At 46.8% G+C, this 71,105-nt stretch overlaps 3 protein-coding genes across 4 annotated transcripts in view; 2 read left to right on the forward strand and 1 right to left on the reverse strand.

The window, feature by feature from the left end:
• Window positions 1-9,197: 9,197 nt before the first annotated feature.
• LOC133110396 (F-actin-capping protein subunit alpha-1) lies at window positions 9,198-24,060 on the forward strand. The gene is made up of 10 exons (XM_061220468.1): window positions 9,198-9,286; window positions 14,709-14,772; window positions 16,042-16,093; window positions 17,706-17,769; window positions 19,039-19,245; window positions 20,069-20,148; window positions 20,495-20,573; window positions 20,942-21,013; window positions 21,689-21,751; window positions 22,164-24,060. Exons 1-10 carry the CDS (start codon window positions 9,248-9,250, stop codon window positions 22,302-22,304), a joined length of 861 nt encoding a protein of 286 aa, XP_061076452.1. The 5' UTR covers window positions 9,198-9,247; the 3' UTR covers window positions 22,305-24,060.
• A 3,655-nt stretch (window positions 24,061-27,715) lies between these two features.
• On the forward strand, window positions 27,716-52,665 carry mov10a (Mov10 RNA helicase a). 2 transcript variants are annotated; one of them, XM_061218554.1, is made up of 23 exons: window positions 27,716-28,021; window positions 28,455-28,554; window positions 29,367-29,414; window positions 30,546-30,739; window positions 31,644-31,885; window positions 34,350-34,599; window positions 35,160-35,300; window positions 35,988-36,150; window positions 36,875-37,026; window positions 37,580-37,756; window positions 40,176-40,323; window positions 42,679-42,840; window positions 43,595-43,698; window positions 44,665-44,762; window positions 45,614-45,712; window positions 46,115-46,223; window positions 47,054-47,171; window positions 48,108-48,299; window positions 48,441-48,512; window positions 48,863-48,988; window positions 49,180-49,268; window positions 49,791-49,909; window positions 51,154-52,665. In XM_061218554.1, the coding sequence occupies exons 1-23, from the start codon at window positions 27,897-27,899 to the stop codon at window positions 51,213-51,215; spliced, it is 3,090 nt and encodes a 1,029-aa protein (XP_061074538.1). In that variant the 5' UTR covers window positions 27,716-27,896; the 3' UTR covers window positions 51,216-52,665. The 2 variants fall into 2 exon arrangements, with proteins under 2 accessions (XP_061074538.1, XP_061074539.1); XM_061218555.1 differs by lacking the exon at window positions 29,367-29,414.
• Window positions 52,666-69,348: 16,683 nt separating this feature from the next.
• The window catches only part of LOC133110660 (rho-related GTP-binding protein RhoA-D-like), a 25,239-nt gene continuing 23,482 nt past the window's right edge, over window positions 69,349-71,105 (reverse strand). Inside the window, exon 5 of the mRNA XM_061220910.1 lies at window positions 69,349-71,105. This exon is cut by the window's right edge and continues 1,470 nt beyond it. The gene's annotated coding sequence lies outside the window, so the exon portion shown is untranslated.

Raw genomic sequence — 71,105 nt, forward strand, 5'->3', positions numbered from 1 at the left:
TCATAGAGTCTTAACCACTTTCTCCATGCAGTGATGTTAAAGTCTCACAGCAGACACTGAAGCTGAAGTATAAACACAGGGCACCCAGCAAATGTCTCCCATTAACCTCTCAAAGAGGTAAACTGGTCTGAGCTACGTAAGCTAGCTTCTTCATCTTACACCTCATAATAATAATAATAATAATAATAATAATAATAATAATAAACTTTATTTATATAGCACCTTTCATACATAAAATGTAGCTCAAAGTGCTTTACCATAAGACAATTACAAAGAATTACATATCACCAACACAAATGAAAATAATAAACACTGTTCCATAATTGAGGGGCGTAATGATTAAAAGCAGCATCCCCAATTTTCTTTTGTGAACCACGGGGAACAATTAATAAGCCAGCTGCAGATGGCCTGAGGGCTCGTGAGGGACCATCATAACGATGCAGGGATGACCAGAAGGCATTCACAGTGTAGACACAGTCACTGTCCTATCACAAGACTGTGAAACACTGCAACAACAACAACAACAACAACAACAACAACAACAAGTAGTCTTACATTGAAACTTAAAATCGTACTTTTTTGCTAACTAAGATTAAAATATTGCCAAAGAGGTAAGACAGTCTGACTCATTTAAAGAATTAGGCTACCAATGGAATAGGTCAATTCCACTCATCAAGCAAATCTCATCTCAAGATCTACCAATGGAGTAACAAATTTTCACTTGCTGAGCAAACATTACGTCTTATTACAAGACGGAAATTCTTGTTAAGACAGTCACTTTTTGCAGTGAGGATTTCTATTGTACCTGGAAAGTGCTTAAATCCAGGGTATTACAAGCAGGGGTCTATTTTCTCCATTGTCATCAACACACACTGGACATGTTTAAAGTGACCTAGCCTATACATCGTGCTATTGTGGGGGGGGAAAAAATAAGTTTAACTCGCTCGCTCGATACGCAGCAGCGGGAACGAAAGGTTAACTATTCCCGGTTTTCCCGCCTGTGATTCTCTGCAGATCCCGTGTGCCAGCAGACAGGCCTGAGAACCAAACATAACAGACAGAGGAGGGCAGCGGGTTCAGCGGGGGTTCCCGCCTCATTACTCTCCCTCGATTAAGAAGAGCAAGGCCAGCGCTGCCGCGGGCTTTACCCCCGGAGGACTGCAGGTTTGAATCCACAAACTGCGCTCGTTATTCAGAGACTGTGGGTTTCCTTCCCAGTTGGGGCTCTATCAACGCACCCTTGGGCAAGGTCTTTAACCTGAATTGCTTCAGGTTAGGTACGTAGGCCTGGATAGGATTGTATGTGAAGTTGCTCTGGATAAGAGCATCTGCCAAATGCCGCAATGTAAGTTACGGTTATATACTGCGATGAGTTCCATTACAGAGCCTTTTTTAATGCTAAAACAAGGTCTTTGCTTTGCTTTCTCCCCTCTTTGCTTTAATGCAATAACTGCAGTGCATGCACAGTCGGTGGAGTGACACCGACAGAGGCCCCATTTTACATGTGATTAGTGAGCTGATTTGACATACTCACCGATACAATATGAATAGGCTTAATTTCAAGAATAATGCTTAGCCAGATGGCTAAATTGGAAAGGAATCAAGGCCAAAAAGCTTATTGTAAAGGCAGACCATTCATATGCCTACAGTCTGAAGTCACAAGAGAAGGGAGAATCCCAATTTAAAACTGATTAAACCAAAACGTTTCAAATGACTGGTCCTCTTGTAATTATGTATGTACTGCTGGCTAAACGTACGGTTTAAAATAAAACCACCAAGTTGCTTGCGTTTGTTGCTCAAAGTATATTACTAATGTTAGACATGTTATCCAGCTAGCTAACTAGCAGCTATCCATAGCTGAATTGATCCCATCAGAAAGCTAATCCTTCTCGGAGTAAAAAAAAAAAACACTCATGAACAATAGCTACTTAAGTTAGCTACGCTGCGTTAACAACACTAACTATGTAGCTTTTAAAAACATTTGGAAACACTCATTTTCGCAAGAGAATTAAGAAGGTTTACCTCAAGGACTTGTTTCACGGACGCTGTCCCGTTAGGTCGACGTAACTACACAGAAGCGTCAGCCTGAACTTACATTACATTACATTATTGGCATTTGGCAGACGCTCTTATCCAGAGCAACGTACAGTTGATTAGACTAAGCAGGAGATAATCCTCCCCTGGGGAAATGCAGGGTTAAGGGCCTTGCTCAAGGGCCCAACGGCTGTGCGGATCTTATTGTGGCTACACCGGGATTAGAACCACCGACCTTGCGTGTCCCATTCTTTTACCTTAACCACTATGCTACAGGCCGCCCCTGCTTGAGAGTGGGACTGAAAAGTGCGGGAAGAGAAGCCCACTAACACGCGAGACTGGTATCCTTGTGGTTTCACTACGGCTAACATACACCCAGTGAGCACTTTATTAGGTATTTATTAGACTTATTAAGTCTTCTGCTGCTGTAGCCTATCTTAGAAGTTTGACACGTTGTGTATTCAGAGATGCTCTTCTGTATACCACTGCTGTAATGTGTGGTTATTTGCGTTACTGTCACCTTCCTGTCAGCTTCGACCAGTCTGGCCCTTCTCCTCTGACCCTTCTCATTAACAATGCGTTTCTGCCCGCAGAACTGCTGCTCACTGGATGTTTTTAGTTTTTTGCACCATTCTCTGCAAACTCTAGAGACTGCTGTGTGTGAAAATCCCAGGATCTCAGCCCGTCTGGGACAATCATGCCACAGTCAAAATCACTTAGATCACATTTTTCCCCATTCTAATGGTTGATGTGAACATTAACTGAATGCATTTTATGCATGTATTTCACCCAGGTCCGTTTGTATTAGCTATAAGTAAATGTATGTATCACTTACTTACCTCAAACTACTTTTACTTTGTCATTCTACTGAGTCAACAGCTACTTCAGGAAACGTTTGTGTGGTAAATTAACAGTTTTAATTCGGTGCACAGTACAGCACTGTGTGTTCTGCAAAGTGAGTATTTAAAACCCGCCTCGGAGCAAAACATGCAATGAGAAGAGAAGGTGTAAAAAATCTCCAGGTAGCCCCCTGGCCCCCATCCACTTGCCCTTGTAGGATTTACTGCAGTGATCCGATCCAGTGTGGGGCTGCTGCCAATCCCCCCCCCCCCCCCCAGACACCCCCCACCCCCACCCACCCCTCCGGCACTGGGGCCCCGATAATCGATTCCCTGTGCATTTCAGACTGACACATTTGGAAGGTTCCACGCCAGCTAATCCTGCTTAATCCTCCTGGTCCCTGCTCGGAGCTCTGAGCTCTGAGCTGGCAGGCTACAGGCCTCTGGCTGGGGGGGGGGGGGGGCTCCACCACCACCACCCCCACCTGCTGGAACTGGCCCCAGGGGAGGGCTGCTCTCTCAGGACTAGAATAGGTGACCCGGGTGTAGAGAAAGAGGACATGCTGGAAAAATACAGGGCGGGGGGGGGGGGGGGGGGGGAGAAAAAGAGGAGCAGAATAACTTTGTATCTGCCCTGTGACCGTGTGGGACAGTTTAGCTGCAATGCTGCTGATGTCAAAGCAGGCTAACAAATGCAGTGCAGTTATTTTCTGCTGTAGAAATGGGCCGCTTACTTTTCAGCCAGTATGAAAGTAAATCCTACCATTCATTGACTCTCTAGACAAACAAATCTGATGGCCTGTTTGTGTGCCATAGCATGCAGGTGCACAATAAATTTAAAAAAAACATAATTTTATTCACATACTCAATTTATTATGTGAGCAATGCATTGGTGAGGCATAGTTTCCTCTTAAAGTAACACATTTCATCAACCGAGTGGTTCTCTCTAGTGATTGTTTATAGACGTGAGAATTCAATTTTGGAATCGGACTTGGGTGTTCCCTCAGACAGTCGGCCGTTTGATCGTTGGCGTTCCCACAATGCAGTGTGGCATAACAGCGCAGACTATCTCCACCCTCAAACCACCACCACCCCACCCCCCCCCCCCCATCCACTCCCTCTTTACCACTCCGCACCCCTTTGATCGCTGGGATTGAGTTTCCACCGACGTTCCCCTTTTATCTGCCCGCCATTGGTAAGCCAGAGCATAACACACGCTGTAAGCCTACCCTCACATCTTCTGAGAATGACACAATGGAAGGCATGCGTAGCCTTCATCGCGGGCCGCAGCCTCCGCACCGTCGATCAACGGCCGCAGGTGTCCTCAACTGAGACTGTGCACGGCGGCCATCTTTAAAAAAAAACCCCAGAAGGCTCCTGCAAGGAGTGTGTTGGGAGTTGAGTTGATATATGACTGCAGGATGGGGTCGGGAAAAGCAGAGTGGGGGGGGGGGGGGGGGGGGGGGGGGGGGGGGTGATGGGTGAGTGCAGGATTTGGGGATTTTGTGCTGCCTCACGGGATCCAGAGTGGATCCTCTCAGCTCTTGTGCTGTGACACTGGCCTTGCCTTCCCACAATCCTTCGTACAGCCCGTCTTAACAGTGGGTTGATGGGTTTGGGAGTGGTACATTGCATTCTTGAGCCCGCGGGGAGGTCTTTCTACCTGAATTGGGGGCTGCCCATTTTGCTGGGGGATGGGGCAGGACCTAGAGTCAAGTTACTCCCAGGAGTTTGACTGAGGGGTCAAAGGTCACAGCCGGAGAACTGGGTTGTGCCCACAGACAGCTGCAGGGAGGTAACCGTGACCCAAAAATCCAATTGTTCCATTCCCAGGTCTAACTGGGAAGAAGGCAGGACATGGGAACTATACAGTCCCCTGGCTCCAGTCCAGAGACTTGGGGGAGTTTTTTGGGGCCGAGTGGTGGGTGGGTCGAGTGGGTCTCCCATTGGACCCACATTCAGTGGTGAACTGCACTCTTAATTTCCATTGAGAGAACTGCCTCACCAACTTCACTCCTGCCGGGCCGCAGTTTAATTGGGTTGAATTCAGACAAGGGTCAAATACGTAGTTGTTTTGGACTCAAATACTTTTCCATGCTTTACTGAGCGTGTCTGGTGTATTGGAACGTTTGAAATTCTCTCAAAAAGTGCAAACCCCCCTCCTTCTGGTTCTCTCGGTTGGCTCAATTGCACCAGGCGAGATCAAGCAAGCATGCAAAAAGTATATGAATCCAAAACAATTATGTATTTGACCCAGGTTTGGTTGAATTCCCTAAGTTCATGGAGACAGTGCGAGAGATGTTTTCAGGTCTGCTGCTGTACTGTTTTGGAATATCTCCCACTGCAGCTGTTTGATGGATGGGTGTGCTCCTTAGGGTATTGTGGGGGAAGACCAGAGTGTGACATTCTTGATTCCCTGATAGTCCACAGCCTCATCCTCCTTATACTCCCTTTGCTCTCTCTGATCCCAACACCGGTGGGGGTGGGGGGGGGGGTTTCCACCACGATGCGTGTAAAATCGACATGAGCAGAGATAATGTGTCTGACAGGTGTCAGGAGGTCGAAAGTGAAATGATGACACGCCGTTGCCAAAACCCAAAACCCCAAAAAAGGGAGTGTAAAGAAGGGGAGTGGGGTGGGGGGGGGGGGGCGCATCGGCGGGGAGAGCAGTCGCTGGCGGGGTCCGTGAGAACCCCTCACGCAGCGTCCTGACGGATCACGAGATCGCCGGCGCTGTCAACAGTCATTTTTCCTTGAGGCGACGACCCCTCGTGGCCCTCGAAGAGTGCGCCAAGTGTTCCAAAGTGCAAAGGCTGCAGCTCTGCGGGACGCGCCAAGCACCGCGGAGTCACCCGGGGCCACGGGATGCTCTGGAGTGGGGGAGAAGGGGCCGTCGTGCCGGCGGCAGCCTCGAGACAAGAAAAATGAGTTTATATTCAGCGTTCGGGGTCCAGGGAGCGTGAGGGCTGAGAAGAGGCCTTCTTCTTCTTATTCTTCTTCATCTTCTTCTTCTTCTTCTTCTTCTTCTTCTTCGCCTCACCTCACTGGAGCAGCGCACCCACGCCAGCGAAGGCTTCTGGGATTTGGGAGGCGGTGTTAAGCAGACAGACTGAGAGACGGAGGGATAAAAGCCCTCCGCTTTGTTGGGGGGGGGGGGGGGTAGGGGGGTGTCCTTTCGTTCCATTCCAGCTCCCGGTCTGCTGCGCGGATGCCCCCCGTGCTAATCCCCGTGGGATTGGGGGGGGGTCCGTTGGGGGTTGACGGTGGCCTTTGATGTCCCGGAGTGCGGGGGTCTTTGAGGCACACAGACCCCTCTGTTGGATTTAACAGGATCTGGCTCCTGATGAACTCACTGCCGGCTGGCGCCCACCTCGGCCGACTGACTCCCTTATGAAAGCGACTGAATCTGTGCGCTAGTCGGATAGAAGTTGACTGAGGTTATCTGCAGCGCGTCTGTTGGCTGAGGCTAACATGCTGTGCGCTAGCTGGAGTGGTTCATTTGATTGAAGGCTAACAAGCTGTGCGCTAGCTGGAACAGGTCTGTTGGACCAGAGGCTAACGTGCTGTGGGCCAGTTGGAGGGAGTCAGTTGACCGGAGGCTAACGCGCTGTGTGCTAGTTGGAGGGAGTCAGTTGACCGGAGGCTAACGCGCTGTGTGCTAGCTGGAGCAGGTCTGTGTGCCAATGACAGATAAAGGAAGCCATTATGACGCTGAGAAATTAGAAAAAAACTATCAGAGACAAAGACCAAACAACAGGCTTACCAAAAATCAACTGTTTGGAACAGTGCACTGTATCTGCCTTAATGAAAACGGGTACAGCTATACCTGCATATGCAGCAAATTCAAACCCATATGTTATAACTTCATTATTACACAAGCAGATCTTCCCACTTTCAGCATGCAAGGCTTTTTGTATTGGTCATTCAATGAGGCAAGAGCACCACCTGCTGGTAGAAATAAAATCAACAGGTCAAGAAAATGCGTTAAATAGTTGTCAAACTCGCCCCTGAAGACTGAAGTTCCCACAATGATGTACCATGTAAAACATTAGGCCAACTTAATTGATTCAGTTGTGAACACAACAGCAGTGCGCTGTCATGTACTAGAAAGCATTATCAGACATTTTCCAAGTTGGATAGCCTCTCAGCATTTTCTTAGCATATGTTTTGTGTAAGAGACTTGAACACACAATCTACAGCAAGTGTAATTTCGGTAAAATAAATAGTTTGAAATGTTTTATTTCGCAAGAACTACATACTTGTTGCGATCTCACCTTCAATATTGCCAGGTTATTTGGTGGTAATAAAAGCTATATATATATATATATATATATATATATATATATATATATATATATATATAATTTTTTTTAACACATTAGCACCCCAGCTGCATCAAACCTACAATGACGGCGGAACAAGCCTCTTTATGCAACACTCCTGCCCCAGACGTGAGGGTGATATACCACATACCATAGATGTTCTTAGAACAAAAGAGAGAGAAAACGGAGCATAATATAAAGTGCTCATAGAGCGGTTTAATAAAAAAAAGAAAAGAAACAAGGAAAAGCTTTTGGTTTGACATAATACTCGTTTACAAATCAGCCTTGTATGTACACGTAAGATTTGTAACACTAAGCACTTTCTCTTTGGTTATGTTTCCGATGCTTGCCTTTTCTGCGAGCCTTTGGTATGAACTAGACTAGAATAACATCAGTACGATCTAGAATGACATCAGTATGAACGAGAGTGGCATCGGGAACAGGCCATTGCATTTTTGTAAGTTGGTTAACATGTATGAGTATGCCAGTGCAGTACCCAAGACAGTAGGTCCGGGTGCCACTGCCAAGTCCCCCAGTCATCCTCAGTCATCGCTGTAAACCGACCTGCTACACTGCCATTCTGCACACGCCCAGTAGAGGGAGCCAGTGGCTCAAATAGACTTGCTCAATGAGTGACTGACGCAATGGCCATCAAATATGACAATGCATATGGAACAAGTATTAATTTAACGATACTGTAGTACATGCTTCTGAAGATTCTTATAGTACAATAGTTGTAGCGAGCGACGCTTAAAATGTGCAGGCTCGGCAATCTGCATTCGATGGGAGATTCCCCCCAGCCTTCATTCTAGCTGTATCGAGCATAAGAAATCGGTCACAATTACCTAAATGTTCGTTTGTTGTTTTATACATGAATACCTGGCAGATATTGAATTATCCATTTATAAAACCACGTTTTCCTTGGCACTTACTAAATTGCGTCTCTTTCATTCAGTTTGAATGAACAACCCTCCCATTTTGCCTAGGCGGTTGACTAAATATGTGGCCACAACTCCGCAAAATGAGGACAGATTTCAGAGAGCCGGTTCCAATAAATGCTAAATGCATTTTTTGTGTCAGAGTATTCGGGAAAATTGATTCGAAAAGTAAGGAAACACACTTGATTTTCACTCATCATCAAGTGCATTTGTTTCAAAGTTCCTACATATAGCCTACTATGTGCAATGTTGTAACTCATTTGCATTAATACATTAACATGGCCATTACATTTACTTTTCCAGCCGTTTAAAAAAATGTCAGGAATATAGCAGTGCTTGATGTGGAGGATGGGTTTGAGTCAACATTTAACATTATGGCCGTTCCATTCCATCCAGCCTAGTCTATTAAAATATTAATTAGCAAGGTTTTGGGGGTTTCGAAGGGCCATTGCGCCAAGAAAAGCCCTGACCGTAAACAGGACCTACATAGTAACATTTAGCCAGCCCAATTAATTTGTCTCAAAAAGCAAAGTGGGAAATACAAATGTTGTACATTATTTATCAAATGACAAACATCATACAAGCCTTTCACATTTTCAAATTAGCTAACGTTAACTGACTAAATATGGACGCACCAAGACATGTTAAGGAACTGTCAAAATCGTTCAATTAATTGATCAGACAGCCAGCAAGACTTCCCTGTTACGTCAGAGGACTCAACTGCACACATCGCTCACCTGACCACTGGAAACCAAATAACACGTATGTGTATGTCCATGTGCAGAAAAGCCAACCTATTATTTTTTATAAATTCATAACACGGTGGGATACTCATTACACGGGGACAAACCAAAAAATAACTTCCAGAAAAATAATTTAAATGAGCCAAACATTAATGCATTACACGCCACTCCCTTGTGATAGATATATCTGGCAAATATATGCAAACAATTTGTTCACCTTGTCTCACCGACCAACGTCAATAACATCAGCCTCTTATCATTATGACTCAAGTACTGAGGGCGTGTGAAAGTAGCCATATTTGGTGGTGGGAAAAACGAGACTGGTGTCCCACAATGCATTTGCAAACTGGGGCTGGTCCTGAAGAGCCAAGATGGCCGACTTTGAGGAACAACTCACCGATGAGGAGAAGGTATGAACCCTATTTTGATATGAATTAAATGTCACAAAATTCATCGGGAAAAAAATACAGTGGCGTACAATACTACATGATCAAATGTATTCACTGAGAATATTGAATACTGTATTTGTCGGTGCATAATATAGTACAGCTGCGCTACCAAGCCTATCGAGTTGCAAGCCTGATCAATGAGCTTGTTAGCTAAGATTCAACTTTGCTCAAAAGCAACCGTAAACAAATGCTTGGCTAATTTTCCATTGGATGAAAAGTTATTCTAACCCTCTTGCTTTCCACTCATGTTGCTGATCGATATTTACATTGTTGTGAAGTTTGCATACTTGGCTAAAATTAAACACAAGTTTAGTTCCGCCTTTTAACCTGTATCAACGATAGCATAGTATACGCGTCCTGTCTAATCTAAGCGTCGAATTTGCTGGGGGCGCATTCCGTGACTTTATATCCATCGACTGCAAAACTGAGAAAGAATTATGTAAAGTTCAGTTGGCGATGTTTGCTCGTTAAGGCGTCGGTTCGCCAAAAACATAAAGATGGTTGCTAACACCGAAAATAACGATACTTCCTGTTTGAATGCTAGCGAGCCTTAGCTACCCCTCCCAATCTTCTGCACAGACTTGATCGGTATGGTAGGAGTTGATGTTTCTTTTTTTTTAATTGACCACAAGGATTGGTGATAATTATTCTTTGAATGCAGTTTACACTTTATAAGTTTAACGTTAAGCAGTCTTGATATGTCGACATCGTTTTTTATCGTACAGTGTTGCTTGATTCGTTTAAACTCGATTCTTAAAACGAATAATTACCCCCCAGAGAAAATATGGGTAATTGTTGAACCCGTCGTTTGACAGGCAGAGGAATGTTGTTGTACTGTATGACGTTCACACTTCGCTAGATGACAGTTGCCTTTGGAATTAATGAGTACTGTAGTTTGAACCAGCTTGCAATAGAAGAAAGGTTTTATTTAGATGTGCTTTTTCAGAATGGAAACATACTGTTGTCTGGACTGTATTGTGGAATAATGCCCCTTATACGTGGAGTGCAATAAATCAATACAATTTATTCGTTTTTTAGATTTCCTCGCAAATAAATCTCTTGCCTGAAAGGAAAGCGCATATGCATTACAATAATGCAAGATTATTGCATTAGCTATTAAATGAAAACCTACTCTACAATGGGCCTCTATTTTTCTATTGTATTCTTCAACAGGTTGGCGGTTTAACCCCCAGTTTAGCCATGATAAGCTCTGCACAGCTGTTGGGCCCAAGTCCCTTAACCCCACAGTGCTTTAGGGGGGATTGTCCCCTGCCTAGTAATCAACTGTAAGTCACTTTGGATAAAAGCATCAGCTAAAAAAACTGTAATGTAACTGGACATCACAGTTGACCATTCGATTTCTGTGAAAACGGTGTAAAATAGTATATTTTTGTTTCCAGTAATGATGACAATTTTGTTTAGATTTGCTCGTCCATATTTTGATGTGAAATTAAAAATGCCTTTAGCGTTTATTTTCGGGAGTGTTTAGAAACAGTTGAAGTAAACTCGCACAGTCTTTTATTGTTTTGTTTGATCCCATACTTGCTGACAGCTGGGATGGATCAATATGATGAAGGATTTCTTGGATGTTTAAAAGGTTATTTTAGTTATCTCGCTGCTCACTGACCAGGCAGTTTAAAGCCTTTATCTGCATGATAACAGAACCAAATGGAATAGAATGAGTCCATAGTCAAACACAAAATCCAATCGGCAAACAAACCAGGGAGGGCTAGACAAGAATGGAAAGGCAAACAAAATGATAACCACTGAAAGTTTTATTTTTTTTTTATTGTGAAGGCACAGGAGTTCACAGGCCTTTGGCACTGCTTTTGCAGTCGCAAACATGCTGTGACCTTCTGGTTTCCCCTTTTCCTCTCGATGTACACAACCCAACTGCCCCTCATCCTCTGGTTCTGATGGGCATTATCTGGTTAACGGGGAAATGTACTATAGTTTATTGCATACTTTCAGCATTGGTTTTGTTCTGCAGTAAGCCTTATAGGGTTAGCCATTTCAGCTGGAAGACCCACCCACTGGGAGATGATTATGTCCATCTCTATGTGAAATAGACTTATATGTGCCTAGTTCCAAGTAAAGTGCTCATAGTCGACTGTTTAGCACTCAGAATCAGCCTGAGAATGAATGAAGAAGTCATGCATTAAAGGATTCCTTGCATGAAGACTTGTTCTTCGGCAGACTGTATGTAGTAAGTGATTTTCAGAGCAGGTCCTTGCGATCCACAGTGACCCTCGGGTTCTTTTTGGAGGTGTAATGTGTCATGAGTAGGCCAGGCTCAGAGAAGCTGGAGGGGGTCAGGGTGGACTCTGGTGCGGGGGTCGGGAGGGTACTCTGGTGCGGGGGTCGGGGGGGTACTCTGGTCTGCGGGGTGGCGGGGGTTGGGGTGGACTCTGGTTCTGGTCTGCGGGGGTCGGGGTGTACTCTGGTGCGTGGGTCGGGGGGGTACTCTGGTCTGCGGGGCGGCGGGGGTTGGGGTGGACTCTGGTGCGGGGGTCGAGGGGGTACTCTGGTCTGCGGGGTGGCGGGGGTTGGGGTGGACTCTGGTTCTGGTCTGCGGGGGTCGGGGTGGACTCTGGTGCGTGGGGCGGAGGGGGTCGGGGGGGTACTCTGGTCTGCGGGGCGGCGGGGGTTTGGGGTGGACTCTGGCGCGCGGGGCGTTGGGCTGGAGAAGATGCAGAGGGCAGATCTGTGGGTCTGTAAATCACAGGGCTCAGCTGATGCAGCAGGCTCAGCGGACAGGCTGACTGAAAGGTCAGTGAGTCGTCTCGGCCGAGGCCAGAGCCCGCGCTCCTTATCTCCCGGCTGTCGTCGGCTGCTAGCCTAGCGTGCCGGCGCACGTTTACGGAGCGTTGGCACATTCCTCCTCTCCTTCAGGGAGGCTCTGTGCATTCCTCACCTCCTGTGATCACGCCGGTCACACGCGTGTACGGACAGGCAGGGACATGCAGGGATCTGTGGTGTGTGCTGTGATCTGGCACCTATACATTCCTTCCATGGCCCGTGCAGGCCTTTCTCTGATTGGTCGAGATGCGCCACTTGAGGGATCTAGAGTAATAATAATAATAATGTGTTTTTCAGCTGGAGCTTTCATCCAAGGTGACTTACAGTTGATTAGACTAAGCTGGGGACATTCCCTCCCCTGAAGCAATGCGGGGCGGTTAAGCCCAACAGCTGTGCCAGATCTTGGTTACACTGGGGCTTGAACCGCCAAACCTTCCGGGGTCCCAGTCGTGTACCTTAGCCCCTGGGCTGCACGCTGCCCCTGTATGAGGACCGCAGATCTGCTCCCGGCAGATCCCTCGCTGGGGAGAGGAGAGAGGCAGCTACCCCGGATCCCGTGAGTCGGTAGAGGGCTTCCGTGCGAAGGCGGCTGAGGCTCCAGTCAGCCGCGCGGTGTTCAGTCGGCTGGAAGAAGCCGGTCCAGTGAGCTGTGAAATTTCAGCCCCGTCGGCGTCTCTGCTGTACGTGCCAGCTGGGCACCACACCCACAGCTGCCAGAGTGTCGTTCGTAAGCCGTTTCCTTTTGCTAGCGGCCGGCGCGCTTTGCCAATGCTCGCGCTAACTTCTCTCCCCGTCAGCTTTTGGCTCGGGCGCTCACTGATTTAAGTGTCCTTTAGGCACTCCAGGGGCTCTACACTAACAATTTTCTCAAGGAGCAAAATGTGCTCCCGTGTTGAAAATTTAGGAGCACACGCATGCGTCCAGATTAGTCGATGTGCTCCTAAATTATTCGTCCAGTATGCGCGCATCGATTTAAGTACGAGTCCTGCGTTCGTCGAACAGCTCCCGTAACTGTTTGTGTGTGTTTGGCAGACATGATTATCCAGAATGACTTGGGCTGTTTGGGAGGATTTTGACTGCGGAATTAAAATATGCATGAAGCCAAACGGATCCCCGTGACCAAAGAGTATCTGCACACTGCACAGGACTGTGTTTCCTCTAATTATCCTCAACTGGTTGAGTCTGAATGCGCTGCTCTGGGGGGTAATTATATCACGAAGCAGGATTACTGAGTTAGCTGGATAACTGCGCAGAGAACAACCCGGAACTCTCCCAAAGTAACGTGGACTGAAGAGGAAATTATATTTCCCGGTTTTACTCAGTAACCCTGCTTTGTGAAATACCTCCTGGTTTTTTTTACCATTGTGTTTTACTCTGCCGTGTCAAACCGTATTTTGGGACCACTCTTTGCTGCCCAAATTTGAAACCTTTAGCCTTCCTCAGTGGAGTGACACTCATACTCCTGATCTCAGAGTAGTGGAGGCTACAGACGAGGAGTGCACAGCTTCTGCTTGCAGTGCAAGCACCGAACGATCAGGTTGTTGAGAACTCAGGGCGTTAAATGCCATTCCTTTCGGGACGTGTTCTGGCAGGTTTCTTCCCTCCTTAAGCGTGGCCCAAAGTAGAATGCGGAATACCGGCAGGTTAAATTACCGGAACCTGAAAATCGTGCACGCAACGCACTGTTTCCTGCTTCAACTTCCTCCTGTATTTTTTCTCATGGTTATCAAATAAATTCAGTCAATCAAGCCGGCGTTCCCTTGAAATGTTAAGGGTATGGAGGACATTGTGAATTGCAGTATGGTCGTTCTAAGTAGATCTGGCACACTTCTGCGTGTTTGTATCCTCTTTGTAACCAGAGCACGGGTGACCTAAGCTAGTAACTGCAGTCCTCTTGTTCCTTGTTCCATTCATATTTTACACAGTGTGTGTGTAACTGTGTGTATTGGACATGAGATATTTTACCCTATATTTTGTGCACAGTTCTATTTACACACACACACACACACACACTCACGATGCCCCCCTAATTGTCTGACGTGTTGCATGCACACACACGTGGTTTGTCTAGCTAAGAAAAGCCAGGCCTGTGTCTGTGCTATCTATGGAGTGGCCTGGTAAATGATGAGTTATTTACACTCCTGGCAGTCCCACCGCTCTTGAGTTTTAGTTTTTTTTGATTCGGGGTGAATATATAAATGTTGCTGAATATATGCTCGCCTTGGGAAAAAAAAAACAAAAAAAAAAACAGCTGCCGTCCTGTGTAATTAAACTAATTAAATGGACTGATTAAGCGCAGAGTAACAACAAAAAGCAGCGCACCCTGCCGTTCTCCAGGTCCAGGAATGACAGTCACTGCTATAGGAGTGTGACCCCCTGACCTTTCACTGTTACTGGCAGACCTGGGTCAAATTTCGTCATTGTTTTGGATTAAAATGCATGCCTGTGCTTGATTGATCTCGATTGACCTGGTGCAGTTGAGCCGACTGAGAGGATCAGAAGGAAGGGTTTGCACTTTTTGTTTTAAGTGTTGAAAGGGAGCTCCTATCTCACCTCCTCTGCTCCTCTCCTCCTCTCTCCCCAGGTCCGTGTCGCCGCCAGTTTCGTCCTCCACGCGCCCCCCGGAGAGTTTAATGAAGTCTTCAACGGTGAGACCCTCCGTGTGTGTACGTGTGTACGTGTGCGTGCGTGCGTGCGTGCGTGCGTGCGTGCGTGCGTGCATGTGTGTCTGTGCGCGTGTCTTTACAACCACGGCGTCAAATCTTATCCAATAAGGGCTGGTGTGGGTGCCTGTTTTTGTTTTAGCCCGACACAAATGACCTGATTCAACTGATTACATAATCATGGTCAAGGCCATGATGAGTATGGTTTCATAGTGCCGGGCTAGAACAAAAACCTGCACCCACACTGGCCCTTTTTGGATAAGGTTGCACAGCTCTGCTCTACAGAGTCATAACAGTCATAATTCACTGTCAGTCGTCTACAGTTCTGCTGCACAGTCTGGACCTCTTCTCTGTCACCTGGGGCTCAATCCAGTCGCTTATTTGTCTCCAATTTTTTTTTTCCTTTTTTTACTTCCTCCTGACCCAGAAATTGATCGAGGTCTGCTATTTTTAAGGACATTCCAACCCGTTTAAACGTTCCTTCAAGGAGCTACATTTAGAAGTTAGACACTCACAAACTTTCCTTTCAGCGTATCCTTTGCTGACGTATTTCTTCAGAAAGCCTAACGTATAAACGATCAACTTGTGGATCCAGCTCTCCCCATCCGCCACGTCTGTAACTGGCGCTTGAAGGAGCGAGGACATTCCATTTGCCTAATTCACGTTTTCTCAATTTCACCGTTTCTTGCCACTTTTCGTAGCCTCTCCTGATGGGTGGAGCTAGGAGTAGAAAAACAGACAAGGAAAAGGAAAAAGAAGAGAAAAATAAGCCATTGTAATGAGCAGAGTAATCAACAAACTGCAGAGTTTCAACAAACTAGCCCCTTTTCCCCCAGGTTGTAGGAACTAAAAGCGGGCAGGAACTATCCACAGCAGGAACTAAAACGGTTCCTGGAGCTCATTAGTGTTTGCTTTTTGGGCTTTAGTTCCTCAGTTCCTGAAAATGTTCCTGTGGTGGCAAAGGGGCTTCAGTGTTGCCTACATAGCCTTTCTTCTTGTCAAATGGAGTGTAAAAAGTACAGCAGTACAGTTGTAAAAATGAGATTCAGGCTCAGTTGATCAGTTTCTTGTTCTTGTGTCTTTGTGACAGCCTAGTGCAGTCCAAGTAAAATTGAGTTGAGTTTGAACCCCAAAGGTTGTTGCTGCTGTTTTTCAGACATTGCACTAAAATGGGATTGTTCTGTTAACATGTGACGTGTGCAGGTTTTAATTGTGTGTGTGTGTGTGTGTGTGTGTGTGTGTTTGTGCTTGCAGATGTGCGGCTACTGCTCAACAACGATAACCTTCTCAGGGAGGGGGCGGCACAGTGAGTAAAGCTGTTTAATCCTCCACCAGACCCCCCCCCCCCCCCCCCAGGCCTGCAGTTCCTCTCCCTCTGAGGGCTTTCTGTAGAACACCCTACTGCAAGCGGCGACACCTAATTCAATAATTAATCATGTTAATTTGCTGTTTTAGCTGATTTTATTTATTTATCCAAAGCCACTTACAATTGATTAGACTAAGCAGGGGCCAATCCCCCCCTGGAGTAATGCAGGGTTAAGGACCCCAACAGCTTGACTGGGACGTAGTGGTTAAGGTGAATGACTGGGACACGCAAGGTCGGTGGTTCTAATCCCGGTGTAGCCACAATAAGATCTGCACAGCCGTTGGGCCCTTGAGCAAGGCCCTTAACCCTGCATTGCTCCAGGGGAGAATTGTCTCCTGCTTAGTCTAATCACCTGTACGTCGCTCTGGATAAGAGTGTCTGCCAAATGGCAACAATAATGTAATAATGTAACATGGCTACACCAGGGCTTAAACCACCAACCTTCCAGGTTCCTGTCATGTACCTTAGCCACTAGCCTACAGGCTCCGCTAGGATACTGGCACTTCAGCCGCTAGGATACTGGCACTTCAGCCGCTAGGATACTGGCACTTTAGCCGCTAGGATACTAGCACTTTAGCCGCTAGGATCCTGGCACTTTAGCCGCTAGGATACTGCCACTTTAGCCACTGTGCTTCAGGCACCTTAGCTGCTAGGCTACAGGCACTTTAGCCGCTAGGATACTGGCACTTTACCCTCTAGGATACAGGCACTTTACCCTCTAGGATACAGGCACTTCAGCCACTAGGATACAGGCACTTTAGCCGCTAGGCTACTGGGACCTTAGCCCCCAGGCTATAGGCTGCCTGCTCTCCAGCTTTACCGGAATGCTCAGAATGGCACTTTTGAACACACTCCTCATCTCCCGTTACTCACCTTTTCCCAGAACAGGAATGAAATCCAATACAGAATGAGAGGGAGAGAGAGAGAGAGAGGAGGATGATGTGACAGGCTGACCGTTAAATTTCCCAGGAGTCCGTGCTTAGGATTAAGCTCTGCTTCCTTGCTCGTTTGGTTCCATTTAGGTGAAGGAAATGAGTGTTGGGCCTTCTGGGTTTTTTTTTGGTTTTTTTAGGGGAGCAGTCCTGCTCTATTGCATTACTCTTTTTGTGAGATGGTTGTCCCTCTGGGGCTGTGCTGGTCTGAGAGTAACAGGGGCACAGGGTGATTTCTGCACTGCAAAAACCAAAGAATAAGTCATGTCTCAAAGTCGAGTATTGTAGCCTTATATTTCAACTCACTGTAAAATCTTATATCTATTACTTCTTTTCTAGATGAGACAAAGTATTGCCAGAGAGGTGGGACAGTTTGACTCATTTCAAGGTCTGCCAATGGGCTTGTTACAAGACTAAAACACTTAACTTTTTTTTTTTTTACGGTGTACAGTGTTTTTGTCCCCTTACAGGGACAAAGAATTCAGCGTTGCTGTTAGCTTGGCCAATTTCCTTATTAAGCAAAGCCTTGGCAGACATTTTGTGTGGAAACCTATTTGCTGACATGCTTTGTTTTTCTTTTTTTTCTTTTTTTTTTTTTCCTTTGTCATCCTCTGAAACAGTGCCTTCGCCCAGTACAACATGGATCAGTTCACCCTCGCCAAAATTGATGGGTACGAGGATCAGGTAATGGTCTATATGCGCTGTAAAACGTGAAACGATGTTCATAGCTATTTCCCTGACACGTGGTACCTTTAAATGAAATACTGCCCAGTTTTATGTCCTGCATCAATTCTATGGTTGATGAGGACTCCTCAGATACAGTACTGTGCAGAGGTCTTAGGCACCCTACACTTTATTATATATGTATTTTATTTGTTGTGTGTGTGCTAGTATAAAAGAATACATTTGAGACTTCCAAATATTCATTTTCAAAAAGATTTAATTTTACAGAGACATTTTTGTATTTAATCTTAAAAAAGTAACATATTACTGTAAGCAATTAACTAGTTTTTACATAAAAACTTGATCAAGGCTGTCTGAGATCAGAAGCAAGGAGCCAACCAAAATCTGTGAAGAACTGTGGCAAGTTCTCCAACATGCTTGGAACAACCTCCCTGCTGATTGTCTTAGCCAACACTGTCCTGCAGTTCTATATCTCAGAGAAGTGATGCAGTTTTAACGCCGAAGGGTGGTCACAAATAATATTGATTTGATTCCGTTTTTAACTATTCTGCCAAATGACTAAAATGTAATGTAAAATGTATAGTATGTTTATTTTTGAAAGAAACTTATCTGTACATAATGTTATACAGGTGCCTAAGACTTCTGCACAGTACTGTATATCACCTGTGCCGTAAGACTTTGCCCCTTCCCCCGGGCTAGCAGTGACATCACTCCTTGGTTCTCCGAGTTACCCAGGTGACTGACAGCAGTTTGCACCTCCCCCTGGGCTCTTGGTTGTCCTAGACTACCCAGGTGATTGACAGCAGGACAGTGTAGGTTCATTAGCCGCAGCCCCTGGGCTGGCAGTGACATCAGCCCTGGGTTCTCCCGCAGTTGTCCTGGGCTACCCAGGTGATTGACAGCAGGACAGTGTAGGTTCATTAGCCGCACCCCCTGGGCTGGCAGTGACATCAGCCCTGGGTTCTCCCGCAGTTGTCCTGGGCTACCCAGGTGATTGACAGCAGGACAGTGTAGGTTCATTAGCCGCAGCCCCTGGGCTGGCAGTGACATCAGCCCTGGGTTCTCCCGCAGTTGTCCTGGGCTACCCAGGTGATTGACAGCAGGACAGTGTAGGTTCATTAGCCGCACCCCCTGGGCTGGCAGTGACATCAGCCCTGGGTTCTCCCGCAGTTGTCCTGGGCTACCCAGGTGATTGACAGCAGGACAGTGTAGGTTCATTAGCCGCACCCCCTGGGCTGGCAGTGACATCGGCCCTGGGTTCTCCCGCAGGTCCTGATCACTGAGCACGGAGACCTGGGCCACGGCCGCTTCTTCGACCCGCGGAACAAGCTGTCCTTCAAGTTCGACCACCTGCGCAAGGAGGCGAGCGACCCCCAGCCCCACGAGGGGGAGGCGGGGCTGCAGGCCTGGAGGGACGCCTGCGACTCCGCCCTCAGGGCCTACGTCAAGGAGCACTACCCCACCGGCGTGTGCACCGTACGTTACCCCTAAACCTGCCCCCTAAACCTAAACCTGCCCCCGAAACCTAATCCTGCCCCCAAATCCTGCCCCCTAAACCTGTCCCCTAATCCTGTCCCCTAATCCTGCCCCCAAATCCTGCCCCCAAATCCTGCCCCCTAATCCTGCCCCCTAATCCTGCCCCCTAAACCTAAACCTGCCCCCTAATCCTGCCCCCTAAACCTAAACCTGCCCCCAAATCCTGCCCCCTAAACCTGTCCCCTAATCCTGCCCCCTAAACCTAAACCTGCTCCCTAATCCTGCCCCCTAATCCTGCCCCCTAAACCTGTCCCCTAATCCTGCTCCCTAAACCTAAACCTGCCCCCTAAGCCTAAACCTGCCCTCTAATCCTGCCCCCTAAGCCTAAACCTGCCCTCTAATCCTGCCCCCTAAGCCTAAACCCAAACCTGACCCCTAAACCTAAACCTGCCCCCTAAACCTAAACCTGCCCCCTAAACCTAAGCCTGCCCCCTAAACCTAAGCCTGCCCCCTAAACCTAAGCCTGCCCCCTAAACCTAAGCCTGCCCCCTAAACCTAAGCCTGCCCCCTAAACCTAAGCCTGCCCCTAAACCTAATCCTGCCCCCTAAACCTAATCCTGCCCCCTAAACCTAAACCTGCCCCCTAAACCTGCCCTTTAAGCCTACCTAATCCTGCCCCCTAATCCTGCCCCCTAATCCTGCCTCCCGAATCCTGCCCCAACTGTCCCACCTAACCCAACCTCTCCTCACCAACTTCCTGCTGCTTTTAGCCACTTCCTGTGCTGAGTTCAGTCCTGACGGAAGGTGTCTTAATTCCCCGCAGGTCTACGGGAAAACCATCGAGGGACAACAGACCATCATCGCCTGCATCGAGGGTCACCAGTTTCAGCCCAAAAACTTCTGGTAAGGTGACCGTAATGAGGCGTTTTTGTTTGTGGTTTATTTAGTCGTTAAGGTTGGAGAGCATGCTAATGGTGTCTTCATATAGCCAACGTGTAAGACTGTTGTCTGCCCTCAGTGTCAAAATATTAAACCTAGACTGACACTGGTCAACTGGAATATTGAAAAACCATAAATTGTAGGCATCCTGGGCCCTGCCTTTTGTAACACTGGTCATGTTTGGGGTATTTTTGGTGTCTGGTTCTTATGGATCACCATGGAAACTTGCATGTTGTAGCGGTATGTGAAAGGGGGTGCGTTCAGTGTGCGGTTCTGATGGGGGTAAACGGACCTGTTCCTTCTCCCTCAGGAACGGCCGCTGTCGGTCCGAGTGGAAGTTCAATGTCGGACAGTCCTCCGCGGAAGTGGCCGGAGTTCTGAAGATCCAGGTGGGGAAGCGTCTCGGCTCGGGTCCGGTCCGGTCCGGTCCGGTCCGGACCGGTGTACACTCATGATCACGTCCGGCACAGTGGAGTTATAAAAGGGCACATCTGAGCCCATATTTATAAAGTCTTTTAGAGGAGAGGAGTGCAGTTCCTGGAGCAGGGAAAACTCCCACCACTCAGGGATTATGACCTCTGTTGTTTTGGATGCCTGATCATTAAATTCAGGAATATGCTTGGCTTGAGGTACTTATTCAGTTTTCCACTGGAGTAAACACACCAAACTAAATCCTAAATATTCCAAAGTTTTCATTCGCTTAGATTTCTCTCTCTCTCTCCCTCTCCTCTCGCTCCCTCCCTCCCTCCCTCTATAGGTGCATTACTATGAGGATGGTAATGTCCAGCTGGTGAGCCACAAGGATGTGCAGGAATCTCTCATTGTCTCAGTGAGTTCTGGCCGTGGGCGTGTCTGTCTGTGTGTCTGTCTGTGTGTCTGTCTGAGTCTCTCTGTCCGCGTGTCTGTGTGTCCGAGCAAGGAAACAAAGAGTGCATCCATCACGGTGTAAATGACCGTTTTTTGGCTCCACCTCTCCCCATATGCCACGTCTGTAACTGACGTTGCTCAAAACTGGCGTATTCAAACTGAAGAAGAAGGAGGAGGTTAAAAATAAGTCTGGAATAAAAGCCCACTAGTTTTTCCCCGAGCCTTGCCTGGTCCGGCCCGGCTCGGCTCCTACCAAGCCCCACTTACCTCAGCCTCATTGCGTGCTTCTAGCAGCCTAATTTGGGCGGCAGTGTGCTGTGCCCTGTTTGCCTTGTGACGTGAAGCTCACGTCCAGTGTGTGTGTGCCTTATCTGAGAGAGCGCACACAAGGTCTGTGAAGATAAAGCAGGGGTTACATTGGAAAGAGTGCCAAACGGATCGGGCGAATGAAATGCGCTGTTGCTAAGACCTGGCAGAATGATAAAAAAAAAGCAGAGTGGTTTGGTTGCGGCATTACTGTGGATACTGCTAAACAATTAGCTTCTTCGTGTAAAAATAACTCTTTAGATCCAAACGGATCTTTATGGATCCATCAGGGGGGTGATGTGATCTGACATTTCTCCTCCCATTCCTCCAGAGTGAGAGTCAAACGGCCAAGGAGTTTGTGAAAATCATCGAAAATGCTGAAAATGAGTACCAGGTGAGTGCCCTTCCTCTCTCTTCCTCTTCCTCCCTTTAGACTCATGATTAACTGATGCTTTCCTGGCACCAGAAATGCTGTATTCACACCGCACCTGGGTCAATTTCTTTTCTGTGCTCGATTGATCTTTCTCTTTCTTTCTTTCTTTCTTTCTTTCTTTCTTTCTTTCTGTGTGTTCCCAGTGATGTGCTTGGTTATTTTTGAATTTATATTGTCACTTCTGTTTCAAAATCCAGGATTATGTTTGCAGCCAACCTACTCGTAGTTAGTGTGACATTAAAATATTATTAGAATTTTGGCAGAAATTGTGGAACATGCCATTTAATTAAATTAATAACACGTATGATTGTTCATTTAATTTAACGGGCTAGGACAGACCGGTTTCATAGCATTTTGCCTTTTTATCCCCCAGACCGCGATCAGTGAGAACTACCAGACCATGTCGGACACCACGTTCAAGGCCTTACGCAGACAACTGCCCGTCACCCGCACAAAGATCGACTGGAACAAGATCCTCAGCTACAAGATCGGCAAGGAGATGCAGAACGCTTAGCGCGCGCACGCACATACCCGCCCGCGTTAACGGATATTTAACGAGGAAAGCTAAGAAAACAGAGCAGACAGTTTCACGAATTCCGTTTTTTTTTTCCCCTGCTGATGTTTTTGTAAGAGAGCCAGGATTTGACTTTTGTTTTTCTGGGGGGAGGGGGAGGATGATTCTGCCTGCCGTCGCTTTAGGGGTGGAGGGGGGGGCTAACGGTGAAGACACACTGAACGCGGAAAAACCGCCTGGCACCGCATCCGCGTCCCTCAATCGGCCGCTTGTGGACGTACAGTGCATTTATTTTGACTGACAGGTGGCGTTCGTTACATCTCAACCGGGTTCAACGTTATGTTTCCACTGTCCAGTTTTAATCAAATTTAAAAATCACGAAAATGTAAGATTGAATTTTGTATGTGGTTTGAGCTGGCTATATTATTGCCCTATTTTTATGTGTTTTGTGTGATAGGGATAGCCTACTTTATTCATGCACTTTATTCATTTTTATATCAGCTAGGTTACATTCTCGTTTTGTTTTCGATCATTTGAGGGACAGCACGACAGCACGTCAGAACAGGTTATAGCCAGCCAGCTTTGGTGCTGTGACACATGTTTAACATGAAACTCGTGGCGAATGTTACAATATAGCAACGTTGCTGTTAGAATCGATCAGAGCAAGCTAGCCAGCTTTAGCGCCGTGTTTCCCTTAAATGAAATGTGAAACTTTTGCTAGCCTTTTACGCCGCCCCGCACCGCTCGCCCAGAAAGCAACGCACCGCAACACGCTTTGCATTTAAAATGAATGAATGTGGCGCCACCGCCAGCTGAAACCGCGTTCAATGTGTCTTCACCGCTTCACTCTTCTGCAAATCGCGTGTCTCCGTTTGAGCGCGTCTCTCCCGCGACGCTATGACAGTTTAACTGCTCTCAAGGTCAGCGTTCAGCATTCTGTTTAATTTACGTGTTTTTTTGTTTTTTTTGGTTTGTTTAGTTTTTTTTATTTTATTAAACATTATTATCTTATAAATGTGACCAGCCTTGTGTTTCTGGCTGGTTAAATATAGGCCCCCAGTTTACAGCCCTATGAAATGAATTTACCTGGCAAGGCAGCTGGCTTAGACTGTAACCCATCCACATAGGCGGCGCTTGTCACTCCACGGTTTTGAGACCATGTAGACACACCTGTACACCCTGCATATTACCTCATAGTTGTAAAGTGGGGTTTCCCCCAAATGAACAAACACATAGGCCTAATAGAAATCAATGTAAAACACGTCCTCATCGGACTCTTTCCCATGGCAAAGATCTCCCTAACCGACTTGCGTTACATGCTAAACGTATACGTGTATACAGATTTTTATATTTGTGATTATGCATTTTTGGATTTTTCAGTCCCGAAGTGGCACCCCCCCTAGCATAGTGTCATATGCGTCCTTCCACACTTCTTGTGTGCGTATGTTGTTTGACCGTGCTTACACAAAAACGGTTTCCGCTTTCAGGAATTTGCACATTTCCCTAGTCCATGTGTATCCATGGCCACCAGCAGTACTGCAGTGCGACCAGGCTCCCTAGTCTTTCCATAAAAAAGACGGCCTACTGCCCCCTTCTGGTGTGAAGTATAAGTACAGATAATATACATGGGTCAGTGATGTCATCCCTCAATCCAAGTCCAGCCTCTCTCCCAAGCTGTTTTTTTTTTTTTTTTAAACAAAATGTAAGAATAAACATGTATAATTCAAAATGAATAAAGGATTTGCACCAAAAATGATTATGCCGTAATAATTGTGATTATTAAATTGTTTATCTGTGTATACTGTATATCTGTTTTTTGAACATTTAGAATTAATTTGCTCAGTTCTCAAGGACAAGTGCAAATACTAATGGCAAATCAGGAATGTAACCTAGTTTTAACCGGTCTTAATTCTAATGCATCAGCTTATCCAGGTTGCTGTTAAAGTCCAGTGTTAGTGTTAAGTAATGACCAGTGTTAAAGGAGATGCATGAAAAAGTATTAAAGCAGTGAATACAGCCCATGGTACAGATGCCCTGTAGGAGAATCTGTCGTGTTTGGTGGTGAACACAGAAGCATCACACACCACTGATATCGTGTATTTACACTTTTTAAGGAAGGAGATGGGGAAACCAGGAAGCTGCTTATTGTTTTGTGCCCACACGCATTATTTTAAAATGGGTTCCTGAACAAAGTAAAATGGTTGAAGTAAATACCATATAGTATAATTTTTCAAGTGCTTGGTACTCTTTGGCAAACCTTTTAAACATTTCTTCCTTAAAACGCACCTGTCCCAGAATGAGTGTGTTATTTATTTTATTCATTATTGTCATTGTCCTTTGCATTCGACATCCTGGTTACTTAGGAGCAGTGGGCAGCCACCGTGCAGTGCCTGGGGACCACTACAGTGCCTTGGTCAGGGTCAACGGCAGGAGCACACAGGGGGGCAATTTAGACTCTCCAGTGATCCTAACCTGCTTGTGTTTGGACTGGGAGGAAAGCAGAGTACCCGGAGGAAACCCATACGGACACGGGGGAGAACAGGCAAACCCCACACCTTCTCGCTGGGAGCCAACGGTGCTCCTCCGATTTACTCCCACAGTTATTTAAGCAGTGACTCACGACAGGCAGGAGTATATTGCGGTTATCACAGCTAAGGTGTGTGCATGGAGGGCCCCTGTAGCTGTGATAAAATCACAGTATACCACTACGGCCTGTAGTGAGTTATCACTTTTATACGACAGATACCAAATATGATACTTTATTGTTACAGACCAGGGATGGGAAACTCCAGTCCTGTGTGAATGCAGGATTTTGCTGCCATCTGTTGAATTTGTTTCCCTGGCTCAATCATCTAGTTAGCCATGTGAACTATGCCCGATTCACTCGTAAATTGGACCACAATAAAATGCTACAATACAAGAATATTTATCAGCTGCTGTTTATATCACTGGACGGATCATGTAAATAATTGGGTGAAATTAAATGCAGTAATTGAGAGCAGAAGTTGGTGTGAAACCCAGAAGCAGATAAAGTTTAATGTCTTACGAACTCTGTATTAGTAATTCACCTACAATAAGTGCACTGTATCAACCTTTTACTTTCAAATACTTTCAGATGCATCCTGTGTAAAGAAAGCCAGATGTGGGAGTAGGGTAAGAAGGGGAGATTAGTCTTATCACAATAAGAACACTGTCACTTTATAAATTACATTACATTAATGGCATTTGGCAGACACTCTTATCCAGAGCAACGTACAGTTGATTAGACTAAGCAGGAGACAATCCTCCCTTGGACTTAAGGGCCTTGCTCAAGGACTCTTGCAGATCTTATTGTGGCTACAGTGGGGATCGAACCACCGACCTTGCCGGTCCCAGTCATGTACCTTAACCACTTCCCTACTGGCCAAGTCCAAGGCATAATCACTCATACAACTGCATTATGGTAGTCTAGCAAATGTATCACCATTGACCGCTATATGTAAAACATATGTTAAGTAATACATGACTCCCAACATAGGCGAGGTGAACACTTACACTGGTAGAGAAACAAGATAAAAAGGGGATTTGTTTGGGGAAGGGCTCCATCAGTCTGTCTGTCTTGGGAATGCCTGAGACACTGTTTGTATGTAATTGTTCTACACAGACCAGCTCGGGTTCTTGTCTGTTACTCTTGAGTCATATACAATAAACCCAATCGCATCAGACTCTGTTCCAGTTGTGTCTATTTTAAGAAGAAGTTTTCAGCAAGTATGTAGAGAACCCCCAGGACATCAGGCCCTGGCTGGGGTAGTTATTCTACAACACCACCTTGCCCATCCCTGTTATAGACAGAATCCAATCAAAGGCATGTTTTTTTAATGGTACAATAGGTGTTAAAACATTTTTACACAACCAATCGCTTCCTATCATTAAAAAAGGCTCAAGGACATGTTGACTCACACTCTGCCTGTGTTTATTGTCCTTAAATTTGGGTTTCAAAATATACAGTTGACAGGCCAGCACTCTGTACCAAAACACTGTATTGCTGTACAATAATTCAAGCTCATTGGTTGAAAATTGGTTCTAATTGCCAAAGCCAATGGCGTTTCAACATCAGTGCATTCACAGAGAAGGGGGAGGGATGAACAGTGTTGTGGTTTGAAGGTGTTTGTTGCTGCTATTCCTCTCTTGACTGTTTACCCATTGTACCTTTAATAATGTCATTGCAAGAATAATTAACAGGAAAACAGTTCCAGGGCCATCGACAGGTCTCTCCTATCGTGGACACACACGGCACACCTCAGAATAAATAATGAGATGGAATCACCACGGTGATTCCTGTGTGTGGTCTCTGTCTTTCCTGTGCGGAGGGACTTTGCACGTGAGTGCACACACCCAGACTCTTAAGGCAGCAGGCCTACAGCCGAAAGTGTCAGGCCGTGCATATCCTCACACCATAAACTCAGTGCCATAAAGGCTGAACACCCCGTGTGGTGCTGTGTCATGTTGGGTTGAGTTTTTATGGCAGACATTTTGTGCTGCTGTTGACTAGGACTCTCTTCTAAAAGAGATTTTGAATCTAAATGGGAATCATTCTTGGTAAAATAAAGGTGAATAAATAAAATGTGTAAGTGGGATAATAATGAATCATATTATATATGAATATTAATCTAAAATTATATGAATATAAATGTGTTGCGCGCTTTTAGTTGAGTGAACAATCTCAAAGCACTACATAAAATAGTGACTCAACTCTTGACTGTAGTGGGGTCCCATTCTACCAGTGGACTTACAATAGATTGGTCTGCACCATGGACCATTAATCAGCCTTTAAAATACCTTTTCAGAGTAATTGAGTTATTTGTTTGGCTAGTTAATGATAATGCTGAAAATTCCAGGTTCCAACTAAGCAGTAACTAAGCAGGTTCCAGGTTCCAACTAAGCAGTGTTTGGATAGTTAACTTTGGTCACTTTTGCTCTGTTTGTTTGTTTCTTTGTTCTCAAAAAAAAAAATTTTTTTTATTAAAAAATTAAAAAAGGGCCCTCCTCCTTATCTTTGTTGTACAGGTAGCAGTTGAAATTGTACTTCCCTCTAGGGTCTTTCAGCGAACTTATCCCTGGTTATGGGTATGCACTTTGTTGTACGTCGCTCTGGATAAGAGCGTCTGCCAAATGCCAATAATGTAATGTAATGTAATCACCTGTATGAAGATAACTGTCTGTTCTGGTGAGGGTTTGCATAGGGACTGAAGTTAAATAGAACCATTTGTCTCCTCGGTAATACAGGCGGTAGCTACGTGAGACATCTCAATTCATTTTGATGAGATATACCTCTCCCTCACACAAACGTACTTGAAGCGTAGCATCTTGGTTCTTCGATCGTCTTTGGCATGACGCGGTTGGCGCTCATTGGATGTGCGTTTGTTCACGCAACCCTGGGAAACACGAGCTGGCCGTTCGGCTTATGTTAACATTGCACCCTGTCCGCCCCTGCTGCACCGTCTGCTGCGTGAGGAGGAAGGGCAGGCGAGCGTCTATAAACAGTTATTTTGCTTTCTTAAAATTAGCACAAATCATCGTTTTATTTTGCTCACCATTTCTGATCGCGACACCATGGCGTCAATGAAAGCATCTCTTCATGCTGGACTGCGCTTCATTGAACACCTCGGGGAGAGAAAAAAGAAAACAGACAAAAATGAACTTCGTGACATTTATAACTCCGAATTTAGAAGAAACAGGTACCTAGCTAGCTGGCTAACCCATCAGTTCACTGTCTAATGTAGTTTAGCCAGTTAACTTGCTTTGACTGCTGACATGTTTCTCTTGATTTGAGTTAAAATAATCTATTGGCTATAAGTCCTGGGTACATAAGGGCCGATCCGTTTCAGGGTTTTGTGCTCTCTTAATTATTCAATTAACTTACCTCAGTCATAATTTGATCTCACAAAAACTGTACGTTAACAACCGCTGCAAACTGTACGTTAAGTGTATACTATTTTTTAGTACAGGACTGAACCAGCGTACGTAGTTAGTTACGAAACAGCCAGTTAACCGGTTGGGATGAAGCTGGCGGCCGGGTTCGATTTCTGCAGAAACGAAACCACTTCCACACGCCAGCTGTGCTCATGCCAATACTCGCTAACGATAAGCTACCTGCGCTTCTTTCCCCAGGGACGGAATCAAAGACCCGAATTTTTCCAATGTTTTGTTTGCGTTGAAGAAGTTCAATAAAGCCTACGGTCAGCGGGGGAAGGTATACTTAGATAGAAAGGTAAGCGGACCCTGCTGCAACTTAACCGTTTTTTATTCAGATTTGAGTTAATATTGCTTTAATATGACTAGTACTATTTCCCCCTAAATGCATCCTGCTTGTTGTCTTTAAATTAAAAAGTTGTTTCGAAAGTGGTAACTTCAAAATGAGGAACGGTTTGTCATAACCCCGTGCGTATTTGTCATCGCTGGTTAATCAGATGTTAGCAGTTTTAGGCTTGGGTCCAGCTCTTTTTGACAGTTCAAAGTTCCTGTGATTTGCATATAGAAGCGATACGCTGTTTGTTTGTATGCGCTTTGCTCATCAGCTTTTGAACTCCAGCCGAAACCCTGCTGTAAAAATCCAGCAATGACCAGCTTGAAATGTCCGGCTACCAGCTGTTTCAAAACCTAGCTTGAGCCGCTTTTTTTCCAGCAGGGTACCAATTCCTTATAATTCATGAATTAATTAATTAATTTATTTATTTGTTATTTTTAAAGCACACACATTGGTGAAAAGTATGAGGTTTTGGCCACGACTTAAAGTTGAAAAAATTGGAATTGATTGCTGGTATACATTGATGATTACTGAAAGTATACATTTTAAAGGACTGGGAAATGACTCATTTCTGCTATTGACATTTAACCATTTGTCCCTGATTGGAAAAGTAGTTTGGCAGCAGTAAAAAATGAACTAAACCAGGTATCCTGATAAATTGCTTCCATATCGAAGTGGAATCTGATAGCCCTCACGTTTCACTTTGAAATTTCTATCAACTGTAAAAAGTAGAAACACTCTGACATGTGTGTTGCATTTTTATTTTCCCCTTGCAGTCTTCAGTTATGCAAAGTTGTATCTTAGAGCAAGGTCCCAGTTCAGAGGTAGGCCTCCTACTTGGCCTGGTCAAGGCCTGAACAGATTTGTGGTTTCCATTACGGTACTTACTTACTCACTCACTCATGGATGGTGTCAGACAGAACCTGGGCTGATGGTGCTGGTCACATTGTGGTGGTGCTTTTCTACAGTTTAATAAAGAAACCGCGTCTTGACAGAAGCATGTTCATGTTGAACATTTTTTAAAGATGTCATGTAATGTGGGGCAGCCTGTTGGTGCTTGACTGGGTTTAAGTCCCAGTGTTGCCACAATAAGATCTGCACAGCCGTTGGGCCCTTGAGCAAGGCCCTAAGCCCCCGGCATTGCTCCAGGGGGGGATTATCCTCTGCTTAATCCAGAGGTGTCCAATTTTATCCTAAAAGGGCAGGTGTGGGTGCAGGTTTTTGTTTCAACCCAGCAGTGACACACCTGATTATACTAATGAACTAATCGTGATCTTTAATCAAGACCTTGATGAGTAGAATCAGCTGTCTTAGTCCTGTGCTAAAACAACAACCTGCACACGAACCGGCCCTTTCTGGATAAGATTGGACACCCCTGGCTTAATCTAATGAATCGTAAGTCGCTTTGGATAAAAGCGTCAGCTAAATAACGCATTATTATATTATTATGTGCAGATGATTGGTAGTTGTAGGAGAAATGTGGCTTCAAAAACTTAAAGCAGGTGGTGTGAGCCAACCTGCCATAGAAGGCAAAATATTTTGGTTCAGGAATTGACTGGACATGGGCCCAGTTTCACTAAGCAGGATTACTCAGTTAGTTAGCTGGATCACCACACAAAACTGGGAACCCCCACAAATCTGGAACATTCTGCTTTCTGAAACACCACCATGGTATGATTCACTCATTATGGTGATAAGAAAGTCTCACTTTTCCAGTGACTACTGTTTGGCAAGCTCCTGGCCTTGAAAGCCTGTTTTTATGGTGAGATTCTCTCAATGTTGAATCACAGGGTGAAACGCAGGAACGTTTCTGATTCGGACTGGCACTTGCATGAACTCCTGTGGGCTTCCGTGTACACCCAGACAGACACCTCACTGTTTACTCGAGAGATGCCTCTGTTTGCCTGCCTCTGCTCGAGTGCTCGAGTGCCTTCACTTGCCTCTCCTGGTCCCAGGTCCGAGTCGTCTATGGAGACCAGTGGAGGAGGCCCAGTCGGCAGAAGCCTCCGGTCAGTGCCCCCCCGCTGGCGAACGGAGGAACAACGCTGCCCCCTGCTGGTGCAGTACCCCCGCCACCCCCAGTCCAGCCCGGGTCACAGGCCAAGAAGAGGCTGGCTAACAAAATCCTTCAAAACCTGAAGGAGAACAGGTGAGGTTTCTTTATAGCAGGGATCGACGACTCGCGGTCCTCAAGCGTTTAAGAACACCCCCCCCCCCCCCCCCTTTACCTGGGAGTCAGTTGTGAAGACAATCTGGCTAATCGGTAGCACTGGTTACCGAGGAGAAAAGAAAACCAGGGCAAACAGACAGGTGCCTGCTGGTTTGCTGGTGTAGCTAATGTAGCTGGCGTAGCTGGCATAGCTGGTGTAGCTGGCGTAGCTTGGCTAGTTCTGTCATGTAGCACAGTGAGGTGTGGCAAAGCAAAGGCCTTGTAGCAGTTTATCGTGATGACACATTCTGGTGATGCAACCGTCAAATTCAAAATAATGACCTTGCAATTGGCTTCGGGTTTTGGCAAGGGAATAGCGCACAATATAGGGTTAGCCATCTGTAATTAATACATGCGTTTAACTGTCATTCATTTTAGCTGACACATATTGTCATACATTAGTACAATCGAGTTCTATAGGTTTAATACAAACCGCCATTGTTAGTACTTATTATAGTTCTTATTCTAATATAGTTCTATATATGTTCCACCCTTGGCCTAAATCCTCGGGCAGATTTGATCAGATTTGATCAGATTTTGAGTGGGGAGGGGTAGTGAGGGGCAATGCTACCAACAGCTTTCTGGAAAGATTGCACAAAGGACAAGGTGTATCCTGCTGTTGTCCTGCACAAACGTGAATCTCAATGCATACAATCTTTAAGCACATGAAATATATATGGTAATTAGCTCAACGGTTTAATCAAGTCCCTTGTCCAAAGCTCCTCGCCCGCCTCGGACACTGGACGAATTACGAAAATCGGTGCACTCGGTGTGCGCGTATTTCCCTGAAGGCTGCGCTGTGCGTTTCCACGTTTGGCGCTCGACTCGTCTATGTCCCCGACAGGTCGGACTTCATCGCGGACAAGCAGGGCGTCGTGATCACCTCGGATCACAAAACGGCGGACGGCAGGATCTCGTTCGTGGTGGAGCGCCTTCAGGAGGCCCACGTGGTGAAGATGTACATCCAGAACACGGGGCCCGGCGCCCTGAACTTCACGTACTACACGGCTCTGCACCGCATCCGCTGCTTCTCCCTGGCCGACGAGAAGCGGGTGACACGCGCCTGCCCCCTGCTCCTGGCCCCCGGTGAGCACGCTAACGCTTAACGTTCTCACAATGCTACTGCGTTGTGTTCAGAGACACGCGCCTGCCCTCTGCTCCTGGCTCCCGGTGAGCACGCTAACGCTTAACGTTCTCACAATGCTACTGCGTTGTGTTCAGAGACACGCGCCTGCCCCCTGCTCCTGGCCCCCTGGTGAGCACGGTAACGCATAACGTTCTCACAATGCTACTGCGTTGTGTTCAGAGACACGCTCCTGCCCTCTGCTTCTGGCCCCGGTGAGACGCTAACGCACAACGTTCTCAGAATGGACGCTGTTTGGTGGCTTGCATGGCAGCCAATCGACGTCGGTGTGTGAGTGCATGTATGAATGGGTGAATGAGAAGCATCAATTGTACAGTGCTTTGGATAAAGGCTCTGTTTACATGCCAACTATTTAGCATTTACAATGTTACTGGCATGTTTTGTGAATGTAATCACACTGCCACTACATGGCAGCAACATTGCAAGAACATTTTGTGTGTTGGCTAGGATATGGAGCCCTCCTCAGCTTCTTAAATGTCTGTGTTGCGCTCAGAGATTGTTACAATTGGAAATATACAGTCAGCTGTGGTGCTACTAGCAAATTGAATAATGAAGTAGCATATTAGGTAGTTTAAAAAAATAATAATATTAGATAGTTAATTATGTATTCATTATTTATATACTAATAATGAACAATAATGATTACAGCAACAGTTGGAAATTTAGGTTGTATCATCTGTTTTTCACCTATTTTTAACTGCAGAAATGCTGGGTAGTTCAGTTGCTAGGGAAAAGGGGTGTTCAATTTGGTTATTGAATATCTTATTAAACAGGGTTGGAATGGTTTCTCATGTTTAGATCAGTTATGGGACTTGTGTTTAGTGGTGGCTTTGGCAGTTGTAAAGGGAGTTTTGTGGTCTAGTGGTTTAAACTTAAACTTAAATATTAAAAGAGTCATGTTCAGGTTGTTACAGTAAACCTCTTTGCTGTTGTCGTTTGGTTTGGCTATGAGGTTGAGGTTGAGTGTGGTTTTGTCTCCTGTGAGGTTGAGGATCAGTGTGGTTTTGTCTCCTGTGAGGTTGAGGATCAGTGTGGTTTTGTCTCCTGTGAGGTTGAGGATCAGTGTGGTTTTGTCTCCTGTGAGGTTGAGGATGAGTGTGGTTTTGTCTCCTGTGAGGTTGAGGATCAGTGTGGTTTTGTCTCCTGTGAGGTTGAGGATCAGTGTGGTTTTGTCTCCTGTGAGGTTGAGGATGAGTGTGGTTTTGTCTCCTGTGAGGTTGAGGATCAGTGTGGTTTTGTCTCCTGTGAGGTTGAGGATCAGTGTGGTTTTGTCTCCTGTGAGGTTGAGGATGAGTGTGGTTTTGTCTCTTGTGAGGTTGAGGATCAGTGTGGTTTTGTCTCTTGTGAGGTTGAGGATCAGTGTGGTTTTGTCTCCTGTGAGGTTGAGGATCAGTGTGGTTTTGTCTCCTGTGAGGTTGAGGATCAGTGTGGTTTTGTCTCCTGTGAGGTTGAGGATCAGTGTGGTTTTGTCTCCTGTGAGGTTGAGGATCAGTGTGGATTTGTCTCCTGTGAGGTTGAGGATCAGTGTGGTTTTGTCTCCTGTGAGGTTGAGGATCAGTGTGGTTTTGTCTCCTGTGAGGTTGAGGATCAGTGTGGTTTTGTCTCCTGTGAGGTTGAGGATGAGTGTGGTTTTGTCTCCTGTGAGGTTGAGGATGAGTGTGGTTTTGTCTCCTGTGAGGTTGAGGATCAGTGTGATTTTGTCTCCTGTGAGGTTGAGGATCAGTGTGGTTTTGTCTCCTGTGAGGTTGAGGATCAGTGTGGTTTTGTCTCCTGTGAGGTTGAGGATCAGTGTGGTTTTGTCTCCTGTGAGGTTGAGGATCAGTGTGGTTTTGTCTCCTGTGAGGTTGAGGATCAGTGTGGTTTTGTCTCCTGTGAGGTTGAGGATCAGTGTGGTTTTGTCTCCTGTGAGGTTGAGGATCAGTGTGGTTTTGTCTCCTGTGAGGTTGAGGATCAGTGTGGTTTTGTCTCCTGTGAGGTTGAGGATCAGTGTGGTTTTGTCTCCTGTGAGGTTGAGGATCAGTGTGGTTTTGTCTCCTGTGAGGTTGAGGATCAGTGTGGTTTTGTCTCTTGTGAGGTTGAGGATCAGTGTGGTTTTGTCTCCTGTGAGGTTGAGGATCAGCGTGGTTTTGTCTCCTGTGAGGTTGAGGATCAGTGTGGTTTTGTCTCCTGTGAGGTTGAGGATCAGTGTGGTTTTGTCTCCTGTGAGGTTGAGGATCAGTGTGGTTTTTTTGTCTCCTGTGAGGTTGAGGATCAGTGTGGTTTTGTCTCCTGTGAGGTTGAGGATCAGTGTGGTTTTGTCTCCTGTGAGGTTGAGGATCAGTGTGGTTTTGTCTCCTGTGAGGTTGAGGATCAGTGTGGTTTTGTCTCCTGTGAGGTTGAGGATCAGTGTGGTGTTGTCTCCCGCAGGCGACCGCTACGAGGTTGAGGTTCAGTTCGTTTCTCTTCACATCGGGTACTTCCCGGCCACCATGGTGTTCGAGTTCAAGCCGGACCCCATCGCCAAGACCAAGCCCTTCTACATCGTGCGCTTCCTGGAAGCGGTCACCTGGACGAAGCTCACCGTGGAGCTGGGCCCGGTCTCACCGTACAAGCCCTACCAGTCCTCCACGTACCGGCCGGTGGACACGATGGTGGAGGAGGGAGAGCCCCCGGAGAGGTGGGTAAACCGGGGGAATATTGAATGCTAAGTGTAAAAAAAGAAATAATAATATTGTGAAGCATCGATCTTTAGGTGGCAGTTCAACTGCATGAATGTGCTGAGAACTTAGTTTAGTGTTTTATTTTAATTGTCGATAGTCCACTAATATTGAGTAAATCCATTTCTTCAGTCACATTTCTGTATTCAGTATAGATTTTTTTTTATTTTTTTTCAATGAAATGAATTGAATCATATCAAAATAATCTAATCAAATCATGGTAAAATGAGAGGTCTCATGATGCACGGAGTCGTTTGCTGAAGAATCACGATAAGTAAAAAAGAATAAATAAACTTTGGGTTGACTGTTGATTGCACCATAACAATAGACAGCTTGACTGTGCACTCGTTCTGATTACACCCAAACCCACTACAAATGGACACATTTGTTCATAATGGTAAATGCACCTGCAACCCGAAGACGCTAACACGCGTAAAAACGCTGGACATTTCGCCGACACTCGGATCTCAGAAATTTGGGTTTGATTGTGATTTTCTCTTTTGAACATTTGCACTTGTAGCTCCATCACGCCAATGCTGAAGACGGTGGTGCGACTGAGGGAACACGACTACCCGTTTTACCTGAAGGAGATCGGGAAACAGCGGGTGGAGGACACCGAGTTTCTATCACCGACGGCGAAGCAACAGCTTTCCTCAGTGAGGTAAATATTCACATGCCTCCACAGAAAACTGGGAAAAGCCCCTTTGTTAGATTAGTTCGTTTTTTTAATTGTTGGTCTTCTGTAGCCTATCCACTTAGAGGTTTGACACATTCAGAGATGTTCTTCTGCAAACCAGTGTTGTAATGCGTGTGCGTTCCTGTCACCTTCCTGTCACCTTCCTGTCACCTTCCTGTCACCTTCCTGTCACCTTCCTGTCACATCATTCTCTGCAACTCTAGCGATTGTTGTGCGTGAGTCTCAGGAGATCAGCAGTTTCTGAGACACTCAAACTACCCTATCTGGCACCAACAATCATTCCAACAATCATGGTCAAAGTCACCATTTCTTCCACATTCTGAGATTTGCTCTGAAAAACAGCTGAACCTCTTGACCACGTCTGCATGCTTTTATGCATTTAGTTGCTGCTATTATGATTGGCCGATTTAAATATTTGTTTTAATAAGCTGGTGTACAGGTCTACCTTATAAAGTGCCGACCGTATATACTATACTATATTTCTCATTTGTGTCCTGATATTAAAAAGTTTTAAGAACCAGTGATATTTGTGAAGACATCCGCATGTTGTACAGGTATCCATGTGTCTTTTTACGATCCTGAAGCACTTTCACGAGAGCCCTGTCAGGGCGTTTCCGTGCGCGTGACCCAGCCTCCGCGGTGCTTTTCCAGGTCTCTCCTGGAGGCTCCTCTGACTGCCAAGAACTACACCAAGCGCTTCCAGCTGCTCCTGCACCTGGAGGAGATCCAGATGGAGGTGGACATCAGGAAGTACGACTTGCACAACCGGACCATGACCCAAGATAAACAGTGCAAGAAGCTCCTCATTCTGCAGGTGGGCTCCTCCGGAACTCTGGAAGGGCTCTGAGAAAGACCTCGTGGAAATGAGTGACAGGGCATGGCTCCTCCCCCTTTTTAATTTTTTGAAAAATATATTTATTCCCCCCCCACCCCCCCATGTAAATGGACTGTATTTATATCATGCTTTTTTCCCCAAAGTGATTTACAATTAATACTTCTCATTCACCCATGCGCGCATGCATACACCACACGCCACACGCCACACACACACACACACACACACACACACACACACACACACACACACACACACACACACAGGCACCACACACGCACACATCCTGCGCCACCCAGCAACATATCCAACTGAGTCGTGCAGGATGTTCAGTTAGATGCAGGGGCAGCTTGTGGTTAAGGTACATGACTGGGACCTAGAAGGTTGATGCTTCAAGTCCAGGTGTAGCCAGGAGAAGATCTGCACAGCTGTTGAGCTCTTGAGCAAGGCCCTTAACCCTGCATTGCTCCAGGGGGTATTGTCGCTTGCTTAGTCTGAACAAGTCTCTTTGGATAAAAGCGTCAGCTAAATAACAGTTCTATGATATTATTATATGTGGTATCTAGTCTTGCACTGGGTTTTGACCTGTTCGGCTCTCCATAACAGGTTGCCAGGCGCATTGGGGGGGTGGGGTGGGGTGTTAAGGGCCTTGCTCAGACGCACCCAGACAAACTCTTACCCCCTGCACTAATGTGGCCCCCAGGTTCCGGGCGTGGCAGAGAACCGGCCCTCGGTCCTGAGGGGGGACCACTTGAGGGTGACCAAAGCTGAAGACACGGAGCAGCCAATCACCGTCTACAAGGGCTACGTTCACCGGGTGGAGCTGGAAAGTGTCAAACTGGGCTTCTCCAAGAAGTGAGAGACACCACTTTGGTTATATAACGGCTTGAGCAAGTGTGCTCTTGCTGCCATTGCTAATGCTGCATTTAGCATTTACCTTTGACATCCACTGACTTCAGAATAGACACCAAAAATGACAGGAAGTCCTGTGTAACTTGCTGTTCAGTTACTTGTAGCTAGGGCAAATGCATCTAGTCCCTGGAATAGGTTTATGTTAAACTTTTGTTACAAGATAATAAACAGTTAGCTAGCAAGCTAAGCAGTATTGCCCTGCTAAGCTAGCTAGCTAAACAATAATGCCCTGCCTAGCTAGCTAGCTAAACCGTATTGGCCTGCTAAGCTAGCTACCCAAACAGTATTGCCCTGCTAAGATAGCTAGATATATAGTATTTCCCTGATAAAATAGCTAGCCGGCTAAACCGTATTTCTCTGCCAAGCTAGCTCACTAGCTAAACTGTGTTTCCCTGCTAAGCTAGCTAGCTAAACAGTTTCCCTGCTCTTCGTTAGAGGACCGCAGTGCTCCGTCTCGGTGCTTAAATCAGGTCTCCTCTCCGCGCACCTCCCCCAGGCTGGTGAAGAACTTCATCAGCAACATGAAGTTCAACGTGGAGTTCACCATTAACCGCTACCCTCTGAAGCTGCAGCACCGGGCCGTGGAGCTGGCCATCAGGCACCACCTGGGGGAGGTTCTGTTCCCCACCGGATCCCGGACCCCGGCCCTTCCACAACCCAAGACCAAACTCAGGTCAGCAGTTTTCCGCCCCTGAGGTTGTCACCGAAGCGGTGTCGCGTCAGCGGACGTGACGGGGGCGTATGTCACAAAGCAGGATCGCTGACATCACTGGAGATTAGAAACCCGGTTTTTGCTCCAGTTCCAGTTTTGGGGTTCTGGGTTTTTACTCGGTGGACGTATCCAGCTAACTCGGTTATCCTGCTTTGTGAAATGCCCCTGAGGCCTAACTCTGGTCCACTCATCTCGGTCTCTGAGGTAGAGTCACCAAGGTAGTGTCAACAGCCACCAGGGCCGAGAAGGGCAGATCTGCATGGGTTCACCTTCGAGTGGGATCGCATCTCTTTCGGAAACCCAGGGGCAGTAACTGCCGTACACATTGTAAAACCCCACGCTGAGCCAACAACGGAATTTAGGGAGGGCCAAAGGTATCGGCAGTGCTTGTCCTTCTGGTGTTGCTGACAGAATATTAGTAGGGTTAAACATTAGTGGCCCCTATGCGGAGAGTCTAGATCAGCCAATAAATAAACCACGATACAAAGACAAGTAGTACCACTCTGCCTTCCGCTCTTTACTGGTTCCGGGCTGACCAAGAATCTCCACTATATGTTATATCTGACTCCATTTAGAATAATAATTTAGGTTACTTATCTACCTTTGGTGGATGTCTTATCTATAATTTTGACTTGATCGCTATAGGAATCCTGTACTGAGATTTACTCTTCTGAACAGTCCTCTGCTGGTTCCGCTGCATGTCACATCGGCCGTTATGTGCACGTCTCACGAGCTGGCTAGATATCGGCAACATTCATTTCAACATTCAACTCTGTCATTTCAGAGGTCGCAGGAATAGCTACTTTTGGGTATATCTGTTTGCAGCTCAGGGACCCAAGAAGACCAACATTAGCTACGACTGTTCTCGACATGAATGAACTACCACGCCTGAGGCGAGTGATTTACCGACAGAGGTCTACGGGTGCAATACGCTGTGCGTTAAGCATAAATTTACATCCCCCCTAGACCAACTCGAGGGGGTAACCAAGCATTCCCTGTGTAACATTGAGTGTCAGTAAGCGAAACCACACAGCTCAAGTTTTAACAATTTATTTTACCAGGCAGGTTACATATGTAATTACACTCAAATAAAATAAAATATACATAAAAGTATTACAAAGGAAACCAAATTACGGAGTCTTAAAAGTCATACCTGGTAATAAAAGCTACATACGGGAGTCTGGCTACAGACACCCTGTACATAGAAGTTACGTGCACGCTGTGTACGGGAGTCTGATTGCATCCTCCCCGATTGCTTGGTTTGGTCTCCTCAAATCCAAAATCAGGCCTTTGATTTTGGCCGCTCAAATGGGTCCGCAATGAACCATCTGGCGTTTGTAACCATTTGGAATTTGGAGCCAGGCCTCCCCAGGAAGCTAGATTTGATCAGGGGGGTTGAGGCACATGGCTTTCACTGGGGCAGAGCTCTACACAGTTTCTCCTTGGTTCCTGGATGGTTATGATGTCCAAGGTTTGCTGTTGCAAAAACTAGACCATTGCACCAGTCACACTGAACCAATCAGAATAACACCAAACATTACTTTATTCTGACCTGGGATTATCATGAAACATCTTTATGCCAGGGCGGCACGGATGGTGCAGTGGGTAGCACTGCCGCCTCACAGCAAAGAGGTCCTGGGTTCGAATCCCTGTCGGCCGAGGCCTCTCTGTGTGGAGTTTGCATGTTCTCCCCGTGTCACAGTCCAAAGACATGCAGGTTAGGCTGATTGGAGAGTCTAAATTGCCCATAGGTATGAGTGTGTGAGTGAATGGTGTGTGTGCCCTGTGATGGACTGGCGACCTGTCCAGGGTGTATTCCTGCCTTTCGCCCAATGTATGCTGGGATAGGCTCCAGCCCCCTGCGACCCTGTTCAGAATAAGCGGGTTCAGATAATGGATGGATGGATGGATCTTTATGCCATCTCCAGTATTATGCTCCGGGGGGGGGACCAGCGCATGACACCAAATATTAATGATTTCCAGCTTACAACATGAACTTGTGATGTGTTGCGGTTTTATATAAAACATCAGTTACGAAGACTTCCAGGACCAGCTTGTTCCTCCAAGTAAATGTTTTTCTGGGGGTGACATCATATCCTTACATTAAGGACGGTCTGTTTTGAATGTTACACTGAGGACGGTCTGTTTTGAATGTTACACTGAGGACGGTCTGTTTTGAATGTTACACTAAGGACGGTCTGTTTTGAATGTTGCACTAAGGACGGTCTGTTTTGAATGTTACACTGAGGACGGTCTGTTTTGAATGTTACACTGAGGACGGTCTGTTTTGAATGTTACATTAAGGACGGTCTGTTTTGAATGTTACACTGAGGACGGTCTGTTTTGAATGTTACACTGAGGAAGATCTGTCTGTCTCCAGCCTCTACGACAGGAAGTTGGAGAACAATCCGGAACAGCGTGCTGCCGTCCAGCACATCGTGTCCGGAGTGTCTCGCCCCGCCCCGTACCTGGTGTTCGGACCGCCCGGCACCGGGAAAACCGTCACCTTGGTGGAAGCCATCAAGCAGGTCCGTGAAGAACTTCCTCTTCTGTCTGAGTCACTGCTAGAGAGAGTCATTTCAGAGACTGGCGTGAGTCTTTGCTTTCCACTGTTCTCCCCCCCCCCCTAAGATCTACCTGCTACCCTCAGAGGTGCACCTATTTCATGTCATCTGTTCATACCCCCCCAAATATGATGAGAAATCTTATGGAGAGAAAGGAGAATTAACAAAGAAATTTGATACAATTTCAAACCAGGAGAAGGCTACCCTATAGAACTATAAGAGCTGTGCTGGACGTTCATGCAGTCAAACTGAAAATGAATAAGGATAAACTCGCATCCAAATGACCAGGTATGGACGCCTGACTGTGTGGGATAGAGAATTGAACACCCAGGGGGCTTGTCTCTGTGCCAGACGTTTTACTCTTGGAAACCGAAGACTAGCGAGATCCACTGGACCTTTCAGGACAAAGAACGCACAGTAATTCCTGCTAGCGTGGTGTCGAAGCCCTTAACTCCACAGTGTTATTGGCCTTTAGACCACGAAGGATGTGTCAGTTCTTGAGACTCAAGTCAGCACTTGCCTAGGAGTTTGCAAGTGGATAATAAGGCCACACTTAACTTTTTTTTAACTTAAATCAATGGTCTCTTCCAGTGAAGAGAATAGGGCTAAAAGATGACCAGTGGAAGTGAAGAACAGGGGATTATACTGATCCTTAAATGGGTCTCAAAGAATGAGAAATACATGTTTAAGGCAACAAGCCAAAGGGCAACAAGCCAAAGATGTAAGGGCTTTTTGTCCAGTGTAAGCACAGGGTGAACAGTCACTTTTGCACCTCAGTTTTCTCTTCTACTCCCAGTGCACACAGTCGTCTTTATTGCCCTAGGTTTGTATATCATTTAAAATTATGAATATATTACAGCTAGGGCAAATATATATATTACAGACAGTAATATGAAATGGTGGGGTGGCCTGTAGATGACTGGGACACCCAAGGTCGGTGGTTCTAATCCCGGTGTAGCCACAATAATATCTGCACAGCCATTGGGCCCTTGAGCAAGGCCCTTAACCCTGCATTGCTCTGCTTAGTCTAATCAACTGTTTGTCGCTGTGGATAAGAGTGTCTGCCAAATGCCAATAATGTAATGTAATGTGTATGAAGCAGACTATAGTATGCTGGGAAAGATATGGTAAATGGTTGGCATTTATATAGCGCCTTTATCCAAAGTGCTACACAGCTGATGCTTCTCATTCACCCATTAATACACACACTCACACAACGGTGATTGGCTGCCATGCAATGCACCAATCAGCTCGTCAGAAGCATTTGGGGGTTAGGTTTCTTGTTCAGGGACGCTTCGATCCCGCCCTGGGTCTGTCATGACTTCCAGACATGACATGTCTCAAACCAGGCGCATTAATGAAATTGTGAAAAGGCACAAAGTCTCTGCCTTTTGATGTTTTCATGGCTCATAATTTAACTGGATATTTGTCATATTAGTGTCATTACTGTCAATGTTGCTAAGGAAGTAGGAGTTTGTTTTGACACATAAGGGAAGTGTTTGTGGCGAGTACTGGTTCATGCCGCCTCTTAATTCTTCAGCTCCCCAGTAATCCTGGCCTCTCACGCAGTTGCGGCGTTCTGTCGGTATCAGAGTCTGCAGGAATGAAAACAGGCCCGGCACACTGTGTACTTGTGACGGCGTGAGTTTATTCACATTTCTGAAGGTCGAAAAGAGTGGAGCTTTAGTCTCTGGTGTGAAACGCAAACGGACAGATAGAGAGAGTGATTTTGAGTCACCGCCTCAGTATTGTGTCTTGGGTGGCTGATGTGATGAGGGCTCTGTGGTGTGAAAATGTCTGTGTCTGTCTGCCTGTCTGTCCTGACGTGCCTGTACTACGTGTCTCTCCATGTTTGACTCAGAGGTGCAGACCGTAGCAGTGCCTGTGATGGTGTGTCTGTCTGTGTGGTGAAATTATGGATTTTACGTTTCTGACTTAGCAGATTTTCTGGTGTCTGGTGAATGCATTTTGTGTGAACGTGTCACCCTTTGCTGTGTGAGAATGTTCCAGCTGGGAACTCAGTTTATCTCCTGAGTCTCTCACACTGAAGTGCCTTCTCCAGGCAGTCTTTCTCCTGAGAGCCTAGTCTAATGGCTGTCTCCAGTCTTAAGGTACATGACTGGGACAATGGAAGGTTGGTGGTTCAAACCCCAGTCTAACCACAATAAGATCTATACAGCTGTTGGGCCCTTGAGCAAGGCTGTTAACCCTGCATTGCTCCAGGGGGGGGGATTGGCCTCTGTTTAGTCTAATAAACTGTATAAAACACGTCGGATAAAGAATCGTCTGAATAACCATAATGTAATGTCTCTCTCTCAGGTGCACAAGATGTCCGCCTCGGCCTGCATCCTGGCGTGTGCCCCCTCTAACAGTGCGGCGGACCTGCTGTGTGAGCGTGTGCAGGAGCACGTCGACGCCAACCTGCTCTACCGCCTCTACGCCAGCAGCAGGGACCCCCGCACTGTGCCCCGAAACCTGCAGGTAAGACCCCGGCACCATGCCCTGAAACCTGCAGGTTAAACAGTGTTCAACAGTGAACCCCCAAATGGGCAGCACCATATAATACATTACAATACATTACATTACATTAATGGCATTTGGCAGACGCTCTTATCCAGCGACGTATAACAAAGTGCATACCCATAACCAGGGACAAGTGTGCTGAAAGACCCTAGAGGGAAGTACAATTTCAACTGCATAGCGCAGTGGTTTTGGAGGCAACAGTGCTAGATGGAGGTTCTGAGTTCATATCCTGGCCGGCCAGATTGCATGTTCTCCCCGTGTTTGCTCCCACACTCAAAGACATGCATGTCAGGTTAGATGTGCTCCTGCTGTTGCCCTTGACCAAGGCACTGGCCTCAGAGCTGGAGTCGGTCCCCCGGCACTGCACTGCAGCTCCCCACTGCTCCTATGACCCATGTAAAAGGACAGATTACCTTAAGAGTGTTCAGTAAGATAAGATATACTTGAAGTTATTTTACATCCGATCCAAGCAAACCGATTTGGTTTTCTGGGCAGATGTAGTTTTATGGGCTTGGTGTAGTCAAAGCCAGGGGCTGTGAAAAGGGCCATGTCTGGAAGGAATGAATATTTGTCTCCTCAAAGACGACAAGTGTAGTTCTCGTCTCCTGGCCCCCCTGATGGTAGAGATGATAATTACGGGCTGAAGTGAGGCCCCGGGGGCGGAGGCCTGTGGTTGTTTCTGAGCGAACATGGCCGTCTCTCCGCGCTGCAGAAGTGCTGTAACTGGGACCCCGGCCAGGACTGCTTCCTGTTCCCCTCCAGAGAGACGCTGATGAGCTACAAGATCACCGTCGCTACCGTGGTCACGGCTGGAAAGTAGGCTCTGCATTCCTTTCCTTAATGATGACAATGATAATATTTATATTATTATGTTCTGTAGTAGTGTTCATATAAATCATGTAGCTAAAGTGTTTAAACATTTAAATAGAAACGAATAAAAAAATTAAAAGAAAACAAGCTTTGAATTAGCAACGCGCTAATTGAATTAGCGATGCGCTGGTTTCATGTTTCGTGTGATGAAAGCCAATCGTGTGGCTCCTTCTAAGTGCTTGTCGTTCATTGCCTTACATGAACCAATCAAATGTGACTTTGCACTCTATGGAAATGGTATGATTTGATTGATTTAGCGATGCGCTGATGGTAGTTGCAGGCAGTTAAACCCATTAAAGGCCCACTCAGTAATTTCGGTGGCTAATATAAGGATTCTCGCTTGCAATGAGCACAAAGTGGAAGCTGCAGTACAATAGTTTATTGTTATTATTATAGGAATAGTTCTGAAGATCCTTGTAAAAAAATCACTTAAGGATTTTTACAAGGATCTAGTTCCGTCTTCATCTTTGTCTGACGCATTTCATTCTGTCTTTTTAATAACTGACATTTTGGAGTCCTTGCTCGGCTTATCACCATAGAAGCCAGCTCATAACTCACTCGTAGGTAAGACATCGAAGACAATAGTTGGCTAGCATTTTGCCAAATGAACCATGCCTAACTCCCTCCAATGGTACCGGACATTGCCATATCATAACTCCGTAACATAAGAGTTCAATGGGCTAAGCAAAGTTGTTGCCCAGGTTACCAAGACGCCAGTGCCAGACGTTAAACGCTACCAAGTAGTACCACGATCCACCAGGGTATTTGGTTGCCATCCACGTCGTTATCATCGAAAACTTGAGCGTTGTGTGGAAATGACAGAGTGGGCCTTTAAACATCAGCCAGCTGCAGCCTGGTGTAACTGCCCCCAGCTCTCTCCAACTGACCCTGCCCTGTCCTCTCCTGCCCCAGGCTGGTGAGCGGGGGGCTGCCCCAGGGTCACTTCTCCCACATTTTCGTGGACGAGGCGGGACACGCTGTGGAGCCCGAGTGCATCATCGGGATGGCGGGTGAGCGGAGCGGAGGGGGGGGGGGGGCAGGGCTTCAGCTGAGAGACGGGAGGGAGAGGGAGGCGGGGGCTAGGACAGAGTCCAGGTTCAAATAGCATTGGTTTTTGGATTCAAATACTTTTTCTGTGCTCTGTTGATCTTGCCTGGCACATTTGAATAGCAGTTTGACATTGTACTTCCCTCTAGGGTCTTTCAGCGAACTTATCCCTGGTTATGGGTATGCACTTTATTGTACGTCGCTCTGGATAAGAGCGTCTGCCAAATGCCAATAATGTAATGTAATGTAATGAATGAGGTTTTCTACTTTTTTTTTTTTTTTTTTTGATCGTTTCATTCGTTCCTGTGCACCAGGCATACAGAGTCAAATGCAGGAAAGTATTTGAATCCAAAGCGAATGCTATTTGAACCCAGGTCTGCTTCAGTGTGGTGAAGGGTGGCTGCTGTATTATGGGTCAGTTCGGCCAACATCGTTCACTGCCCCAGTGGAACATCGGGCCTGGTCTTTCAGTGCTATAATGTAAAGGAGGGGGACTGATCTGAAAGTACAGCTCAAAACTGCTAATATTAAAGTCAAAGGTAGTAAAACAGGTCTTTTTGTATCAGTGTACACAGAGACACGTTCCTGCTTATAAACCATCAGGCGCTATTATAGACTGCAGGCAGCAGTTGTATGGCTGACTAAGTTTAATCAAAATGGCCGTTTTTGCTCCTGCCAGCTGAAAGTGGGGGGATGAACCCTCTGGTCTTGTTGTGTTCAGGGGTTGCTGAAAGCAGGGTTAAACTCCTCTGGTCTTGTTTAGTTCAGGGGTTTCTGAAAGCAGGGTTGAACACTCTGGTCTTGTTCCGTTCAGGACTGCTCCATGCCGAGACGGGTCAGCTGGTTCTGGCAGGAGACCCGAAACAGCTGGGCCCGGTACTGCGCTCCCCTCTGGCCATACAGCACGGACTGGGTGAGCGGCACCGCCTCGATCCCACAGCCAAACCCCGCAGAGAGAAATCCCAGCATACTTACACTGTGACTCTTATACTGAGACTCTGACAGACCTGGGTCCAATACTGAGTCTGGTGTAGTGGAACCTACCTTGGCTCAATTGCACCAGACAAGCTCAATAGAGCACAGAGAAGTAATTGAATCCCAAGCAGTTACGTAACTGGCCAAGGTCTAGACCCTCATACTGTGACTCTTTTAGTCTGACTCCTATGCTCGTATATTTATATTGATTTATTGATGGGCTATCACACTGCTGTAACATACTGTGCATTTCATTGTGAACATCAGGATGTGGGGGAGTTGATTGAGTGGTTGCGAGTTTGAACCCGTGTCATGCTGTGCCTCTGTCCCTGACCCTCAGGGCTGTCTCTGCTGGAGAGGCTGATGCGGGATAATCCGCTCTACCAGAAGGACGAGAAAAGTGGGCGGTTCAACCCGATGTTCGTCACCAAGCTGCTGCGTAACTACAGGTGCCCCAGCCCCTGGCAGCCCTGTGATTGGTCCCCATACTCACCAATCAGCGACTCCCTGATTACCACCTGCTGCAGTTCAGAGCGTTATGTTTTGACTGGCTCATATCTGGGAATTTATGCTCCACACTTGGTGAAGATTATGAGCCTTAGGGCTTGTCCAGACTGGGGTTTATGCAGTGTGAGAGATCCCTGTTTTCTGTGGACAGTATGTGAAAATAACACCTCTTGTCTGTGCCTGAGTGTGGGCGGTTTAGAGAACTGGACAGTTCAGTCCGGGTCAACCAGCACGTTGTGCTAGCCCACCATTAGCATCTGTTTTGTTGTGTATTCTCCAAAAAAACAAACATACTTAACTGCTGGGCCAATCGAGCTGTAGCAAGCAAACATGTCAACCTGTGATTGATTAGACTTCTTACTGTGAGGCGACAGTGCTATCTACTGCACCATTGTGCTGTGCAAACCTACCGTCCTGTAGGTTTTAACTCCAACCCTAACAGCACACCTCATTCAAAAGCTAGAGCAGGGCTGCCCAACCCTGTTCCTGGAGATCAACCGTCCTGTAGGTTTTCACTCCAATCCTAACAAAGCACACCTCGTTCAAGAGCTGGAGATCTCATTGAGCTGCTAATTGGTGGAATCAGGTGGGCCAAATTAGGGTTAGGAAATTAAAACCTAGAGGATGGTAGATCTTCAGGAACAGGGTTGGGCAGCTTTAGATGAACCCTGACCTGTGAACTCTGACCTCAGGCAGTGAACCCCCTGTTATGAATGTGATTGTGCCGAACAGGAAGTGAAGCCTGCCGTTTCTTCCTGGTTCCTCTCTCCAGGTCACACCCAGCCATCCTCAGGATTCCCAACGAGCTCTTCTACGACGGAGAGCTGCAGGTGTTCGCCCACCAGGAGCTGCGCAATTCCTACTGCGCCTGGGAACACCTGCCCAAGCAGGTGAGACCCCTGGACAGGATGTACTGCAGTGCTGCACTCATCTCCACTGACTGTAAAGCCAGCGATATCAACAGCCAACTGTGTGGCAACTGTGTGGCAAATTTGTATAATTTTCGGCACCTGCAGACAGCATGTTCATGTTCAGACATGGTTTCCGTCCTTGGGCTTGGTCAATGTAAAGGCAGTTGTGTCTGTTGTAATGGCTAAGGCACGGTTGGGCAACTGTCTGAGTAGTTTAATCAATAATTGGGCTAATGCTGGGCTAACTATGGGCTAACAAAAGATGCGCTAACAGTGGGTATGGAGTAAGGCCGGGCTAATGCTAGGCTAACGGTGGGTATGGGGTAAGGCTGGGCTAATGCTAGGCTAACAGTGGGTATGGGGTAAGGCTGGGCTAATGCTAGGCTAACGGTGGGTATGGGGTAAGGCTGGGCTAATGCTAGGCTAACGGTGGGTATGGGGTAAGGCTGGGCTAATGCTAGGCTAACGGTGGGTATGGGGTAAGGCTGGGCTAATCCTAGCCTAACGGTGGGTATGGGGTAAGGCCGGGCTAATGCTAGCCTAACGGTGGGTATGGCGTAAGGCTGGGCTAATGCTAGGCTAATGGTGGGTATGGGGTAAGGCTGGGCTAATGCTAGGCTATTGGTGGATATGGGGTAAGGCTGGGCTAATCCTAGCCTAACGGTGGGTATGGGGTAAGGCTGGGCTAATGCTAGGCTAACAGTGGGTATGGGGTAAGGCTGGGCTAATGCTAGGCTAACAGTGGGCATGGGGTAAGGCTGGGCTAATGCTAGGCTAACGGTGGGTATGGGGTAAGGCTGGGCTAATGCTAGGCTAACGGTGGGTATGGGGTAAGGCCGGGCTAATGCTAGGCTAACGGTGGGTATGGGGTACGGCCGGGCTAATGCTCGGCTAACAGCACGTGTCTCTCGGCAGGGCTTCCCGCTGGTGTTCCACGGGGTGATGGGGAAGGACGAACGCGAGGCCAACAGCCCCTCCTTCTTCAACGTGGCCGAGATCCAGGTGCTGGTGGACTACCTGCGCAAGCTGCTGCAAACCCAGGGCAAGAAGGGCCTGGCCACCTTATCACCCAAGGACATCGGCATTATCGCCCCCTACAGGAAACAGGTGGGACTGTATTTTAAACCGTAGTAGTGGTGATAGCAATACTAATATGTGATTTAAGCGTATAAACAGGTAATGTATGCGTTTCACATGTCTGGTGAAATGGACTGCAGTAAGGCCCTGTGTTTCCTGTCCCTCGTTTAGGTGGAGAAGATCCAGAAGGCCATCAGAAGCGTGAAAGAGCTGAACCAGCTGAAGGACATCGCAGAGCTCAAGGTCTGCTCCCCCTCTTCCTCTTGGCCCTTTGAACAATGTTTTTTTTTTTTTTTGGAGAGGGTGTGGTAACAGGCGAGGTGGGGTGTTATGGATGTCGTTGTGTGTTACAGGTGAGGTGGTACAGGTGTGGTTGTGTTGCAGGTGAGAGTGTGGTTATGTGTTACAGGTGAGGCTGTGCAGGTGTGGTTGTTACAGGTGAGGGTCTGACTCTGTGATACAGGTGGGCTCAGTAGAGGAGTTCCAGGGGCAGGAGAGGAGGGTGATGATGGTGTGGTTGTGTTACAGGTGGGCTCAGTAGAGGAGTTCCAGGGGCAGGAGAGGAGGGTGATGATGGTGTGGTTGTGTTACAGGTGGGCTCAGTAGAGGAGTTCCAGGGGCAGGAGAGGAGGGTGATCATGGTCTCGGCCGTTCGCAGCAGTATCAACTACGTGAAGATGGATAAAGACTTCAGCATCGGATTCCTCACCAACGAGAAGGTAGGCCCCCCCTCCGCATCGCCCTAAAGTGGCGATTGTGTCTCTCTGAAACTCGCCAGGACCCTGGCATTTGGGTTACCGCTGCGCTGTGTCCCAAGACAGGCTCGCGGATGACTACGGCCAGTGCAGCCAGTCACCGTCCTGCTGGTATTCAGCTGAACTGACCGGGTGCCATTTTGTGTCTCCCACAGAGGTTCAACGTGGCCGTCACCAGAGCCAAGGCCCTGCTGATCGTGGTGGGAAACCCCGTTATTCTCAACAAGGACCCCACCTGGGAAAGGTAAGGCCTGTTGCGCACACACCGTGTGCTGTTTCTCACGTCCTTGTGCGGGGAAAAACGTGTCGTCCAGATTTTGTAATGCGATGCGAACAATTCCGTGAATTTCGGTTAACGGCGCTGAATCTATATACTGTTCAACGCACGCCTATCAAAGACTGTAGAACGAAGAAGTAATCGTTTTCCACTCAAAGGTTACTGACTCCAGCCAGTTTAGCTTACGCTGCCATCTTGTGGACTGGCAGTGGATGACCTAAAAGGACAGTGCTAAAAGAAGCTGGCAAATGTGTGTATGATGTGTATGCAAAGAGCTTGTGCATGCCCCGAACTGGCATTGGAGTTTGCGTTCCTTGCAGAGAGGTGCAGTGTGGACTGCTGGCCACCAGATGGTGCTGTTGCCCCCCGTGTTTCCCCGGGCCATAATACAGCAGCGGCAGCAGGACAGAAACAGTCCTTTGCCCTCTCCTCTCGCAGTCCTCCTGCTGATCTGACCTGCTGTCTGAGCTCTCCTCTGTCCTGTTACAGGTTCATCAGCTACTGCTGCGAGGAGAAGGGCTACACGGGGTTCGACTACGCGGACGCAGAGGGCGAGAGCGATGTGGTGACTCGACTGGCAGCGCTCAGCATCCAAGTAGAGCCTGAAGGTAGGCACCCACCCATCTGCCCTCGTACAGGGGATTTACCTGGGTCTCTTTTCCCGAAAGTCACTCTCCTTTTTAACTCTTTGGAGAGTATGTGTTTTAGAATGCTCTCTTTCCCACCATTCTACGTCAGTATTCTAGAACTCCACTGCTTTCAGTCTCCAGTAGCGATCGTGACATCAGCATTAGAATGTTCAGCTTAGAACATGTATGTGTATGTGTGACCGCACACCTTAAAGGGTTAAGAACACATTTTATTCACCTCATATTCTCAGATAACGCCTAGAATAGTTGGGTGCATACATGCATTTACAGGAGACTTCAGGGGTGTCAAAGTAAATTCCCACTGGGCCTCCAGTATCTGTGGGTTTTCGTAGTTTGAGAACAGGGGGATTCTTTAACCAATCAATGACTTGAATTAATCATCTGTGGTCCAACTGCTACAAGTCTTCTGTTTTCACCTTAAAATCAGAAGCCAGTTCAGACTTCAATTTGTGGGTTAGGCTAAGTGTTCATAACGGGAACCAACTCACCCTGCGGCTCTCCAGGCCCTGGGTCAAGAAGGACTGCAAAAGCTGGGGACCATAAGCAGAAAGGAGACCTGGGCCCTGTATCGCAAAGCAGGATTAGTGAGTTACCTGGATAACTGCACTGCGTAAAATCCAGATCTGGAACATGGACTGAAGTAAAACAGTTAACTCCGTAATCCTACTTTGTGGGTTTCACTCAGTGCAGTTATTCAGCTAACTCAGTAACCCTGCTTTGTGGGTTTCACTCAGTGCAGTTATCCAGCTAACTCAGTAACCCTGCTTTGTGGGTTTCACTCAGTGCAGTTATCCAGCTAACTCAGTAACCCTGCTTTGTGGGTTTCACTCAGTGCAGTTATCCAGCTAACTCAGTAACCCTGCTTTGTGGGTTTCACTCAGTGCAGTTATCCAGCTAATTCAGTAACCCTGCTTTGTGGGTTTTACTCAGTGCAGTTATCCAGCTAACTCAGTAACCCTGCTTTGTGGGTTTCACTCAGTGCAGTTATCCAGCTAATTCAGTAACCCTGCTTTGTGGGTTTCACTCAGTGCAGTTATCCTGCTAACTCAGTAACCCTGCTTTGTGGGTTTCACTCAGTGCAGTTATCCAGCTAACTCAGTAAAACTGCCGTCACTGCTTTGTGATACAGGCACCTGGTGTCAGTTTGCAGGGGTGAGCCTGGCTTGGTTTCTGATGTTCTGTGGTTCTGTTCTGTGCTGCAGTGGAACAGGGGGAGAGCAAGATCCAGCAGCATCTGGACCCAGAATGGAGGAACGAACAGTGACCCCCCGCCCCCCCCCCCCCCCGCCCCCCCCCCCAAACCTGCCCGCCCATGCCTGGACCCGCCAGCCCTTCCAGGACCCTCCCACAGTCCTGGGCTGAACCACTGCCACCCGACCCATCTACGAGCTGGCTGGCGTTTCACCAGGCAGGATTACCGAGTTAGCTGGTAACTGCTGAGTAAAACCCAGAATAGCTCTTTTTACTTCAGTCCATGTTTCTGGGTTTTACTCTGTGCAGTTTTGTCCAGCTCCGTCATCCTGCTTTGTGAAATTGCCCCCCCCCCCCCGATCAGTTTCAGTCAGCATCTACATTTAAAGCTTCAAAAAAAGAATCTGAAATGTAGTGTTTTTACATGTGAGCCCACCAGGATGTTTAGTTCTGACCCCGATCTCCACGGCAGGCAAGCTGAGTGGCGCAGTAAATCTGGGTTGAAGTGCCTTTACTTGCACTGATGCAAAATGATCTGCAGTCCAGTCATTTATCCATCTCACCTTGAGACTCAGAGTTTTTATTTTCAACCGCTGGGCTGTGCCCCCATAAATGCCTTCCCCAGTCAGTGCCTTGTTTATCGACTCAGACCTTGAGTTAAGTAACGACAATCACTTTAGTCCTGCTCTGGCCACCTTGAACACATACTGCAGTAAGGTGCACCTTATCCGATTGAATTTCACAGTTCTATCCACATCATACATTAAAGTAACATTGTTGTCAACAGTTCTGTCAAATTTCATTTGAAATTTAAATCTTTCCTGCTGGGTTTTTACAAATACTCATTTGTGCATTGTTCTAAAGTGTGCATATTCATACAAGACATTTTGATTGGCATCTGCGTAATTTACTAAGAATCTACCATGCCTTTATCCTGCCATTTTATTGGAAAATCCAGTGTCATTAATCATTGCTTAAGAATGCAAAGTGCTCAGAAAACCATTGGATATGAGACATTGTAAACCTGTTTTAATGGCTCAATGGCCGATAATAATTAGTGCTATTCTGCCAAGGATTTCAAACTCTTATCCCTAGCAACCCAAGGAGTATGTGTTGAGACAAAGACTGGCCTGATGCAGAAGGTAGCAAAACACAATCTGTATTTTTATAGCACTAATATTAACATTCATGGGAAAGTAAGTTTACAGCTTCCTGGAGATGTGTACATGCAGCTTTGCAGTGCGATTTAAGTAAATTGGACATTTCTTTTGGAGAGCGATGTTAAACTACTGTTATGTGAAGCACAATTTAGGTGGTACTGATTCCTAAACTACTGGGAATTTTACCAGAATGATTAACGACAGTACTTCCTGTATGCATTTACACTTTTCCCAATGATCATTGGAGCGATAGTGTCTTTATTTCCATCGAGTTCGGTGTGGGAGACTTCCAATATGCAAGGACTGTTGACAGTTTGAAATAAACTCTAAACGAAGTGTCATGTCTGTATTGCGCAGAAACTACTTCTGTGAGCATGTGTTTTATTCCCATCCATCCATCCATTATCTGAACCCTCTTATTCTGAACAGGGTCGCAGGGGGGCTGGAGCCTATCCCAGCATACATTGGGCGAAAGGCAGGAATACACCCTGGACAGGTCGCCAGTCCATCGCAGGGCACACACACCATTCACTCACACACTCGTACACTCGTACACTCATACCTACCGGCAATTTAGACTCTCCAATCAGCCTAACATGCATGTCTTTGGACTGTGGGAGGAAACCGGAGTACCCGGAGGAAACCCACGCAGACACAGAGAGAACATGCAAACTCCACACAGAGGCCCTGGCCGACGGGGATTCGAACCCAGGACCTCCTTGCTGTGAGGCGGCAGTGCTACCCACTGCACCATCCGTGCCGCCACTGTGTTTTATTCCCTTATGAGTAATTATTTTGTGATAGTAATGACCTGTTGACATTATCAGGACACAGCGGGCCATAGCCACTCTCCTGGGTTAGAAGTGAATAATTAAATTTGAATTGTAGACATTTTCAAATATAGACAACCTCAGTAATGAATATTAACTAATTACTTATTTTACCTCTACAATAAAACATTTACAAGGACAACACAATAAAAGGACAGATCGTGTTCTGTTGCATGGACTGGCTTGCCTTTCACCAGTCCAACAAAACTGTTCGTTTTTATTTTTATTGCCCTTTTTGAAAAATCACTTAAAAATAACATGTGCACCCCCAACATTTGAAGTGAAAAATTATCTTTAAAAAAATAGCACTTATTAGAAGAAAACAGAAAGCTATTCAATTGCTGGGAACATGATTTCACAGAAAATACTGTAGAATATTAAAGATATGGGTCCAGCTAACAAATGTATAGCCCCTTTCATTTGGTAACAATTTACAGTTTTTGAGTTATCAGCTATGCAAATGAGCTGAGTGGTAACTCAGTCAATAGCAATGCTTGGCCACCCCACACTGGAAACACAGCAACAATTGCTGGGAACATGATTCCACAGAAGCGACTGTAGAATATTAAAGATATGGGTCTATAGAGTAAATGTATAACCCCTTTCATTTGGTAACAATTTATAGTTTTTGAGTTATGGGCTATGCAAACGAGCTGCTCGTGAATTGACAGTCAATGGCATTGCATGCCCTTACCACACTGTAAATACAGCAACAATTGCTGGGAACATGATTTTAGATAATAAATGTATAATTTTATAGATATACAGATTTAATGTATGCCCCTTCATATTTGGCAACATTTTTTTCAAACAGTAAGCAGGTATGCAAATGAGCTGTTATTGAACCGACAGTGTCAAGCAATTTATGCTTGGCCTACATTATAGTAACTAGTCAAATAGCAAGCTAGTTGCTCGCTGACTTTTATAAGTTGTATCAGCAATGAATTTAAACAATGGTAATTAGGTGAGGGAGCGCAGAAAACGCGGTAACTAACAACGCGGTAACTAACTCATTATTTAACGTTACTCATCAGCTCTTATTTTGACGGAAAATCACAGGAATTTGAGACCGGAACTTCTGTGCAGGAAGTCTAATTGTTGCCAGCTTCACGGAGCTGTACTCAAGTGCATCAATGCATATACAGTTGAGGGCAAAATTATTAGCCCCCCTTGTGAAATCAGACAAAACCTTTGATTTCGCCATGGAAATGACCATTAACAACAACTGTTTATAGTTTGTTTGTTTCCAAAATATCAAAAACAAAATGCCCACTACGTTTGATTAGAATAATTTAAACAAGTTGAAACAAGAAAAGGCAAAAATGACACAGCCAAAATTATTAGCCCCCTGGCCATTAATACTCAATAGTGTACCCTTTCTGGGCCACAACTGACAACAACCTCTTAGGAGTAGTTCTTCACAAGGTTGGCACATGTCTCTTGAGGGATTTTGGCCCATTCTTCCATTGCAAATTGTTCCAGCTTGTCCAAATTGTGTGGTTTCCGAGCATTGATCACCCGCCACAGATTCTCAATAGGATTGAGATCTGGGCTCTGTGCGGGCCACTCCAGGACTTTGGTTTTGGTGTCCTTTAAGAACTGTTGGACCAATTTTGAGGTATGCTTTGGATCATTGTCTTGTTGGAAGTCCCAGCGACGACCTAAGCCTAGATTAAGAGCAGATTTCTTCATATTATCCCTCAAAATGTCAATATAATTTTCTTTTTTCATGATGCCATGCACCCGAACAAGGCTCCCTGTGCCTGAGGCTGCAAAACAGCCCCACAGCATGATGCTCCCACCACCATGTTTAACTGTGGGAACTGTGTTCATAGGGTTGAAGGCCTCGCCCTTTCTTCGCCAAACATAAGCAACATCCATGTGGCCAAACAGTTCCAGTTTAGTCTCATCACACCAAAGGACAGACTTCCAAAACTCATCTTTACCTGTCAAATGTTCACGGGCAAACCTCAGTCTGGCTCTGATGTGCCGCTCTTTGAGTAAAGGGGTTCTTCTGGGACGATAGCCCTGAATCCCACAACAATGAAGAGCCCTCACAACTGTGTTCCTAGAAACATTAACTCCAGAAGAGGCCAGGTCAGCAACAATCATCTTGGCAGATGTCCGGGGCTTCTTGTTGACATCTCTGACTATTTTCCTCTCCAGAGTTCTTGAAATCTTGCGCTTTCGACCACGCCCAGAATTTGTCACTTTGTAATGATACAGCTGTTCTAGACACTGTAAAACGCTTGGAAATGGCAGTATAGCCTTCCCCCTTATTATGAGCCTCCACTATCTTCTTTCTGAGCTCAAGACTGATTTCCTTTGTCTTTGGCATGGTGAGTAAGAGTAGTCCCTCTCAATGTGTTCAAGTACCCTGTTCTTTGAAGTCCCTTAAGTAAAGCTCAATGCTGATTGACTGCACAGGTGTGGTTTGAAAGCTAATTGGTTGATTGTATGTGTTTTGAAAGCAAAAATGCACATGGGGGCTAATATTTTTGACCACCCCATTTTTCACTATATTTGATATAAAGCAAGTCTGAAAATGTATTTTACATTCCAAAATGTACCAAAAGCTACTAAATAGCACTGGTGAATGTTTTAGCAATAATGCAAGCATTGGGCAGAATTTTAGGAAAATGTTCATAATTCCTGGGGGGCTAATAATTTTGGCCTCAACTGTAGCTTGCGTGGTGGCGCCCTCTAGAGTAACTGAAAACGTCTATCAGAGCAACAGTACATCAACGTGCATTCACATTTTTTATTTTCGATTCGGATTACGTTTGATTAGAAAATAGCTAATTCATCTAAAACATCGAAATAACAGCAAACGAGCGAACATGGCCTATTTTATAATAATAATAATAATAATAATAATAATAATAATAATGGCAGCACGGATGGTGCAGTGGGTAGCACTGCCGCCTCACAGCAAGGAGGTCCTGGGTCCGAATCCCCGTCGGCCGGGGCCTCTCTGTGCGGAGTTTGCATGTTCTCCCCGTGTCTGCGTGGGTTTCCTCCGGGTACTCCGGTTTCCTCCCACAGTCCAAAGACATGCACGTTAGGCTGATTGGAGAGTCTAAATTGCCCATAGGTATGAGTGTGTGAGTGAATGGTGCGTGTGCCCTGCGATAGACTGGCGACCTGTCCAGGGTGTATTCCTGCCTTTCGCCCAATGTATGCTGGGATAGGCTCCAGCCCCCCTGCGACCCTGAGCAGGATAAGCAGGTTCAGATAATGGATGGATGGATGGATGGATAATAATAATAATAATAATAATAATAATAATAATACTTTATTTATATAGCAGCTTTCATACATGCAATTGTGGGACGACACTGATTGTGGGAAAAGATACTGTTATTCCATAGCTGGCCCATAATATTTTGCACAAGCCGCCAGTGCGTCAAATGTACCGGACTAGGCCCAAATATGCTGGCTACCTGGGTATTTATATATTAAATTATATCAATAACGAATAATTCGCATTCCCCTTAGGAGAATTTTAAAAAAAACCAACTATGAGTTTTCCGTTAAAATTATCACGTCACTGTATTTTCAGTGAGTAGGACTACGTCACAGTGGAAAGTTGTTTTTTTAAATAAATACGGGGTTTTCACGTCGGCATGATCATAAACCTACCTACTTCACGAAGCTCGTTCGTCATTACAACCCAGTCGATTTTATAACTTATTAACATTCGTATTCGCATTCTTGATAACGGAAAATTTGTTTCGGTCTGAAATTGTAAGTCTTACGAAATATATTTTCCATGTCGAGCGAGTAAGCTGTGTTAAGTTTTGTTTTCATCTAGCTAGAATTCCGTACGAAACCCCATTGCAAGAGCAGCTAAATGCGGTGTTTGATGAATGTTTGGGGAAATGTGTTGGCTATAAGGGCTATACCATGTGTGTTTCATTTTTTCTCAGCTCAATTCAGTCGCGGGGATCGCTGTTATCATCATTATATCGCTTGTGGTGAGTTCTTTTTTACTTAACGTAATATATTGTTGCGCTAACAATGTTATTTTCCGGAGCGATATTAGGCTATAATACACCATCCAAAATGTACGTTAAATGTTAATTTGCTCATGGAACGTTTATGGAATACATATCATGTAATTAACCTACTTATTTTCCTTTAGCGTCTTGTTGGCTACAACGCAGCCAAAAATTATTTATATATTTTTCACTTTGCCCTGTGTGCACTTAAACATTGTTACAAGACCATTGTAAATCCCTTCCTATCATTGAAAAAGGCTCACTGACATGTTGACTCAGCCTCTGTCTGTGTTTATAGTCCTTAAATTCTAGTTTCAAAATGTACAATTGACGGCCATCACTGCGCAGCTGTACAATAATTCAAGCTCAATGGTTGAACAATGGTTCTAACTGCCATAGCCAATGGCGTGGGGGCTTATTCAGATCGTTCGCGTGTAGCTGCCCAATTTGCACTCCAGACAAGCAATCCATAAAGCTGTGTACTGTTGCTTATTATATCTAGTTATAGAACAATAGCAGTTTTATTGGTAGCAACACGCAAATTAGCCATAGTTAGTGAATTTACAAATCCACCTGAGGCAATACGAACATAGTAGAACGCGTTGTTGCACAGGCCTTGTGTCTCAGGTGGATATTTGTAAATTCGGCAAGCTAACTCTGTTAGTCTGTGTCTAACTTTGCTTGTTGCTACCAATAACAAACTGGTATCAACTAGATATGTATTATTCGCTTGGATAATCAGCAGTAGTAGTTTACAGTTTCAGTGATAGCTTGTCTGGAGTGCAATTTGAGCAGCTACACATGTTGAATCATGCGTGTTTACCCAAACCGAACTATTCTTGGCTTGGATAATAAGCAATAGTACACTGAGTTTCAGTGATTGCTTGTCTGGAGTACAATTTGGGCAGCGACACGAACAATCAGAAAAAGCCCCCAGAATGCCATTTGCTGTGGCAGTTGGAACCATTTTTCAACCAATGAGCTTTAATTGGTGTACAGCTGTGCAATGTTTTGATGCATTTGACAGCCTGACAAATGTACACTTTGAAACCTGAATTTAAACACAGGCAGAGGGTGAGTCAACATGTGAGTGAGCCTTTTTCAATGATAGGAAGAGATTTAAAATGGTCTTGTAACTATGTAACACAAAAATCTTACCTATTGCACCTTTAATTGTCCTGTCTGTGATTGATTTTTCTTCCGTTCATTCTTCTCCAGGTTGAAAACAGGAAATGCCAAAATCTTTTAAATTTTTAATTTTTTTAGACATTAACTACCACTTTACATGACTTAGCTAGCCTACTCTACTGCCTTTTAGGATGTGATGAAATTTTATGTTTCATTTCCATTTTAACATTGCTTTCAAAGTGAGCGAGACAAAGAACAATAAGAAGATTCAGAAACTTCCGCAGGAACTGATTGCCTGCAAGAACTCTGCTTCAGGTCAGATCGGTTGTAATGGGCAGTTTGGCCAGCTGATTAACAATGATGCTAACACTGTGGCACTTGGCATCTCACAACTACACACTCACGGCGACATGGCTCAGGCAGTAAGAGCAGTCGTCTGGCAGTCGGAGGGTTGCCGGTTCGATCCCCTGCCCGGGCTGTGTCGAAGTGTCCCTGAGCAAGACACCTAACCCCCAAATGCTCTTGATGAGCTGGTCGGTGCCTTGCATGGCAGCCAATTGCTGTGAGTGTGTGAGTGTGTGTATGAATGGGTGAATTGTACAGCGCTTTGGATAAAGGCGCTATATAAATGCCAACCATTTACACACAGAATTGTGTTTTTTGTGGAATCGATGGGTAAACATATTCTTAGCTATTTTGACAAAGTGATGAATGTCCTCTTTTGAACAGGAATCGTCCAGCTGTCTTGTAGAGGAGGTAATTCAAAGCGACACTGCAACATCGTCCAGGCCTTGTCGAAGGAACTTTCAGCCATGAGAAATAGTTGCCGGAAAGAAGCAGCAAAGGCTGAGGAAGAAGGACTTAAGGAAGCAGAGCTGTCAGAGATGGCCTTAAGGAAACTGATGAGATTCATGCCAAAGAAGAGGAAGGACAAGGTGCTGGCTGCTATAGCCGTAAAGGTCGAGATGGGTGAGGAGAAGCTGACAGCCATGGAGCACATCTGTCAGGCTAAGGAGGATGAACTGGCTGCTGTAAGCGAGCAGTATGAGGCCGCAATGAACAATCTGACAGTCGAGATACAGCGTGGACAGGAGAGAGGACAAAGCCTGGAGACTATGACACAAACATGCGGGAAGAAGGAGGAGGATCTGGCTGCCATGTCAGAGCTGTGTCAAGCCAAGGAAGACAAACTGACAGACTTGACCAAGCTGTACGAGGCTACAAGGGACAACCTGGAAGCAGAGAGGCAGCTTGGAGAGGAGAGAGGGAAACACTTTGAGACTATGGTGCAGATAGGCAGGGACAAGGAGCAGGAGCTTGCTGCCATGACAGGAAAGAATAAGACGAGCAAAGAGAAGCTGGCAACCATGTCACAGCTGTGTCAGACCACGGAGAAGGCACTGACAGACTTGACCTACCGGTTTGAGGCTACAACGGACAAACTGGCAGCAGAGAGGCAGCTTGGAGAGGAGAGGGGGAAACACCTGGAGACTTTGACGCAGTTATGCAGGGACAAGGAGCAGGAGCTGGCTGCCATAACTTCAAAACATGAGAAAAGCGAAGAGAAGCTGGCAACTATGTCAGAGCTGTGTCAGACCACGGAGAAGACATTGACAGACTTGACCAAGCTGTATGAGGCTACGAGTGCCAACCTGGCAGCAGAGAGGCAGCTTGTAGAGGAGAAAGAAGAAGACCTGGAGACTGTGACGCAGTTATGCAGGAACAAGGAGGAGGAGCTTGCTGACATGACTTTGAAGTTTGAGACCGGGGAGAAGAAGCTAGCGGCCATGTCAGAGCTGTGTCAGACCACGGAGAAGGCAATGACAGACTTGACCTACCGGTTTGAGGCTACAACGGACAAACTGACAGCAGAGAGGCAGCTTGGAGAGGAGAGGGGGAAACACCTGGAGACTTTGACGCAGTTATGCAGGGACAAGGAGCAGGAGCTGGCTGCCATAACTTCAAAACATGAGAAAAGCGAAAAGAAGCTGGCAACCATGTCAGAGCTGTGTCAGACCACGGAGAAGACATTGACAGACTTGACCAAGCTGTATGAGGCTACGAGTGCCAACCTGGCAGCAGAGAGGCAGCTTGTAGAGGAGAAAGAAGAAGACCTGGAAACTATGGTGCAGATATGCAGCGACAAGGAGCAGGAGCTGGCTGCCATAACTTCAAAACATGAGAAAAGCGAAGAGAAGCTGGCAACTATGTCAGAGCTGTGTCAGACCACGGAGAAGACATTGACAGACTTGACCAAGCTGTATGAGGCTACGAGTGCCAACCTGGCAGCAGAGAGGCAGCTTGTAGAGGAGAAAGAAGAAGACCTGGAGACTGTGACGCAGTTATGCAGGAACAAGGAGCAGGAGCTGGCTGCCATGACTTTGAAGTTTGAGACCGGGGAGGGGAAGCTGGCGGCCATGTCAGAGCTATGGCAGATCACGGAGAAGGCACTGACAGACTTGACCTACCTGCACGAGGCTACAATAGACAACCTGGTATCCGATAAACAGCTTGGAGAGGAGAGAGGAGAAAGCCTTGAGACTCTGTCACAAATATGCAGGAACAAGGAGGAGGATCTGGCTGCCATGACTTTGAAGTTTGAGACCGGGGAGGAGAAGCTAGCGGCCATGTCAGAGCTGTGTCAGGCCAGGGAAGAAAAACTGACTATCATGACCTACCTGTATGAGTCTGCAAGGGAGAACCAGGCATATGAGAAGCAGCTTGGAGAGGAGAGAGCAGAAAGCCTTGAGACTGTGACGCAGTTATGCAGGGACAAGGAGCAGGAGCTGGCTGCCATGACTTTTAAGTTTGAGACCGGGGAGGAGAAGCTGGCGGCCATGATAGAGCTGTGTCAGGCCCAGGAAGACAAACTGAATGGCATGACCAAGCTGTACGAGGCTACAAGGGACAACCTGGCATCCGAGAAGAAGCTTGGAGAGGAGAGAGCAGAAAGCCTTGAAACTGTGACGCAGTTATGCAGGGACAAGGAGCAGGAGCTGGCCGCCATGACTTTGAAGTTTGAGACCGGGGAGGGGAAGCTGGCGGCCATGTCAGAGCTATGGCAGATCACGGAGAAGGCACTGACAGACTTGACCTACCTGCACGAGGCTACAATAGACAACCTGGTATCCGATAAACAGCTTGGAGAGGAGAGAGGAGAAAGCCTTGAGACTCTGTCACAAATATGCAGGAACAAGGAGGAGGATCTGGCTGCCATGACTTTGAAGTTTGAGACCGGGGAGGAGAAGCTAGCGGCCATGTCAGAGCTATGTCAGGCCAGGGAAGAAAAACTGACTATCATGACCTACCTGTATGAGTCTGCAAGGGAGAACCAGGCATATGAGAAGCAGCTTGGAGAGGAGAGAGCAGAAAGCCTTGAGACTGTGACGCAGTTATGCAGGGACAAGGAGCAGGAGCTGGCTGACATGACTTTGAAGTTTGAGACCTGGGAGGAGAAGCTGGCGGCCATGATAGAGCTGTGTCAGGCCAAGGAAGACAAACTGAATGGCATGACCAAGCTGTACGAGTCTACAAGGGACAACCTGGCATCCGAGAAGCAGCTTGGACAGGAGAGAGGAGAAAACCTTGAGACTGTGATGCAGTTATGCAGGGACAAGGAGGAGGCTCTGGGTTCTGTGACTTTAAAGCCTGGCACAAGCGAAGAGAAGCTGCCGGCCATGTCAGACCTGTTCCAGACCATTCCGAAGAAACTGACAGATTTGACCTCCCAGTCTGAGGCTAAAAAGGAAAAACTGGAGTCCCTGGTATGGCTTGCTCAGCAGAATATGATCAGTCTGGAGGCCGTGATGCAGCTCTTTCAGGACAAGGAGCAGGAGCTGGCTGCTATGACTTTGAAGTTTGAGACCGGGGTGGAGAAGCTGATTGCCATGTCAGAGCTGTGTCAGACCACGGAATGGAATCTGAATGAAATGACACAGCTGTATGAAGCTGCAATGAACAATCTGACAGACTGTCGAACGGGGGGAGGGGGGGCAGGTGGAGGTAGACTGTCGAACAAGAGGAGGGGGGGCAGGAGGAGGTAGACTGTCGAACGGGGGGAGGGGGGGCAGGTGGAGGTAGACTGTCGAACGGGGGGAGGGGGGGCAGGTGGAGGTAGACTGTTGAACGGGGGGAGGGGGGGCAGGTGGAGGTAGACTGTTGAAGGGGGGGGGGGAAGCTGGTCTGCTTATTCTTTGCATTTACATACACTAAATAGCCGCTAGTCTACTGATAAGTGTCAAGAGAGCAATAACAAACAATTACAGACCTGGGACCTGTAGTGGGTCGCAGTACAGTGGTTAAACTCATGACACCCCACACTGGTAAGTGCCCTGGGGGGGATGGTGGGGGTACCTAGCAGTGTGGGGTGTAGTGGGTTGTGGCGCAGTGCAGACACTTAAACCTACTACACCCCACACTGGTAAGTACCCTGGGGGAGATGGTGGGGGTACCGAGCAGCAGACAATCATGGAGCCAGAAACCAGAGATTACTTCTTCATAGCCCAGGTGAATAATAACTATCAACACAGTGCAATCCATCACATCTGCCCAGTGTTACTTAGGACAGTTTACCATTGGCCATTTCTTACATAGCTTTAATAGATTATTAATGCGTGCATTTCACCCATTCATTAATGCTTAACTGTTACCACCAGTGAACCATTGGCTGTCTCTCCTTTCAGAGCACACTAACCCTCTTCAAAACGCAGGATCTTCATTCCTCTTGTTGTCTCCAGGCCGTGGCCCAAGAGCTGCAGATGGCCCTGAAAGATCAGCCAATGGCAGCAGGCAGCCTGCAGAAGACGTGAGTATAGAAGCCAACCGAGTCTACCTACAGTGGTTGTGGTTTAATGCTGTGCTTGTCTTATTTCCAGGTTTGCTGAGGCTGTTTTTCAAAAGGTTGCCGTCAAGAGACCTCCAGCCTTCACATCAAGCTCTGGTTTCTCCACGAAGCAGGAGGTCCTCCGTGGGAAAAGTTCTGCTACTAGCACACCTCACAATATACAGTATTAGCTATTTACGATACATCAATGCACAAGTACAATGTTCTTGCAATGTTTCTCTCCTGTTGAAGGAAAGGGTCGGGAGCTGAAGCTGAAGCTGTCCCAGAAGCAGGGCGGCCATCAGCAGTGGTAAGTGGCAAACAGGATGCCCTGTACATGGAAATAACCACCCTGACAGTGACAGGACATTGATTTGACTGTTCTTTTAAAAATGCCAGTAACTAACTATCGTTATGTCTTGATATGTAATTTATATATAACAGACATCAGTCAAGTGTGAGACAAGGGGATGTTTGTATATCCCGCTTTTATCCAAAGCGCTGTACAATTGATGCTTCTCATTCACCCATTCATACTCACACCTGCACACACACCAACGGCGATTGGCTGCCATGTAAGGCACCCTGGGAGTGTCAAAGTGTCCCTGGGCAAGACACCTGCCTTGTTAGGTGTCTTGCCCAGGGACACTTTAACACTCCCAGGGTGAGATCAAACCGGCAACCTTTCGACTGCTCTTACCACCTAAGCCAATTGAATGACTAATTTTAAAATACTGGGATCCTTTGGTGGGCAAAATATGTTTAATTGTGTTCAGCTTCAGGACGTATTTGGGGATTGAGTAGTTTTTGGAATGAGTGATGAATGTGTGTTTTGCTCTCCCTGATTTTGTTGCAGGACTACAGCTCAGCAAAACAAAGAGCACAGGGGGGGGGAAGAAAGACCCCAATGGGTGAAGGCATTTGGGAATTACCGCCCCAACCAATGGATTACTGATGGACAGGTGAACAACTATCGCTGCAGCCAGGTGCAGGTGAGGAAGCTCTGCCAACATTCATACTCTGTACTAATAGCAAGTGCTGATAGTAACAGAATATAGGGAGGTAAAGCGGATAATTTTGTAGAACGCATATACAGAATGCAAACGGCACACTCTTATCCAGCGCTAATGCAGAGGTGCAATACAATGTGCTAAATCAGAGCTAATACTGTATTATTCTTTGTGTACATTCATACACATGGGTATGGTCTCACAAACTGCTCCCTGTCTCTCCCCAGATGGCCAGCAGAAGACTGTGGAAGAATGCAGCGTAGAGCAGTTCAGGCAACAAGAGTTGGGGCACCACTTCCGGTTGTTCAGAGGGCTCCATTGCTTCCTCCTGATGCTGTTCCTCCAGGGGAAGAGCTGGCTCACGCACAGGACCCCGGGCCGGGACCCACACCGCGTTCCGGTTCCTGTTCGACTTTCTCCTCGTCCGGGGGCTCCCTCCAGGCGTCACCCACGGGTAGGCACGCAGGCCGGTCCGGTGTAGGGTTCACTCCTCCCGACCTCCTTCGGACCGGAACACATACAGCGGCTGCAGCTGATCAAACGGGGAGACCACCTCGGGGCCAGCTTACCTCGCTCCTGGCGCCTGAAGTTCCGCACCAGCACCCGGTCCCCCAGCAAAGCCGCTGCTACTATGAATGTCGTTGTTATAAGCCTGGAGCGGAGCGTGCAGGTGCTCCGGCCACCAATAACCCTGACTCTAAGCCTGTTCGCCCTCCTGAGGAGTTTGGTTGAACTGCTCGCAGGCCCCATTGCCCTGCTGGTGGTAGGGGATAGTGCGGATCTTAGTGCACCCATAGAGCTTACAGAATGACGCCACTGAGGAGAACTCGAAGGCCGTTCGGGGCTGCACCAAGCTGGACCATGGCCTCCACCTCCAGCCAGTAGAACCACCGACGCAGGACTACCTCCACCTTGTTGGCTCCCAGGTGGCCCAAGGCCTGATGGTACCACTGCCAGATGCTGCGTGCCACCCACAGTGGCCCATCTACCAGGGGATCTTCCGACCGGCGTTACAGGATCCGCCCCTCTACCCGCAACTGCTCTCACTCCCTCCTCCACCTACCCTCCTCCGGTGGGGCCAACCTCCACTCCTATCCCTGCTGTACCCGCTGCAGAACCGACCAGTCCCACACGTTGTGGCGGGAGTGGGTTGAAGGTAGTTGTGGGTAGGATCCTGTACCGCCTGTTGGAAGAACCCCTACTAGATGGGCCACTGTGGCAGGTGCTTTTGCTTGCCTTTGTCCGCCAGTGGCACCATCAGGCCTTGGGCCACCTGGGAGCCAACAAGGTGGAGGTTGTCCTGTCAGCGGTCCTACTGGCTGGAGTTGGGGAAAGACGGCCGGCAGTGGAGGCCGAGCCGGAGGTACTGGTCCCCCTGGTCCCCCTCTCCATCTATCCGCTGGAGCTGGTGGCCATGGACCAGCTTTGTGCAGCACTGGGGCTTCATTCTGTGAGCTCTATGGGTGCACTAAGATCCGCACTATCCCCTACCACCAGCAGGGCGAAGGGGCTTGTGAGCGGTTTAACCAAACCCTGCTATCTCTCCTGGGGTCTCTCCAGGAGGGCGAACAGGGCCGGTGGCTGGAGCGCCTGCCCACTCTGCTCAAGGCTTATAACAACGGCATTCACAGCAGCTTAAGATCTTGCCGTTATTGCTGGGGGACCTGGTGCTTGTGTGAACTTCAGGCGCCGGGAGCGAGGTAAGCTGGCCCCGAGGTGGTCTCCCCGTCAGTTTGTTGTTGCCCGCCGGCTGCAGCTGGAGCGGCCGCTGTATGTGTTCCGGCCCGAAGGAGGTCGAGAGGAGTGGACCCCAGACCGGACCCACCTGCGTGCCTGTCCAGTGGGCGACGCCTGGAAGGAGCCCCCAGACGAGGAGGAAGCCAAACGGGACCAGGAAGCAGGACCACTGAGGTGGAACCCGGTGTGGGTCCTGTACATGAGCCAGTGTTTCCCCAAGAGGAACAGTGTCAGGAAAAGGCGGAAGTGGTGCCCCTCGGGGTCAGTCCGGCACCTGTGACGCGAGCCGAGTCGAGTCGCATCCCACCCTTAGATTTCTGTTTGTGTGCGTGTGTGTGTGTGTTTGTGTGCCTCTGTGTGTGTGTGTGTGTGTGTGTGCCTCTGTGTGTGTGTGTGCGTGTGTGTGTGTGTGTGTTTGTGTGCCTCTGTGTGTGTGTGTGTGTGTGTGTTTGTGTGCCTCTGTGTGTGCGTGTGTGTGTGTGTGTTTGTGTGTTTGTGTGCCTCTGTGTGTGTGTGTGTGTGTATGTGTGTGTGCGCCTCTGTGTGTGCATGTGTGTGAGTGTGTGTGTGCATGTGTGTGTGTGTTTGTGTGCCTCTGTGTGTGTGTGTGTTTTTGTGTGCCTCTGTGTGTGTGTGTGTATGTGAGTGTCCGTGTGTGCCTCTATGCATAGGTGAGTGTGTGTGCATGTGTGTGTGTACATCTGTGCGTGCATGTGTGTGTGTGTGTATTCGCCTCTGTGTACGTGAGTGTGTGTGTGCATGTCGGAGCTGGTTGAGACGCTGTTGACGCTTTTGGTTTGATACGCACCTACGTGTCTACGCACTCCCTGTTTGTGGTGTTGTGTGTTTGCAAAGGGACGAAGGAGATTAAGTGTTGTTTTTAGTGCTTTGAATCAGAGGCTAATATTAGTTTGCTGCTGCTATTTTAAACGCGGTGAGTAGATTTGCTTTTAAGGTGAAAACCTTTGTTGCCATTAGGGGGCAGAGAGGGAATTTCCCCCCTTTTTTCCTTTGTTAGCACTCGGCTGTACGCCGGTTAGATAATCAGACCCTATCAAGCTGACAAGGTTTTTTTGGGGGGTTTTCGCCCTCTTGGAAGCAAATCCTGTTGGTGGTTAGTTTGCCTCCAACATAAGGGTTACAGTTAACTTAGTTGTATATTTTGGGTGTGTGAGTGAGTGTGTGCCTCTGTGTGTGCATGTGTATGAGTGTGTGAACCCCCCTCTCCCCGGTGTGTTGATCCCCATGTGGCCTGGGGTTATTCGGTGGGTGGGGCCACCACACAAGCAGGAGGGTGATGGAGACAGGAGGGGGTGGCTGCCCTGTCATGAGTGGTTTTAAAAATTGTATTAAAGACTCTGCTTACATTATCCCTGTGTTCTGGTTGTTTGTGGTGGGCGGATTCCGGTACCTGTGGTAGCGGGGTAGCAGGGCAAGCTAGTGCGACTCCTGACCCTCCAACATATGCTCACTACAGACTGCTAGTCTAAACCATGTATGCTCACTACAGACTGCTAGTCTAAACCATGTATGCTCACTACAGACTGCTAGTCTAAACCACGTATGCTCACTACAGACTGCTAGTCTAAACCATGTATGCTCACTACAGACTGCTAGTCTAAACCATGCATGCTCACTACAGACTGCTAGTCTAAACCATGTATGCTCACTACAGACTGCTAGTCTAAACCATGTATGCTCACTACAGACTGCTAGTCTAAACCATGTATGCTCACTACAGACTGCTAGTCTAAACCATGTATGCTCACTACAGACTGCTAGTCTAAACCATGTATGCTCACTACAGACTGCTAGTCTAAACCATGTATGCTCACTACAGACTGCTAGTCTAAACCATGTATGCTCACTACAGACTGCTAGTCTAAGCCATGTACGCTCACTACAGACTGCTAGTCTAATCCGTGTATGCTCACTACAGACTGCTAATCTAAAACCCCTCCACCCTTCCTGCTAATCTGTCACATCTTAAATCTGGAAGCTGTTGTCATCCCATAATTCTGATCATACAATATTGGCTGGCTCTCCAAGCTGCTAGTAACGGTGTTGTAAAATGTACATTTTTAAAATATAAACTTTGGTTTGCACTGGTTCCCCAAACAGAGTGAGTGAGATTTATCTCAGGGCCCTGTCAGGCTTGGCATAGCCCGGCGTCATGATCACCCCTCGGCTCAGCAGCCATTTTCAGGAGACCAGCCGGCCGAGCATCTCTGGAGCGCCGCCATTTTGTGAAGATTTTCCATTTGTATTTTCCACCTTATTGACAGTGTCTGTACTCACGCACTCACCGTTACCGGAGAGGAGGCGCTTCTGAACGGAAAAATCCGGGGAAAGCCCACCGTCAGCCCGGCCCGGCGGGTAGCCGTTCCGTAGGTGTGCCCACCTGCCCTCTTAATTAGCGCTCTTCTCCGCGGGACAGGCGCGTGTAACGGCCGCCGGTACGCGGCGATCTCCACGGTAACGCTGCCTCAAGGACAGCACCTAAACCACATTACTGACTGCAAACCCTGTGGAGGATTCCCCCTACATACGACGTATCAGACACACCCTTTCACAGCACCTAAACCACATTACTGACTGCAAACCCTGTGGAGGATTCCCCCTAAATATGACATATCAGACACCCTTCCACAGAACCTAAACCACATTACTGACTGTATACCCTGTGGAGGATTCAGGACAATTCATTAATAATAAATAATTAGGTAATAATTTCAAACTCTCATCCTTAGGAATCCGAGGAGTATGTGTTGAGAAAAAAAAAAGACTGGCCTGTTGCAGAAGGTAGCAAAACACAATCCGTATTTTTATAGCACTAATATTAACATTCATGGGAAAGTGAGGTTACAGCTTCCTGGAGATGTGTACATGCAGCTTTGCAGTGCGATTTCAGTAAATTGGACATTTCTTTTGGAGAGCGATGTTAAACTACTGTTATGTGAAGCACAATTTAGGTGGTACTGATTCCTAAACTACTGGGAATTTTACCAGAATGATTAACGACAGTACTTCCTGTATGCATTTACACTTTTCCCAATGACCATTGGAGCGATAGTGTCTTTATTTCCATCGAGTTCGGTGTGGGAGACTTCCAATATGCAAGGACTGTTGACAGTTTGAAATAAACTCTAAACGAAGTGTCATGTCTGTATTGCGCAGAAACTACTTCTTTGAGCATGTGTTTTATTCCCTTATGAGTAATTATTTTGCGATAGTAATGACCTGTTGACATTATCAGCATACAGCGGGCCATAGCCACTCTCCTGGGTTAGAAGTGAATAATTAAATTTGAATTGTAGACATTTTCAAATATAGACAACCTCAGTAATGAATATTCACCAATGACTTATTTTACCTCTACAATAAAACATTTACAAGAACACAATAAAAGGACAGATCGTGTTATGTTGCATGGATTGGCTTGCCTTTCACCATCTAGTAGGGCAGTTTATGAATGAGAGTAAATAAATTGAGGAGTAAATTGAGGAGAAAAACGTGACCCCGTTTCAAAAATAGTTTATTGACAGCGGTCATGTTCACTTCAAACATTCACAACACTGTTCCTGTTTTACAAAGCATCATTCCCGACAGCTTCCATATAAATCTTGATTATGTGCGCTATTAAAATCATTTCTGAAGGGAGGAAAGGAAATTGAGCCGCGATGTTGAGCCGTCAGCTGGAGTAAATGTGGCGGTTGGGTGGCTGGCACGGCAGACAGTTTCATCCATGCAGACAGTGACAAATCGACAGATATAAAACAACACGAACAGGTAAGCGAACTTTTGGGTATGACAATATTGCGGTATTGTACAGACGAACTTTGTGCTTCCATCACAAAGTCCTCCCCTGGTAATGGTCCAATCCTAATCCGTAGATTTTCCTTGGCATTTTAAGAGCCTATAGGCTTCTGGTTACAGCCTTCGGGATGTTGTTCCGTTGGGTTTCCGTTATATTGAACTGTTGCTAGCATGTAGATTGGGCGAAGTACGCGACTGCTACGGTGTTGAGGAATGAACGTCGCACCTTGGGTGTGAATCAAAACCGCGAACTCATGAGGTTCATTTTAAGGGATACATACAAGCATGCGGGGTATTCTATAAAACCGGTCCTTTGTCTAAACAAAGAAGAGACAGAAAACACCGTATGTTACCCTCTTCCGGGAACCCAATACCGACTTTGGTAACCACAGCAACAGCTTTCCTACTTTGCTACCATTTTGCTTGGTCGTGTATGGCTTGAAGAGGGTCGTAGCCTACTTTAACCAGACACCCCCATCTCACATAAATCAAATGAAGCAAAATCAAAATGGCATCCCGCACTGGCAGTCTTGTGGCGTGTTGCTGGTCACTGCTTTTATGCGTCACATTAGATGTTCCCGGCGTATAGAGCTTTACTAGCGCCATGTGAATTTAGATTTAAAAAAAAACTGGCGAATGTCCAGGAAAAAAAATGACAGCGATTTCAGACTCACCTGCACGTCACCGTGCACTTGTATAGGCTTTCTAACCGCATATCAGTTACTGCGTCTTAACTATGTGCAACTTAATGCCCCTCATTGTAGCCGGGGCTTAGAGCTGAACACCGTTTGGGTAGATCGGAGGTGACGAGAGATAGTCAAAAGAAACTGGAATGCTTTTTGGAAGTGCTAGTTGAGCGGTATCAATGGGATTGTTTAGAGAAAATGTCTAAGCTGGAGAACATCAAGAGCACAAACGTGAACCTGTTCTCACATGCGATGATCTACAAAGGTGGCCACTCAGTGCGCCCCCTAGTGGACACCATTTTCTGGTTTGCACCTGGCAGTAGCCTACAGCACGCACAGAGCGCACACACTTCCACACACGTCTAAAGAGCGAGAACAGACGACCAGGAAGGTTACCTGAAAAACACTGGGCGAGGTTTTCAGGGAAACGAGTCAAGACCACATCTGAGTATTGGACGACTTGGTAACACACCAATATATTCATAGATGTTGAATAGCTCTGAAAGTCTTCATTAGCGTTCTCAGCACGCGCACGCGCGCACACACACAAACACGCAGTTTGACTAATTGAGCTTCGTCCATACATTTGAGAAATGTTTTTACAGAATTTCAATGACTCAATTTGCCAGTCACAGAAACTTCTTATTTTAAAAAGGACGATTTTAAATTATGAATAAAGTTAGTGAAAAAATGTATTGCGGTCAGAATGAAAGGAGACCTTGGTTTGGATTGGCAGTCGGGCGCAGAGCAGTAGGCTGAGGGCAAAACGCGTA

The sequence above is a fragment of the Conger conger genome, chromosome 14 (assembly GCF_963514075.1).
Source record: "Conger conger chromosome 14, fConCon1.1, whole genome shotgun sequence".
Classification (NCBI taxonomy): domain Eukaryota; kingdom Metazoa; phylum Chordata; class Actinopteri; order Anguilliformes; family Congridae; genus Conger; species Conger conger.

Coding starts and splice junctions, on each gene's coding strand:
- mov10a (XM_061218554.1), top strand. CDS start 27,897: ATGGCGTCAATGAAAGCATCTCTTCATGCTGGACTGCGCTTCATTGAA. Junction 29,415..30,545: donor AGCAAGGTCCCAGTTCAGAG/GTAGGCCTCCTA, acceptor TCCTGGTCCCAG/GTCCGAGTCGTCTATGGAGA. Junction 34,600..35,159: donor GAGGGAGAGCCCCCGGAGAG/GTGGGTAAACCG, acceptor TTGCACTTGTAG/CTCCATCACGCCAATGCTGA.
- LOC133110396 (XM_061220468.1), top strand. CDS start 9,248: ATGGCCGACTTTGAGGAACAACTCACCGATGAGGAGAAG. Junction 14,773..16,041: donor GTTTAATGAAGTCTTCAACG/GTGAGACCCTCC, acceptor TTGTGCTTGCAG/ATGTGCGGCTACTGCTCAAC. Junction 20,574..20,941: donor CCGGAGTTCTGAAGATCCAG/GTGGGGAAGCGT, acceptor CTCCCTCTATAG/GTGCATTACTATGAGGATGG.